The sequence below is a fragment of the Mytilus galloprovincialis genome, chromosome 7 (assembly GCF_965363235.1).
Source record: "Mytilus galloprovincialis chromosome 7, xbMytGall1.hap1.1, whole genome shotgun sequence".
NCBI classification, from domain to species: domain Eukaryota; kingdom Metazoa; phylum Mollusca; class Bivalvia; order Mytilida; family Mytilidae; genus Mytilus; species Mytilus galloprovincialis.
Window position 1 is genome coordinate 26,100,669 of NC_134844.1, and position 72,089 is coordinate 26,172,757.

At 32.7% G+C, this 72,089-nt stretch overlaps 1 protein-coding gene and 1 long non-coding RNA gene across 2 annotated transcripts; one reads left to right on the forward strand and one right to left on the reverse strand.

Annotated features, from left to right (window-relative positions):
* The first annotated feature begins 5,430 nt into the window (after positions 1–5,430).
* Positions 5,431–41,328, forward strand: LOC143082645 (uncharacterized). Its single transcript, XM_076258439.1, has 6 exons — positions 5,431–5,481; positions 15,082–15,354; positions 22,276–22,382; positions 28,657–28,876; positions 33,231–33,368; positions 41,038–41,328. Exons 2-6 carry the CDS (start codon positions 15,123–15,125, stop codon positions 41,208–41,210), a joined length of 870 nt encoding a protein of 289 aa, XP_076114554.1. The 5' UTR covers positions 5,431–5,481; positions 15,082–15,122; the 3' UTR covers positions 41,211–41,328.
* Positions 41,329–62,553: 21,225 nt separating this feature from the next.
* LOC143081595 (uncharacterized) lies at positions 62,554–66,112 on the reverse strand. The gene is made up of 3 exons (XR_012979979.1): positions 66,065–66,112; positions 64,627–64,689; positions 62,554–62,859 (listed from the first exon to the last, which is right to left on the reverse strand). It is a non-coding gene; the product is annotated as an uncharacterized LOC143081595 (long non-coding RNA).
* Between the last annotated feature and the right edge of the window lie 5,977 nt (positions 66,113–72,089).

The window sequence follows — 72,089 nt, forward strand, 5'->3', positions numbered from 1 at the left end:
CCAAGAAATAATTAAATCTGGTCTATGTATGTGTGACTGACAATGAGATAATTCTCCATCCAAGTCATAATCAGTTTGGGGACAACCCCTTAATGTTATAAATATCCCTTTTACATGTTTTATGAGGGATCAATATAAGTTATAATAGATTTGTTTGTACAAAAGGGCTCATATTTTCTCAAAGAACTATATATCTATCTGGTATTAAATGGTCAAAACATGTTCAAGAATTTTGTAATATTCCTGGACTTTAACCATGTTAACACATTTACTTTAACAGTTTAATATTATTCAAAATAAGTGGACCCCTCTTTTAGAAAAAGTTGTTTAAAATATGATGTACATGTAACTCTTCTCTTTTTGAGTAAAAAATTCTAAGTTTTCTAAGGTTTTGTATAGAAGAACTATACAAATTCTTGGTATTTCTATTTTCTTTTCTACATCAGTAAAATGACCCTTTGTCTGAGGGAGGGTTGTTCTCAACCTGATAATAATAAACACAGGTCAAAGTACGGCCTTTTTACACAGGGCTTTGATACAGACCAAACAGCAGGCTATAAAGGATCCCAAAATTATTAGCGTACACAATTCGAACAGGAAAGCCAACGATCTAATTTATATATCATGTATATCCAAACGGGAAAATACCAATGAACAACATCAACAAACGATAACTGCTGAACGACAGGCCCCTCAATCAATCAGGACAGGTGCATAAACATGCAGTGGCTATGGATAGTTTTGTTTCGCCAGCATACAATATAACTGCAGTTGAAGGCAAATCCTTCAGAAGTTCTTTGTACTTTATTCTAACAACGAACATTTTTTGATAGGGAATATAATTAAGGGGGAAAGTAACCAATATTTTGTTCTTTACAGGTTTTCGCTGTTATAAATTTATATCGGAGCACTCCCGCTTTGGATAAATAGGTTTTATGCTAAAACAAATATTCTCACAGATATTTACAAAGTGTGGTGGGGTGCTCTTTTGTTTAAAATCGTTATATACAGGTTAGACTGTGATTTTAAAAACAAATGTTGATATCTTTTTATATTATTTACAAAAAAACGGTGCGGGAAATGGACATGATTACATTTCCGGATGCGGGAAGTGGGAATATAAAAAAAATTAAAAAATTCTGTTTTGAAAAAAATGATGCAGGCGGGTCCGTCGAACAAGGAATCAAATTGGTATGGCCTAATGTTGAAATGTTTGTTTTGAATGTCATTTCCTGGTTTAATTTAAAAAAAATGATAGACTAACAGATAGGGAGGGTGGATAGACTGTCTTCTATTTAACAGAGACCACCTCCTTTTCTAGAAAAAATTATTTTGAAATAGATAACATCGAAAGTATTTGGTTTGGTTTAAAGTTAAACCTAGCTATTAGAAATCCTTTTTATTGTGCTTTGTTTATAGGCCACCCAATTGCATGTAAAAAAAGTGCTTATCCTTTTGAAGACCTAGGTTATGCAATTGTCAGCAATAGTGCTTTATTATTGATCTTTTTTGGCTATATATCTATAATACTAAAATTACGAGGTCCAATTTATCAGCCGGCATCAGGTAAAAACGACATATCAAAGAATTCAACTTTATATATAGCTAATATAGGACAATTGTGTAGATTAAAAATTACACCACTCCAGGCCCTTTTGTTTTCCACATAATTAATATTGCCAATAATTAACAAGTTCCGGGTCGAATCCGGTACCGATACCAATAGTATATTCACCTGTTTTCTATTACCTTATCTGTACGTTCCGCATCTAACAGGCGCACCACCAAATGGTGTATTTGATTTTACTATATACACGGGTCATAATCACAAAGTCGACACAACTAAATTCAATCATTGTCAAATTGTTCCCTATTGTAGTTTTTTAATTAGTAAGACTTTCTAAGTTAACAATACGAATACTAAAAATTTGGACTAAGGCGTATAGGTACAGTTTTCAATTTGTTAGCGGGCATGACGTAAAACATCGAATCAAAGATTTGAACTTTATTGGACAATGCTGTTGATTAAAAAATATTCAATTCCAGGACCTGAATATTACCAATAATTGAAGAGTTCCAGGTCGACGGGTTCAAACAGAAAGATTTGAAAGCAGAGAAAACTGTGTATCTTATAATTGGCACGACTTTATCAGATGACAATACCAATACTAAAAAAAGGCTTACGCATAGTTATATACTTTAATTCAGTCACGGACCCGCGATATCACGGGTGTGTTCTAGTATCATATCTAAATATAATTTGTAATCTTCTAATCTTTTTCCATCAGTGATATCAAAGGCTCTTTATAAACTCTCCCTGCCCTTAGGGGCCTAGTTAAGCTTTAAACATGGCATTGTGTCTGTTGTTGTCCATTAACTTTTACAATTAGTTTCTCCACTGAAACTACTGCGCTAAATTTAACCAAACTTGGCTACAGTTGGATAAAAGTAATGTAGGATTCAATTCTTTTCAGAAGACTTCTTTATGATAAAGGAAAAGACTGTGGAACATTTTTTATTTTTAAACCAGGAGGTAAGTTTTATTAATTATTAATATATATATGTATTAATTGATTTAAATGAACTTAGATACTTGTGTAACGTTGTGTTTTAATTGGCATAAGCATTATAATAGTCCTTTTCACATGTTACATGCTCAGATTTGGAAAAAATATTTCCTTGAGTTGGAAAAAAATCTGAGCATGTAACATGTGAAAAGGATCAGTAATATTGTTTCAAAAATGTGGTAAATGCTTTATAGTTTGTACTTATTGTGGAATTTTTTTTTCTTTCTGTCTTCCCTTTCTGGATAGTAGATGTTGAATAGTATTTGCCAAAGTAGGATTTTTTGTCCTTCCCTGACTTTTCCTGATAGTAGATAGGGTCAATTTTAAAGCTCATAATTTTCAAAACCCAAATAAACAAAATATATAGAAATGGGGCATGTAATTTAGGACTAATATTTTGCTGGGACCTGATACAACATTAACATATATTTATATTGACGATATTGTTATATTCCTTCAAAAGACTAAAGGATACCAGATAGCAATCATATATACTTAAGTTAATTTCCATTTTAAATTTTGTTTAACCATTTAAGTATTATATTGATATTAGGATACTTCCATGGTTTATTTTAACTGTAAAAAATAATGGATATATATTGGAGACAGGAGTATTATATTTTTTTATTTTTATTTTTTTATTTTTTATTTATTTTTTCAATAGTCAGGATTTAACATCACCCTTACAGCACCACCTGACTAAGGTGTTACAGGGTTTCAAATATATAACAACAAAAGACTATTGTTTTATCAAGATTTACACAAACTAAAAAATAAATATTTTGAAAATATTTTTTTTTCTCTCTCTCTCTCTTTCACTCTCTCTCTCTCCTTCTTTCTCACTCTCTCTTTCTCTCTTTTTTCACAATCTCTTCATATAGAAATATCTATAGATTATTTTAAAATAGAAGAAAAAAAAAGAAGGTTTACATGTGCTATGCATATATTACATGTTGTTTGCTCTGTTCCATAAATAGGTCAAAAAGATATATATATATTGATATAAATTTGGTTGTTAGATTACCATTCAGAATAAAATAATTAGCATAGGGGCCCAAAGTTTTTCAAGTTCAAAAACTTTGTTGTATTTTCTTGCTGTATATAACTCTAAGTTATAAAAGTTTCTCAGTCTATTTTTTAATTCAATTGCATTTGGAAGCTTTTCTTCTAGCTTGCATTTATATATGTATTTTTTTATATTAATATTAGGATACTTCCATGGTTTATTTTAACTGTAAAAAATAATGGATATATATTGGAGACAGGAGTATTATATGGCTCTGTAGATGAATTACAAGTTTGAAGACTCTTTAGTGGTTGTGGGCTTCATTCTGCTTTTTGGTTGGTTTGACAAAGTCTCAGTTTCCATTCTTAATTCTGTCTGAACTATATACATGATATACATGATATAGTCAAGTTTCTGTAGTTATATAACCATGTCATAACATATTGATCAGAATAAATAAGTAACTTAATGAAACAAAGGTTGCTTTTGTCTTGATGTTATGATGCTAATTACCTATTGAAAGACAACATTGCATAAAATAGTATCTACCCAAGGGTTGAGCTTCACTGTTTCCCAGCATAAGTTGTTAGTTCAATTTGATGAAATGTTGATTTTGGAAATATTTCAGGAAACTAGAAGGTAAGAAAAAGGCATACTCGGATGAAATTTCAAACTGGCATGATTGTTCTTTATAAACATGACATATTATGCCTGGTTACAATAATATATCCTTATATTTGGTTCCCCTTTAATTTTCTAAACTTACTAAGAGAATAAAGTTTAAACTCAGATTATTCACTATTATATATAGATGCTTGGTGAGCGTAATAAACCCCTTTGATTCTCTAAATTGGTTTTCCATAGCATGTCATTTATTATACCTTCAATACAAAGTTGGATCAGCATTTGTTAATTTTGCTTAATTTCTTATTCTTGTTAATTGGTAGCTAGACATGAGGCAACTGATTTCCAATCTTGATAATTTATTTAAAGTTGCATTTTTCTTAACACTTTAATGTGAAATCATATGTAGTTGGCTAATTACATTTATAGTGTTTTTACTGTAAAAAATAAATTGGGAACAGGTTTTTTGTTTGAATGTTTGTCAAAATAACTTTTCAGGCTTATGCCATGTATGCCAGACACTATTTCTTTTTTTACAAAAGACTCATCAGTGACCCTTTAAAAAAAGTTGTATGTTGAAAAACATTGAGGACCTAAAATCTGAAAAGTTTGCCAAATACAGCAATTAGGTTATTAAGTTAAAAATTGTTTACACAAGGGAAGGTTTTATCAATCTGATTTTAGTGCAAAATACAAAAAACAAACCAAACCCAAACCAATAGACAACTTTCGAGTTCGATGCATTTCCTTCAAAAACTCTGGTTTTAGTGAACGTCCTTTGTGCGTTGAGGGGCGTCGTCACTTCCGTTTCAATGTTGAGCGAGTGGTTGGAAAACTATAATTCTATATTGTACGAATTATTCAGCAAATTAAATTCTCAAAATTGACAATCAGCACTGTTTGTCATTAGGGAATTGTCATTTAGTACCTACAGAACAACCATTATTTCTAGTTTATCCTGCACAACGACGATCACTAAGACGCTTGATGAACGTAAACAGTGCAGGGATACAGGCGATCCCCTCTATCTGGTAAATGACGTCATAAAGGCCGCATAATTGACGAGTTTTTGCCGGTGACGGATGAACTCGAAAGTGGTCTATTGTAACATATTTGCAAAGTTTTGATGTTGATTCAGTTTTTAAGAGTGTACTTTTTCAAGAAATAGAGAAATATGTGTGTCATATTGTTTAACTAATCAGCTTTTACTTTATTTTTTCTTTACAGTGTTTATTCTGATAATCCTTTGTTCTGTATCGACAACATCTGCAGCAAAGTGTCAGTGTAAGTGTATATTTAAATTTAATGAGGTTCATTTAGCATCAGTAGATATGGTAAAAAAAATGCACTTGTATTGGACATCCTTGGTTATTGTCCATGGAATATTGTTTAGACTATTTAATGTTTATATTTAAACACGTTGATAACTGTGTTCTAAGGATTAAAAAAAAGGACATATAACTTGTTTGATGTTGTCTTTGACATCATTATTATACACAAACTTGCAAAAATAATGAAAATGAAATGTCAACCAAGCAACACAAACCCTACTTAAAAAGGGATAAATTCAGGTGATCTTGAAGGATGAGCAAGTTCTGCTCCACTAGTGGCACCTGTTGATTTGTTCATGGGAAGTAAAGATTTGATGTTGTAAATTTAAAATGCCATGGATTGCAATTTACTTTCAAAGTTTATGGAGGTATAATGTCATTGTAAGAAAAATGTTGAAGGGACACCGAAAGTTAATACAATTCTGAATTCATGATGAAGTATGAATACTTTTTTGAATTATTTAATGTGTTTTTAGCTTAAATCAAGAAAAAAATTGAATAACAATAGGTTATCAGTGGTTTTCAAATGTTAAATAGAGTGTGTTTCTTAGTTACAGTCATATCCAATGGCGACAACTAAGGTTTAGATGTAGTCTAGAAACATCCTCAAGCTTCAGAGATCATTGACAATCTGTTAATTAATGTTATCCTAGGCAACATAAATGACATAGATTCAAAACTTCTTACACTTTTTGGTTACTGCCTACCAAAAATAATGTTGTTGCTTACAGGCCTTATAGATACAAGTGAGTAGCAAGGTATGAAATATTATCACAAAAAAAATCAATGGAATAATACACCAATAGGGATGATTTGCTTAGCTTGTCAAATTACTGTCTCCAACTTGAAAATTTTCTAAAATCAGTCAAAGGATTAAAAGTTAGTTTTTTTTCTTCATAACATCAAAAAAAGGTAGAATATTGAAATGACAAGTCTCTTTTAGCAGCCAGTTTTGTGTTATTTGTCATATTTTATAAGTCTATAAACATCGCTGACATATAGTTTTCTTGTAAGACAATAATTTGACCTCATTTGGGCCAGATTGTATGAAAACCACTCATTTAAAATTTACTCTTAGTTGGAGCTAGATGGTTTTGCACACGTGCCCACCAGCATGTTCACTTATTAAAAAGGATTCAATGTAAAAAAGGGAATCCTTGAGAAATAATCTTAAAGATTGAATTGACCTGTAAAAATATTTTAAATAAGGTCATGTTAAATAAGATATCAATGATTCACATATTTAAAAATCTATGACTGGAAATCAATAAGACATAGACAAATTGTCATTATACAAATGCTTGTTTGACAAATTATACTTTGAATTATTATAATATTAATATCAGGAAACATGATCATTGGCAGTTTTCTGAGGCCATCACCACACTGTGTTTTTTCTGAGGCCATCACCACAATGTGTTTTTTCTGAGGCCATCACCACACTGTTTTTTCTGAGGCCGTCACCACAGTTTGTTTTTTCTGAGGCAATCACCACACTTTGTTTTTTCTGAGGCCATCACCACACTGTGTTTTTTCTGAGGCCATCACCACACTTTGTTTTTTCTGAGGCCATCACAACACTGTGTTTTTCTGAGGCCATCACCACTCTTTGATTTTTCTGAGGCCATCTGACCACACTTTGTTTTTTCAGAGGCCATCACCACACTGTTTTTTCTGAGGCCATCCCCACACTTTGTTTTTTCTGAGGCAATCACCACACTTTGTTTTTTCTGAGGCCATCACCACAGTGTGTTTTTTCTGAGGCCATCACCACACTTTGTTTTTTCTGAGGCCATCACCACACTGTGTTTTTCTGAGGCCATCACCACTCTTTGATTTTTCTGAGGCCATCTGACCACACTTTGTTTTTTCAGAGGCCATCACCACACTGTTTTTTCTGAGGCCATCCCCACACTTTGTTTTTTCTGAGGCAATCACCACACTTTGTTTTTTCTGAGGCCATCACCACACTGTGTTTTTTCTGAGGCCATCACCACACTTTGTTTTTTCTGAGGCCATCACCACACTGTGTTTTTCTGAGGCCATCACCACTCTTTGATTTTTCTGAGGCCATCTGACCACACTTTGTTTTTTCAGAGGCCATCACCACACTGTGTTTTTATACGACTGCAAAAATTTTAATTTTTCGTCGTATATTGCTATCACGTTGGCGGCGTCGTCGTCGTCTTGCGTCGTCGTCGTCCGAATACTTTTAGTTTTCGCACTCTAACTTTAGTAAAAGTGAATATAAATCGATGAAATTTTGACACAAGGTTTATGACCACAAAAGGAAGGTTGGGATTGATTTTGGGAGTTTTGGTCCCAACATTTTAGGAATTAGGGACCAAAAAGGGCCCAAATAAGCATTTTCTTGGTTTTCACACTATAACTTTAGTTTAAGTGAATAGAAATCTATGAAAGGAGTAGGTTCAGTAAGACCCCATTTTGGCCCCAAAATATAGCAGTTTTGCAAAATTGTGAAAATATTATCCTTTAGCTATTTATTGGAAAGTAGAATGCTTCGGCTACACAAATATGGTCTGTTTTTGACAATACAATGCACATATATCGGGTACTAACATCATTAAGTCATGCTAAATTACTGAAATCTTCACAATTTTAGCATTTTGGTTAAATTTTAGACGGTTTCCGTCTCAAATGAAAGTGGCCGCATTCGTGTTCATTCATAATATTGGAATGTAAGTTGTATTTAATGATAATACATGACATATATAAAGGTTGAGGATGAACACGGATGCGGCCACTTTCATTTTTGACAAAAACCATCTGAAAAGTGACGATTTTTTTGCATATTTGATAGGTTTTTCATATTTTTGCTTGAATCGGAGGGTTTTTAATGACTTAATCAGCTAAAACCTTTCACATATACTAATTGAATCAATTGAAATAGACATTTAAGGGCATACGATATAGTAGAGATCCCTTGTTGATTTTTTCCTAAAATTTTGATAGTAGGTCAATTTCAATGTGTACTTTCCAAATATGAAAAGAAAAAAGTACCTTCATGTCTTACCTTTTGAGATAATTTGGTTCGAAATTTGCATATTTGGAAGAAAATTCCAGAAAATTCACAAATAATGACTTTTAAAGAAAGTAACAATACTTTTGAACAAAAAGTCATAACTTAACCGGGTTTTTTGTAAAACGTTCCCTTGATCCATGGCATCTACATGCTGAAACAAGTTTAGGGTTAAACCAAATTATCATTTTCCGGATTTAGATTGATATATGCGAAATAAAGAAATTGACCATATTTTTGCGTCTTTTCGGAAGTGCAGAAAAAAGTTGATCGTTGATTTTTTCTTGAAATATTGGCGGAGTGTTCTTGAAACAGTACTTGATTGATTGCAAAAGAAAAAAATATGGGTCCATGTGCTTGTTTTTTCAATAAAAGCCATATATCTTATTTTTTTACGACGTCTGTCAGTATGGCGCTAAATTACGTTATATAAAGTTTTAATCGCACCAATGTCGTGTAATCCTTCCCGCCGTACACAACTATGCTGTGATATGAAGGTGTTTTACAAAGCGTTGATACTTTATCATAAACAATCATAAGATGGTTATTCATAAAATCACTAAACATTTGTGCTAAACATTTATGAAACGGAATTTGGACAGGAACCTTTTCATAATAAAAAAGGATTTAAAAAAGGATCCCAGCAGATTAGATGTACGGCAAAACAGAAAAATCTTATAGAAGTATAAAGGTGCAGCTTTTTTTTTTTATATACCAAAGCAAGTCCAGAACAGGATGAGAGACATTTTTATTTATAATTATCTTTCAATTCAATATAGTATTATTGACTTCATTATCAATGAATGAAAATAAATGTTCTCGTCATGAAAAATATTTTACAGCTGTACCCCACGCCATAGTAATGACTTTTGTGTATATGGATTTCAAATCTTTCAACACTAGACCCGATTCGGCCACCCTATGCGCCATATATTTTGTTAAAATTTTCTTGTTAATATAATCACGGGTTCATACATTTTCTCATTTCTTTTAGTTTCAACAAAATAACATGTTGATATCATAAATGTTCACTTAAATATTTGCCGCTGGACGTCAAGCAGCTATTAATAGATATAGGAAGATGTGGTATGAGTGGCAATGAGACAACTCTCAATCCAGGTAACAATTTATAAAAGTAAACCATTATAGGTCAAGGTACAGCCTTCAACACGTATCCTTGGCTCACACCAAACAGCAAGCTATACAGGGCCCTAAAATTACTAGTGTAAAACCATTCAAATGGGAAAACCAACGGTCCATTCTATATAAAATCTATACTCATAATTAGCTATTGCAGCTTTTGTTATGTTTGTGCTGATGTACAAAATAGCAGGTCCTTTTGTTCCGTAATGTGTCTTATATGTTAAAATGTTATTCAGCATGTTACAGTTTAAGCAACGAATAGTAGGATAGCTCCGAAATCCTTGCAATTTTTCTTTCTCTTAGTACGTTTAGCAGATTCCGTTTGGCCGTAGTTTTGACACTTATTCAGTGCTTTTGCCAGACTAAAAAGCTCCACAATTCTTCTTCCGTCTTTCCATGTTATACTGTCAGAACTCTCTTCTGTGTCTATTACTATTTCTTCAATTCGTCATGCAAAGTTGTATTTTATTTATTTTTGTTCATCTACAGTATTTCCTTTGATCTCACTGCTCTTCGGCGGATTTCGCCGTCTTTTAAAAACGACATAGCCGCTTTTTTAGCAGGTACTTTTTAGCTCACCTGGCCCATCACTTTGCCTCCGGCGTCCGTCGTCGTTAACTTTTACAAAAATCTTCTCCTCTGAAACTGCTGGGCCAAATTAAACCAAACTTGGCCACAATCATCATTGGGGTATCTAGTTTAAAAAATGTGTGGCGTGACCCCGCCAACCAACCAAGATGGCCGCCATGGCTAAAAATAGAACATAGGGGTAGTTTTTGGCTTATAACTCATAAACCAAAGCATTAAGAGCAAATCTGACGGGGTCAAATTGTTTATCAGGTGAAGATCTATCTGCCCTGAAAATTTCAGATGAATCAGACAACCCGTTGTTGGGTTACTGCCCCTGAATATGTAATTTTAAGGAAATTTTGCTGTTTTTGGTTATTATCTTGAATACTATTATAGATAGAGATAAACTGTAAACAGCAATAATGTTCAGCAAAGTAAGATCTACAAAAAAGTCAACAAGACCAAAATGGTCAGTTGACCACTTTAGGAGTTATTGCCCTTTATAGTCAATTTTTAACAAATTTCGTAAATCTTAGTAATCTTTTAGAAAAATCTTCTCCTCTGAAACTACTGGGCCAAATTTAACCAAACTTAGCCATAATCATCATTGGGGTATCTAGTTAAAAAAATGTGTCCGGTAAATCGGCAAACAAACCAAGATGGCTGCCATGGCTAAAAATAAAACATGGGGGATAAAATGCAGTTTTTGGCTTATAACTCAAAAACCAAAGCATAAAGAGCAAATCTGACAGGAAGTAAAATTGTTGATCAGGTCACGATCTATCTGCCCTGGAATTTTCAGATGAATCAGATAATCGGTTGTTAGGTTGCTGCCCCTGAATTGGAAATTTTGAGGAAATTTTGCTGTTTTTTTGTTATTATCTTGAATATTATTATAGATAGAGATAAACTGTAAACAGCAATAATGTACAGCAAAGTAAGAACTAAAAATAAGTCACTATGACCAAAATAGTCAATTGACCCCCTAAGGAGTTATTGCCCTTCATAGTCAATTTTTAACAATTTTCTTAGAATTTGAAGATTTTCAATAACATTTTCCACAGAAAGTACTGTTATAGATATAGATAATTGTAAGCAGCAAGAATGTTTAGTAAAGTAAGATCTACAAACACATCACCATCACCAAAACACAATTTTGTCATGAATCCATCTGTGTCCATTGTTTAATATTCACATAGACCAAGGTGAGCGACAGAGGCTCTTTAGAGCCTCTAGTTTTGAAATCCGCGCAACCTGATTATGACGGTAGCGAATATTCCGCGAAAAATATGACTTTATTTAAAGCGACATCGCGAAATAGTAACGTTCTTATTAGAAACACCGCGAAATTACAACGTTCTGGTTACCAACGTCGCGAAAACAACACGAAAAGTTTTGAAAACATTATTATCTGCCCCTGCTACTGTATCGTATTCCCTTAATTGTTTAAAAAGTGTCCAAAATCTTTCGTTGGATGAACCTGAAATTTGAGGCCAAAATCACCCTTACCGGACCTACTCCTTTTGACACAAGGTTTATGACCACAAAAGGAAGGTTGGGATTGATTTTGGGAATTTTGGTTCCAACAGTTTAGGAATTAGGGGCCAAAAAAGGGCCCAAATAAGCATTATTCTTGGTTTTCGCACAATGACTATAGTATAAGTAAATAGAAATCAGTGAAATTTAAACACAGGGTTTATGACTAGAAAAGGATAGTTGGGATTGATTTTGGGAGTTGAGGTCCCAACAGTTTAGGAATTAGGGGCCAAAAAGGGGCCCAAATAAGCATTATTCTTGGTTTTCGCACCATTACTTTAGTATAAGTAAATAGAAATCTATGAAATTTGAACACAAGGTTTATGACCATAAAAGGAAGGTTGGGTTTGATTTTTGGGAGTTTTGGTCCCAACAGTTTAGGAATAAGGGGCCCAAAGGGTCCAACATTGAACTTTGTTTAATTTCATCAAAAATTGAATAATTGGGGTTCTTTGATATGCTAAATCTAAAGTTCTGTGTATGTAGATTCTTAATTTTTGGTCCCGTTTTCAAATTGGTCTAAAGGGTCCAAAATTAAACTTAGTTTGATTTTAACAAAAATTGAATACTTGGGGTTCTTTAATATGTTGAATCTAAAAATGTACTTAGATTTTTGATTATTGGCCCAGTTTTCAAGGTGGTCTAAATCGGGGTCCAAAATTAAACTTTGTTTGATTTCATAAAAAAATTGAATAATTGGGGTTCTTTGATATGCCAAATCTAACTGTGTATGTAGATCCTTAATTTTTGGTCCTGTTTTCAAATTGGTCTACATAAAAGTCCAAAGGGTCCTAAATTTTTCTCATTTCAGATTTCATAAATAAAAAGAAAATTTCTTCAAACATTTTTTGAGAGGATTTATATTCAACAGCATAGTGAAAAAAATTTAAGTTCATTAGACCACATTCATTCTGTGTCAGAAACCTATGCTGTGTCAACTATTTAATCACAATCCAAGTTTAGAGCTGTATCCAGCTTGAATGTTGTGTCCATACTTGCCCCAACCGTTCAGGGTTCAACCTCTGCAGTCGTATAAAGCTGCACCCTGCGGAGCATCTGGTTCCTGAGACCATCACCACACTTTGATTTTTCTGAGGCCATCACCACACTTTGATTTTTCTGAGGCCATCACCACATTTTGTTTTTTCTGAGGCCATCACCACACTGTTTTTTCTGAGGCCATCCCGACCCTTTGATTTTTCTGAGGCCATCACCACACTTTGATTTTTCTGAGGCCATCACCACATTTTGTTTTTTCTGAGGCCATCACCACACTGTTTTTTCTGAGGCCATCCCGACCCTTTGATTTTTCTGAGGCCATCACCACACTTTGATTTTTCTGAGGCCATCACCACCCTTTGTTTTTTTGAGGCCATCCCCACCCTTTGATTTTTCTGAGGCCATCCCCACCCTTTGATTTTTCTGAGGCCATCCCCACCCTTTGATTTTTCTGAGGCCATCCCCACCCTTTGATTTTTCTGAGGCCTTCACCACACTTTGATTTTTCTGAGGCCTTCACCACACTTTGATTTTTCTGAGGCCATCACCACACTGTGTTTTTTCTGAGGCCATCACCACACTGTGTTTTTTCTGAGGCCATCACCACACTGTGTTTTTTCTGAGGCCATCACCACACTGTGTTTTTTCTGAGGCCATCACCACACTGTGTTTTTTCTGAGGCCATCACCACACTTTGATTTGTTAATTGTCTTGTTGTACATTCCATATATCGTTGCTGAGCTTCTAAAATGTTGTTTAATGACTTTTTTGGCTAAAAATACTTTTTGACACCAATGGTCTGGGCAGGAGGAAATCTTTGGTATTACAAAATAGCATACAGTTAGACCAACCAAAATGTGTGAAATAAGACATATGTTACAAAATTGCCAATGTCAGTTGTTTGTAAAGTTTGCTTCCAAAATGTTGTATGAAAACTTGAAAATCGTTGTAGAATGGATTTGGGAAAAAAATGATTGCTATTTACAAAAATGTTCAAGTTCAAATACAGCATTTTGGAAGCATGCATTTTGCCAAAATTTTCAAAGCCTGTTTGTGAGATATTATTTTCTTGAAAAATTTGTAATTTACAACATTTTAAAGCCCAGCGACAATATGTTTCATGTGTGTTTATTGTTTCCTATCATATCTTTGTAATTATAGGTTCTTGAATATGATCACATGAATAGAATTAAAGAGATTGAGTCAATTTGATGGAATAGAAACTACAAGTTGATGCTCTTTGAAGTGCTCATTTTATCACTATTATTTTCATTAGTTCATTGTATATCAGCTGGACTTTTGAAAAGAAATTATATTATCAAAATGAAATTCAAATTAAGGAAAAATACTATAATGAAATAAAATCTTACATATCATTATCCCCATTTTTATACGGGTGAAATACAGGTAAAGATAAGGAAAGGAGGTATTTATTTATTTCGGAAAAGAAATCATGAAAATGCAGAAACGTGAAATCAGATTTTTGCAAAAAATGCGGAATCATAATACACCCCATTAATATATCTACCATCTTCAAGATGGGATATTGTACTTCGATGAAAATTATATAAAGATGTTTAAAGTCGTTATATATTCAAAGGGTATTCATTTTTAACTATCAACTTCTGTTAAATTTTATATGATTCTGAAATGTGAATGATTGTCTGGGTAAATGGTCCAAATTTTATTTTCAATTTCAATCAATAAGCAAAATTGACCCTATTAATACAAGAAACAGTATCACTCTCCTGAATGCCCTTCCTGAATTCTCCAATAACTATGTTTCTAGAGTTACTAGTATGAGAAAGCAATAATAATTTGGCAGTCAGAAATGTGGAATAAAAAATCTGCCCTGCAATTATCATAAAATTGCACTGATGTAATAGATTAAAATTGGGTCCCCTTTAAAAGTATGTAGTTACATTTTCATTAAATATTGTATCACGTATATGCAGATATTAAGTTAAATAAATTATCAAAAAAATTATCAAAACCAAAATCATTGTTAGTACTAATAAAACAATATCCAAACCTTACTTATTTTAATAGGTGTTAAATTAATAATCTTTAATAATAAGTTTATTTAAAGACCAATGAGTTTATAATTATTGAATATGTAACAGGTTCTATATATAACACATCTTCAGAAAAAATATGAATCTTTGTATCAATGAAGGATCTAAGAAAAACATTTTTAAATGTATTTTTTGAAACAAATCTGTGTTTTACATACGAATAAATATTGTTCTGATCTTTTTTTTTCAGTTGCTGGGAAGGAAGTTTTACAGAAAGACAATAACTTAATTATGGTTATTTGTTACACATGCAGTGGAAATGAACGCTGGGATAATGGTACAACATATCTGCATTTGAATGGACCTAATGGAACTAACATAATGCAAGGATCATATGACATTGAAAGCAATGGAAGCTGTTCAATGCTCACAATTAAGGATGCAAAACCAAAAGATTATGTTCAGCAGTATCAGTTTACAAAAGGAACAACCCCTATTACTATTTCACCACTAAGTTCACCAAGTATGTTCTTTTTTTTCATAACCTAGCTGGTTTCAAGGATGGGGATGTATAATACGACAAAAAAAAAACAACCCAAAAAACAGCAGGATAACTACCCGAAATTCAATTCTTGTAATTTATATATTTTAACCGGTAATAAACAAAAACACTTTAAAGAGCTATAGTGATCATTGTGACGAGATCTGCATTTAAGTCTCATGGCCAGAATTTTTTAATTCACATGTTACAATGTGTTATAAGCACTTTTTATGATGATTTTTTTTTACATTTTTTTTTAATGTGGTTACCTATTTTAATTCTGTTCTCTAACTATAGTTTGCCTCAATGAAAAGTTATAAAACTTACACACAATGCTATAACCACAAAACACAGATCAAGTTTAAAATGTTGGTGGCATCACTTTTACCATTATAAAGTTATGCCCCTTTACAAATATAAAATTGCTTAATTTTTGTTTCCGTTCTTCAACTTTAGTTTGCATCAACCATGTTATGAAACTTATACAAATTTGCTAGTTATCACAAAATACAGATTAAGTTTACTTTTTGGAGGTATCACTTTTACTGTTGTAGAGTAATGCTCCTTTACAAAAGAAAAAAATGCTGAATTTTTAGTTTCTGTTCTTTAACGTAAGATTGCCTCAACCAAATGTTATGAAACTTAGGCCAATTAAAATTAATTGATAGATTTTCATCCCCGCCCGCCCCGATTTTTTTTATTTTTGGAAAAATTACGATTTCCGGATTTCGTTCATTTCCGTTACCGGTAACCGTCGATAATTTCGTTTCATGTGAAACTTCCTGTTTATAATTTTGGTTTTTGTATTTTTTAGAGAATTCTTACTGAATGATTAAGTCGATATATTCTGCTGATATATGATGACAAAATCATTTACCGAGAATAGAGATCGATTACAAGAAGGGCGTTAAATATTCGGGTTAGGAGTAATACGCTGTGTCCAAGAATGCAAATCCCAGTGTCACAAATGACACAAATGTTTGTGAGAAAAACACCTTGGATATCTTTTATTTATACAATGACTTTGTGTCAAGAAATTTGGACTGTGAATGAAACCCAAAAGCGTAAGAATCGTGGAACACGTTTGACTGGAATACAGAAATTGACACAAGCATGAACTTTATAGATTGGTGACCGTATTTTGAGTTCAGAAAATCGAAAAACATACGCATTTTTAATTATGCAGTTAAGCTGCATTATGCGAGCACCCTAGATTTGTGTTCTACCCAATAAATCCTGAAATACTTGCCATTGTTATTATCTAGCTTGTTACTATGTTATATATAACTAATTGAACACTTTTTTAATACTTTTTATTCTGGATTACATAAAAAATGACCAGAAAAACCTTAAATGATCGTCGATTTATCCAAAAGTTTTAAAGTTACACATAGGAAGTAGTGCTTATTAAAAATCCTTGTGTAGTTCATTATGACTTGTGCTTTTAGCTAAGATGTCAAAGAACAATTGTATGAAATATCTAATCGCCGAAAATCTCTTAAGAAAAGCAGTTTAGATTTCCCAAATGACAAAAGTCGTAGGAATATTGTTTGTCATCAATACGTAGTACAACTACGTCAGTAGTCTATTATATAATTCAACTGTTCATGCTGTTGGCGGCAATTTCAAATTAGAAAAAGAAATTTTCGTAGCTTTTCAATTTGAAGGCAGGTGTGCAAATTAGCGGTGGTCCGATACCTTCCACTTTTGCAATCGGAATTTCGACTAGGATAGTTGGTTTCTAGCTACGCCTGACGTAGTCGCCTTACTTAGAAATTACTTTGCAAACCTTTTCACCATGTTCACCAAAGTCTCCAATTAAACGAGCTAAAAACTTATTTTTATCATTATTATTCATGACGGCGATGTATATTTTGTTCAACCGCTAGCTTTATACAGAAAATCGCCGACAAATATTGTATAAATTTGAGTAAAATCGTATCTGATTGACAAAAACAACATTGTAAACACATAACAATGGCGGCCGTGAAGACAAAATTTTACAAAATCGGATCTGATTCCGGAAGCGGATAAGGGTAATTCCGGGTTTGACGATCATTTACAAAATAAATCCAAGCAGATGAAAAAATACATCTATGCATGGTAAATGAATATAAACACTAGTATTGTAAACCAAAAGATATATGTAAAATAAAGAAAAAGCAGAAAAATATTTTATTCAGAAACTAAAAATTGTTTTTTGATAAATTTTAATTTAAAAATCCAATACAACGTGACAGCTGTGAACAGTATATCTAACAATATACATGTTCATGGTCACACTCTAAATTTTTTTTATAAATGATAAATGATGATAATGCATGTGAGATGCTTTTAAAGTGTAAACATATTACTGCAATTTCGAGGGGTTATTTGTTTTTTTCTCAATTTTGAAGGGTCAATTAAAGTAGCTGAAAGTTTTATTCTTTATTTTCACAAATAATGCAACTATATTATATATACCTTAATGTAAGTAAATCATATGATATATAGGTGGCTTTCTTTGGGCCACTCTACCACCTCCTGTTTGATAACTTGGAAACGGTCGAGCTCCCCACCCCTAAACCATATGAGGGGCAGATCCAGGATTTTAGGCTAGGAGGGGCGCAAACTTAAATTTTCGCCAAGCAGAGCGAGGCTAAAAAAAATTGAGGTAAAATTATCGGAATTTTCTTTATTAAGCTGAGAACAACCCATGCTTTGCAAATTTAAGGGGGGTGCAAGCCCGCAACCCTCCCCCGTCTGAATCCGCCCCTGCATATATTCAAGTATAGGACAATATATTAAATAAAAAATGAAATATAGGGGGAGTCCCTGGAGTTACCCCACCCCCTCCTGTTTGAGAACTTGGAAACGGTCGAGATCCACACCCCTTAACCATATATATTCATGCTTGTGACAATATGAAAAATCAAATGAAATATAGGAAGAGTCGCTAGGGGTCACCCCACCCCTCCTGTATTAGAATTTAAAAATGGTCGAGATCCCCATCCCTAAACCATATATATTCATGTATGGGACAATATAACAAATCAGATGAAAGATAGGGTGAGTCCCTGAGGTCACTGTTCACCCTCCTGTTTGAGAACTTGGAAATGGTCAAGATCCTTACCCCTAAACCATATATACTCATGTATGGGACAATATAACAAATCAAATGAAATATAAGGGAAGTCCCTGTGGTCATCCCAACCCTTCTGCTTGAGAACTTGGAAACGGTCTAGATCCCAAAACCGAAACAATATATATTCATGTATGGATCAATATAACTAAATAAATGAAATATAGGGGGAGTCCCTTGGGTCACCCTACCCTTCCTGTTTGAGAACTTGGAAACCAATGAGATCTCCACCCCTAAACCATATATATTCATGTATGGGACAATATAACAAATAAAATGAAATGTGGGGGAAGTCCCTAGGGTCACCCTACCCCCAGTAGCGGATCCAGAAATTTTCATAAGTGGGGCCCACTGACTGACCTAAGAGGGGCCCGCTCCAGTCACGCTTCAGTGATTCCTTATATAAGTAACCAAAATTTTTTTCCCAAAAAGAGGGGGCTGGGCATCCTGCCCCCTAATTCCTCTTCCTAGCCCTACCTGTTTGAGAACTTGAAAAACGTTGAGATCCCCACCCTTAAATTATATATATTCATATGTATGGGACAAAATAACAAATCATTTACATTTACTATGGGCAAGTCAGTCATACCTCATCTTTGATCCCTGTTGTAGTGAACATTTGTCTGATTCGTGTCTCGTAACTTTTGTACTATAGAACACAAACTCAGTTTTCTTTCTAGGGAAACCAGTCCATTCATACTATTACATGTTCATACTACGTCAAATTGAACTTCTAACCAAGGTTAACTGCCAAGTAGAACAACTGCAATCATTGGGAACTTGTACCACTGCAGACTCACCATAAAACATATACATTGATATATGCATTGCTTTTGAAACCTTGATAACATATAAATTATTTGCCTTAATAAATAAATCATTAGAAAACATGAATGTACTATACATGAATGTTAAATGTTGAGGCAACATTGCCACAGTTTTCATAATTACGGTTGCCTTGGTTTTTGGTTAACTGCCTTCAGCGCTTACAGCGCTTTGATTTATTAATTTATAGCAAGCTCTTAGATTTTAATAAATTTATCCATGCCTTTCGTTTTTTGTAGAAAAACAGCAAACATCCTCTGTCCCAATACCCACGATAGAGTCATTTATAAACAACTTTATGTTCAACATTGTAATTATATTTGCATCTTGCATATTAAGGACCAACCCTATTATTTCAACACTGTTTGAGTTTTCATTTTATTCCGTACTTATCGTACTCGTGTTGCATACCAATGCCTTTGTTTCATTTTATTAGTTCAAAAAAAAACATTGCTTAGAAAGCAAAATACATTTGATATAGATAGTCCAACTTAAGAGAGCATTTCTCCACATTTCTGTTGTTTACTATAAAATAGGTTTCTAAAGTGGCAATTACATGTAGAACAGTGGTTGCCAATCAGATATATATAATTACGAATTTGAAAAAGCGGCATCAGCATATGGAGTATATGTGTCTCAATTGATACGTTACTCTAGAGCTAGCTAAAAGTACCTTAATTTTGTTGAACAAGGAATACTGCTTTCTCAAAAGTTGCTAAGACAGGGCTATGAATCAATCAAATTAAGGTCATTACTCAAGCAATTTTATGGTCGCCATCATGAGCTGATTGGCCATTATGACAAAAGAGTTTCAGAAATCATATCTCAGTGATATTCTTCCTCAATCATAACAACCTTCCATCATTACCGAACTGAACAAAGAAATAACATGATGGGTGCCATATACGGTGCAGGAAATGCTTACCCTTCCGGAGCACCTGATTTCACTCCTGGTTTTTAGTGGAGTTCGTGTTGTTTCCTACTTATTATTTGTAACTGTTGATGTAAATGTCTTTTGGTTTTATGAGTCTTTGGTTACTCCTTGGTTTTGATTGTTATTGTCTTATACAAGATACCTTATGGATGTATTTACATGATATAAGCTTATTATTACACTTGCATATATGAATAAAACATGACAAGGTTTCATATGAAATAAAATTTAAAAAATAAAATCCTCCCACCCGCCCCATTTTTTTCAAAAATTTGGATGAAAATCTACTAATTAATTTTAGTTGGCCTTATACATAATACTCAGGACTAACAAAATTCAGATCAATAACAAATTTGCATCACTTTTACTGTTCTTCAATTGTGTCCCTTTAGAACATTATATTTTATGCAAGAGGAGACATCATCTGTATGACCATGGACACATTCCCCATTTATTTTGAAACCATAAAAGTGAGAAACTTTAAATAAAAAAATCATCATATAAAAAGATACACAACATGATCAATTACAATTTTGCTGAAACTTTTGTATACTTTTTATAGGAGTGAATGGACAATTTTGTAAAACTTTTTTTGTGTTTACTGCATAAAGCAATGAAGAAAGTGAAACAGAAAACAGAAAAATAGTTTAACAGTTCACTGGTGTAAAGCTGGTGATCGTAACTGCAATTACGATCATCCCAATATGAGGGACACAAATTTAGGGAAATTTTATAAGGCTGATTTCTCCACTTTAACATCTTATTTTCAGATTTACATTATGTCAAGAAATATCTTTATAAGCATTGCAATTGGATGTTTTTTCCTGCATGATAGAAAAGCAACAAGAAAAACAAATATTGTCACCCAAAAAAACACAATGATGATCGTAATTTCGTCTTTGGATGATCATAACTCAGAATTGTTTTTATACAATTTATGAAGTGTTTCTTCTTCACTTAATATTCTATTTAACAATCCAATATATTTGTTTAACTGGAAATAGTAAATTTAAAACTGAACAAAAAAAATTAGCGTATATGAACACTGCAATTTGTCAAAAAAGAAATGACATAAGGGGGGATCGACGGGCTTATACACTGTATGCAAATGTCATCAATATTTTTTTCTTATGAGTAATTTAGTTAACAGTCAAAATGGAATATGTTTTAACTTTACATGAGGTAATATAAAAATCATCCCCATGCTACAGTTTAAGATTGCAGGCCAGAAATAAGTAATGGTATGCATGAAGTAGTCATAAAATTACTCTGACGTCCAACAGCTGTTTCATAGAGAGCTTCAAAACTTTAAATCTTAAAATTAGCTATTAAAGTGGAGAAATCGGCCTTAAATTTCCCTAATATTGAATCAGCCATATTGGGATGATTGTAATTGCAGTTAAGATCGATCATCACTTTTACCAAGTGACTATTGGAGATCATAAAAAAAGAGATGTTTGTCCTGATATGATTTCTAGTCTTGTGTTGGCGTTTCCTGTCTAGAATTCAAGTTTGCAATCCGAAAAAAGCTTATGTCTCCACGATGAAAAATTCTCAGCAGTAATATTTTTTTTTAACCCAAAACACAATTTTATGAAATTTGTTGTTTCCATTAACTGTGGATTCATTTATTTTTGTTGATACCAATTTTCATAGATTGATGAATATGGAAATAACTTTGTTGAACATATAAATTTGTGGTTTGGCTTTACCCACCAAATCCTTGAAATTTGATATCCAACAAAAATAAAGAATCCACAGTTTTGCATGACTTTTAAAAGATTTGCAACTGAGGTTTCAAAGTTAACCTCTGTGGCCCAATTGATGTTTTAAAGCATGACATTTCTTCAAAAGAAATTCTAACATGCTAAAACAGTTCCATCTGACAGTTAACTGTTCTATTGAGCAAGATTGTAAGAACATATTTATTATATAATATATATATATTCTGATCAGTTAAGAAGATTATACAAACACTTCTTCTTTAAGTATCATATTTTTACAAGGTATTGTCTATTTTCAGTTTTATCGAATCAACATATCGAATCATGTGTAGATGGATTAGAATCCTATGAATTGAATCTGACTGTTAAACACAATTCAGAAGAGGCAGTTTTCCGTGTCACAGAGGTAAAAACTTGAAAAAAATTATAAAAAACTTGCCTTCTTATTGTTTTCATTAGTTCATTACGGTACTTTATTATAGTGTTAAGGTAGATTCATGGTATACTGCCATCTTTGATTGTACTATCTCAGTTCACCATCACGACAATCAGTCTAGTTATTTGCCCAAATCTGCAAATTTGTAGACAGATGAGCAATTTTATTGGTTAGAATGTTTATTTAGATATGAAGAAAACTTGCTGATATATTGCATTAATCAAAATATTTAAACAAATACCGTGTGATGACTATGGAATGTAGGATCCCTATGTCTCCTTTTGAGACTTTTGTCGCAGGCTCAACAAAAAATAGGGATTTTTTTTTTTAATAAAAATTTTCCTTTAGATACTATCTTTTGATTGTAAGAATCTTCTGTCCAAGTTTGGTAAAAATCAAGGATGGTTTATGAATAAATGTTTAAAAAACTTTTAACTGCAGAATGAATGTGATGTCAACCAGAAGAAAAAAATAAGTCCATTTATAAGCAATATTTGGAAAAACAGGAAAATATTATTTTTACAAAATTTCCTTCTAGATCATTACTAACTTTTGATCATAAACAAGCTTCTGACCAAGTTTGATAGAAATCAAGGATAGTTTAAGAAAGTTATGAAAATTTTTCAAACTTATCTTTTATATAGATTAAATGTAACAGGCAGAAAAACTAATTCCATTTATGAGTAAAATACAGATAAAAACAATATTTTTTTTACACTATTTACTAAGTATTTCTGTATTGGCCTTGTTATTGGTCCGAGGCTTGCTGTATTGGCCTGAGGTGAAGCTGAAGGCCAATACAACTGGCCAAGGACCAATAACAAGGCCAATACATAAATACACTGAATAGTATCTTTATTAATTAACTACAGTGTTACAATATTTTTTTTAATTTCATTTCTCTAGAGATAAATATTTTTACCTTCAAGTGGAACTTTCCAAACCTCAGTTTCTTTTTACTAGATGCAATATAATGATCTGGTGCTGTTTCCAGGTGTCTTCAACATTTTCTCATCTGATTAATTTTTTTACCCTTTTCAATTTCTATAAAGTGTTACAATTTTAATTTAGACGCAACACATTAATAGTAATTGGAAAGGTACTGCCATTGCATGTGTTATGCAGAAACAAATTGAATATAAATTTAAAAAAAATAATGTAGGAGTTGAAAATGATAACTATCCATAGCCAAAAAACGAAGATTTGCATAATTACAGAATGCATATGCCTTGTTGGGGTTTAAAATATATGACAGTTTACAACAAAAAAAAAGCGAAAGTAAACAGTTAATTAATTTGTAGTATTTGTACCATCGTAAAATTATGAGGTCGTCACGACGGTCAAGAAATGAACTTTGTGATAATCTTCTCTTTCTCAAACCTGAAATAATTCCATCGTCTGCTTTCAAAATGCTTTTTAAATTAATGTGACTGTCTTTAGCCTGAAATATATGCCATACTATCTTATTGAGTTTATGTTTATGATGACTTAATCATTGTAAATGAAAATTGCGTCTTCCAAACAACTGTTTACTTTCAGTTTATGTTTATCGTGACTTTCGATATAAAAACTAGAGATGTTCCAAAATCCTGTATTTTTGTAAACTCGGCCAATATAGAATAACTCGGCCAATACAGAAAAAAATCTATATTAGCCGAGTTTACACCTTAAATTGCATAGGCAGTTTTCATCATATTAAGTTCAATAACAGTGTACTTAATTAATAATTCTATATACTATCTTATGATCATACATAAGCTTCTGTTTAAGTGTGGTAGAAATCCAGGATATTTTAAGAAAGTTGATTAAATTTTGAAAACTTTAACCACGACGACGACAATGGAATATGTCTCGCTTTTGCAACAAAGTCACAGGCTGAACAAAAATAAGGAGAAATGTGCTGTATGGCAAAAATTTGATTTATTTGTGACTGTTCCTAGCCTATTTTCTTATCTCACTGTGTTTTTTTTTGTCGAGCCTGCAACTTTTGTGTCATCTGACCTTGACCTCATTTTCATGGTTCATGGTCAGAGTTAAGTTTTCTTGGTAAATGTTAAGTTTATGTGACAGTTGTTATAATGCTTTATATTTAGGACTATCAACATAATATTAATGATTAGTAATGAAGGCGAGACATTTCAGCGTGTGCACTCTTGTTTAAATTAGTTTTCATTATTTTCTTCAAATATAAAGCTTTGTCTAAATTCATACATATATACATATTAAGGAACTATAACAGATGCAGTTCTACCAGAGGAATTATGTTAGTTAGGTGAATGACATGTTGAAAAAAATTAAAATATGTGCATGTATAAACAAAAAATGCCCCGGAAGGATATTAAATATGTTTTGATATAGTTGTTTTCATTATATGGTAACTATTGTTTATTGGCTGCTTGACATCCAGGGGAACTATTTATCCATATTTAGGATCAACATAATGAGTAAGGTGAAAATTTCTGGCTTTGTACTAAAACAACATCTTGAGTATGATAGTAATATTGCTATGCATGTAGATCCCACTGCATTAAAATATTCCCTTAAAATACCTGCCACCACATTCACATGCATTATTCTGACTGAGCAAAATACTCTTTCTTTTTGCTTCTGAAAGCTTCAAATCATATAAAACTTGTTAGCTTGACTAGGAGTGGTTGAATTAATTACACATCTATTTATTATGAGCATGCCAATCACAGTACCACTACATTGGTCTCAAATGTTGGATCTGCTAAATTTTCCCTCACAAAATAGTTAGGCTTGCATTTTGGGTTTCATCAAAATAAGATAATTCTTTAATGGTTTCATCGATAGATAGGGTTTGTCTGTTGAAACAAGAATCGGGGAGGATGCTGGTTCTAACAAATATTTATATGATTGTTGTGATCTAAGGAAAGATTTTCAATGTTTACCTAGATCCTATAGCAGGTTATCAAAGGTAAAAATGAGATGTGTTTCCAATAACTGTGAATTCAATAACTACTTGTGAGCTGACATAACTGCATGTTTGCATCACTATTTTTATACTACCGCAAAAATTTAAATTTTTCGTCGTATATTGCTATCACATTGGCGTTGTCGTCGTCCTGCGTCGTCTTGCGTCGTCGTCGTTTGAATACTTTTAGTTTTCGCACTCTAACTTTAGTAAAAGTGAATAGAAATCTATGAAATTTTAATACAAGATTTAAAACCACAAAAGGAAGGTTAGGATTGATTTTGGGAGTTTTGGTCCCAAAATTTTAGGAATTAGGGGCCAAAAAGGGCCCAAATTAACATTTTCTTGGTTTTCGCACTATAACTTTAGTTTAAGTAAATAGAAATCTATGAAATTTTGACACAAGGTTTATGACCACAAAAGGAAGGTTGGGATTGATTTTGGGAGTTCTAGTTCAAACAGTTTAGGAATTAGGGGCCAAAAAAGGGCCCAAATAAGCATTATTCTTGATTTTCGCACAATTACTTTAGTATAAGTAAATAGAAATCAATAAAATTTAAACACAAGGTTTATGACCACAAAAGGAAGGTTGGGATTGATTTTGGGAGTTGAGGTCTGAACAGTTTAGGAATTAGGGGCCAAAAAGGGGCCCAAGTAAGCATTATTCTTGGTTTTCGCACCATAACTTTAGCATAAGTAAATAGAAATCTTTGAAATTTAAACACAAGGTTTATGACCATAAAAGAAAGGTTGGGTTTGATTTTGGGAGTTTTGGTCCCAACAGGTTTTTAGGAATAAGGGGCCCAAAGGGTCCAAAATTGAACTTTGTTTGATTTCATCAAAAATTGAATAATTGGGGTTCTTTGATATGCCGGATCTAACTGTGTATGTAGATTCTTAATTTTTGGTCCCGTTTTCGAATTGGTCTACATTAAGGTCCAAAGGGTCCAAAATTAAACTAAGTTTGATTTTAACAAAAATTGAATCCTTGGGGTTCTTTGATATGCTGAATCTAAAAATGTACTTAGATTTTTGATTATTGGCCCAGTTTTCAAGTTGGTCCAAATCGGGCTCCAAAATTAAACTTTGTTTGATTTCATCAAAAATTGAATAATTGGGGTTCTTTGATATGCCAAATCTAACTGTGTATGTAGATTCTTAATTTTTAGTCCCGTTTTCAAATTGGTCTACATTAAATACCAAAGGGTCCAAAATTAAACTAAATTTGATTTTAATAAAAATTGAATTCTTTGGCTTTTTTATATGCTGAATTTAATCATGTACTTAGATTTTTGATTATGGGCCCAGTTTTCAAGTTGGTTCAAATCAGGATCCAAAATTATTATATTAAGTATTGTGCAATAGCAAGAAATTTTCAATTGCACAGTATTCAGCAATAGCAAGAAATCTTCAATTGCACAGTATTGTGCAATAGCAAAAAATGTTCAATTGCACAGTATTGTGCAATAGCAAGAAATCTTCAATTGCACAGTATTGTGCAATAGCAAATATTTTCAATTGCATAGTATTGTGCAAGAGCAAGAAATATCTAATTGTACAATATTGTGCAATAGCAAGAAATTTTCAATTGATTGGAGTTATCTTTCTTTGTCCAGAATAGTAGTTGAATCAACTTAAATCATTGTTTTATACAATGCACAATGTATATTCACTTTTACTACCAACTGATAAATTAAAACACTCTTTACCATTCAGTGATAACTAGCACTTTTTGTTACATTTTAATATTTTATGATGTATTTAAATGAGTAGTTATTGTTACAAACTCTATTAGAAATTTGAATTGAGATCAGTTTTGAAAAAAGGGAAAGGGGGATGTGAAAAAATAATGGTGGGGGGGGGGGGGGGGGGTTAATTTTTCTCATTTCAGATTTCATAAATAAAAAGAAAATTTCTTCAAACATTTTTTTGAAAGGATTAATATTCAACAGCATAGTGATTGCTCAAAGACAAAAAAATTATTTTAAGTTCATTAGACCACATTCATTCTGTGTCCAAAACTTATGCTGTGTCAACTATTTAATCACAATCCAAATTTAGAGCTGAATCCAGCTTGAATGTTGTGTCCATACTTGCCCCAACCGTTCAGGGTTCAACCTATGGGGTCGTATAAAGCTGCGCCCTGCGGAGCATCTGGTTGACCTTTTATTTATGTATTGATTGAACACATGTGCCTTTAAACTGAGGAAGATACACATATGTGAATAAAATATTTGAGGAAGAGGCTATTTTTAGAGTATACTTAGCATGCAGACCAAAAATGTTGAAGCCATAATTTACGTTTTTAATTGAAAAGTTGATTTCTCCAAAACAGGAAAGGGAAAATTGGAAGAAATATTAAAATCAAATTGGTGTAGTCTTACAGACTTTCTACATGAATTTTTTCTATTTAAATGTTTAGAAAAACAAGCGAAACATTTATTTGTTTGCATTTGACACTTTTGATGATAATATACTTATTTTGTTGTAATGTTGAACAAATTGTTGTAAACAACAAAAACATTCTCAAGGTCTACAGTATTTTTTTTTATTAGAAAAGTAGAAAATTAAAGCAATACTGTTTTAGCTGTCGGAGTATAAATGATTTTTATAAATTACTATAAAATAAAAAAGATGTTTACCATTAACTATAGTTCAATTAAGAATTGAATGCTTCTTTTTGTAACTTCATTGGGGTGTAAAAGCGTTGACCGAAGTACATTTTGTATGAAGTGTGGAAGTTCTTCATTCTATTGTGCTCATGGTCAACGCTTTTACAACCCTATAAAGTTACAAAAAGAAGCATTCAATTCTTATAATTACATTTTTTAGCTAGGATCATGAAAACATGAATTTTATCAATTTTTTATTCTATTCACCTGTGCACTTTATTGTGGGACCTCGTATTATCATGAATGATAAGTTTTATTGAGTAATGCAATTGCTTAAGGAATAACACGTGATGTGCAGTTAGCCAATCAGAATAACATATTATTATGAAACATACATCTAATGTAATTATTCAATTGACATGATTGAGAAACAAAAATTCCGATATAAACTCTTGTACCATATATTTTCATTGATTTACTGATTTTTCTTTTCATGATTTTAAAATAATTTTACACCTGGTTAACAGTTGAAAATATAGAAACAGCATTGGAGGAAAAAATCGGATATCAATTGTTACCTTGTTGAAATAAACTTGTTTAATAAGCACTATTACAATGGCTTTTATGATGCTAACTTTTTAATTTACTTGATATGTTAGGATAATAACAAAATTAATGATTCAATATTTTATTTCAGCCAAAAGTTGAGTTAACTATGACCAAAATGGAAATTGTTCCTGGATTCTATGAGAGCAAAATTCACATGCTGTATCGCCAAAATGGTAATACTAGTACTACAAATGAAAGTAGTAATGGACAAAATGTAACTATTCAGTTAATGTACACTACAAGAAAGGACTCAGATATCATTCTCACAAAACAGATTGCTGATTTGAAATGTCCTCTCATTTTACCTGGTAAGCATTTTTTTTTATCTGTTGTGAAATTTTTCTCTCACTACGTGAGTGCTTTTGTGGTCCTAAACTTTCCCTAATTTGTTCTACTCTGAAATTCTTAGGCAGAGTTATTCTTAAATGAACAGCAATTAAGTATCGAGAGTCAAAGTGTTAAGCAGTGATATCACATTACAATCTACATAACTGACATAAATGAAACAAGAAGGGTGAAATCAGGCACATCATTTATTATTACTCTTGTGATAAAAAATCCCTGATAAATACTGCACAGTCCCTTATTTAAACATGTGGGAAAATTAGTTTATGTGTAACTATCTATAAAATTGAGAATGAAAATGGGGTATTTGTCAAGACAACAACCCAACCTAAATATACATGTTCCATATATTATTTAGACTGGAAATGGAACATTTCTTACCAGTGGCTAACCAGTGCTCATGTCAAACACCTGTTGGTGTCTCTTTTCATTTTGTACTGTGTTTGTGAGCAAGTGTATTGTGTTAGGCTCTACTTTCATTTCATTTACAAAAATCACATGTGCTGTATTATGCAATCAGAAGTAAGGGTTTTATAGATGAAATATTTTTCAGTTAACATTAATGCAAAATAAGATCAGTTTCTTTGAAGATATAGATAGCTATTTCATGAAAAGGGCCGACATAAAATCTGGAAATATGCACATTTTATATTTATTATGGACTGGTGATGGAAATCAGTTAGCCAGAGTTAGTCAGCCTATCAATAGTGTCTTTCGAAAGCAACATCAAGATTTGGCCATTTCTTTATCAATCAGGGATATATAGAAATGAAAATGAATTGTATTTTTCCGCCTGGTTTAAGACTTTTGAACGTAGAAAGAACATGTTATAATTAGAGATGTTATTGCCAGTTTCCGATTCCTGAGAGAACGCCAATGACAAAAATGTTAATGAATGTAGCTTGGTGATGACTGATGTGAATTAATAATGTCAATCTACCCAGTAAATTTGATTGTTTGTTATGCCTTATTTTTGGTCTAGGTAGTTAAGTCTCCCAAACAAAGTTTGGAGACTTATTGTTTTTGGTCAGTTCTTATTATGGCACCCTCAACGGAGTTGGGGTGACGTATTGTTATTCTACGTTTCTTTTTTTTCTTATTATTATTTTTCTTCCACACATTTTTGTCCAGGCGATTTCTCGAAATCCAAAGGACCAAAGTTGATGGAACTTTACTATATTAAGGATCCCCATGTGCAGAGTTGCAGGAAACATGGAATGGTTCAAGATGGCTACCGTTACCATGGAAACAGAACAAATGTGAAAAATTCCAGTTTTTTGTTTTAGTGAACTGTTTGAATATGCTTTAACTTAGAATCATTATATTTTAATACAATGTAGGTGCCCACTATATACAGGTGTTGGATGATTTTGGTACTCATTGGAACTACTATGTTGCCATGGAAACTGCACCAAAAATTTCAAAAATATCAAAATGCTCAAAACTTAATGAAACTTCACAGTAACGATGAGCAACATTGGAAGATGTGGAATTTGGCGTTGGAATTTCCAAAACATGTGTTGTTACCATGGAAACAATGCAAAAAGGTCAAAACTTTGAATTTTCACAGAACATTCCAGAACATCAATGTTAAATTTATTCTAGAGACATTAAATGGTATATGATGGTATATATGATTATGGAGGGAAAAAATTGCAGCGAGGGTTTGACTTTGGAATATTCAAAATGGCCGCCGTTACCATGGAATCAGCAAAATTATGAAAAACTTCAAAATGCTATAAATTTAATAAAACTTAAAACAAATTTTGCCTAGCTTATGTAGACTTAACTTTTGAGTTCGAATTTTCAAAATGGCCGCCGTTGCCATGGAAACAGCCAAAATTTTCTGAATGGCTGCCGCTGGCCTGGCAATGGGGAAAGGGTGCCATCCGCTATTGCTTGCAATGGCAAATCTAGTTATTTTTATTATTCTTCTTCCTCTTCCTCTTCCTCTTCCGCCACTTTAAAAAATGAACTTGTCCGCAGCGTTTCTCCAAAACCGCTTGTCAGATTGACTTAGGATTTCGTAAAATGGTAGACTAATATGTCTAGGTGAGCCATCAATCTTTCGTTTGTGCATTGGGGTCTATTAAGGGCTATTTTGGGGGGTAGAAAGAAGGGAGGGTTTTACTATAGAACCCTATGGGATTTTATTTTCTAAAAATTTCAAATGAATATAACTTGAAAACTGTAAGTGGTAGATACATACAGTCTTCAGAAATGATTATAGGACAATAAAACAAATCACATGAAATATAGGGGGAGTCCCTGGGAGTTCATCCCCACCCCCTTCAATTTGAGAATATGCTTATATCTTGTAACCGATCCAGATCCCCACCCCTAAACCATATATATTCCTGATTGGGACAATAAAACAAATCAAATGCAATTAAAGGGAGGTCCCCGGGGGTCATCCCCACCCCGTTCAATTTCATAATGTGCTATTATCTTGTAAATGGTCCAGATCCCCACCCCTAAACAATATATATTCTTGTAGGGGACAATAAAACAAATGAAATGAAGTTAAAGGGAAGTCCCTGGGGGGTCACCCCACCCCCTCTTGTTTGAAAACTTGTAAACGGTCAACATCCCCACCCCTAAACCATATATATTCTTGTAGGGGACAATAAAACAAATGAAATGAAATAAGAGGGAAGTCCCTAGGGTGTCACCCCACCCCCTCTTGTTTGAAAACTTGTAAACGGTCAACATCCCCACCCCTAAACCATACATATTCTTGTATGGGACAATAAAACAAATCACATGAAATTAAATGGAAGTTCCTGGGGGTCACCCCCACCCCGTTCAATTTGAGAATGTACTATTATCTTTTAAGCGGTCCAGATCCCCACCCCTAAACCATATATATTCTTGTAGGGGACAGTAAAACAAATGAAATGAAATAAAAGGGAAGTCTGGAGGGGGTCACCCCACCCCCTCTTGTTTTAAAACTTGTGAACAGTCAACATCCCCACCCCTAAACCATATATATTCTTGTAGGGGACAATAAAACAAATGAAATTAAATTAAAGGGAAGTTCCTGGGGGTCGCCCCACCCTGTTCAATTTGAGAATGTGCTATTATCTTGTAAACGTTCCAGATTCCCACCCTAAAACCATATATATTCTTGTAGGGGACAATAAAACAAATCAAATGAAATGTAGGTAACTTCCCTGGGGGATCACCACCACCCCCTCCTGTTTGAATACTTGTAAATGGTGGAGATCCCTACTCGTAAGCCATATATATTCTTGGGACAAAAAATCAAATCAAATGAACATATGAATGGCGAGTTATGGGAGCTTTGTTTGGGAGACTTCGTAACAGCATCCTGTTACAATTACTTCTTGTTTTTGATGAAGTTGAAGTCCAATCAACTTGAAAATTAGTACACAAGTTCCCTATATATAGCTATGATATGATCTTTTTAATTTTAATGCCAAATTAGAGATTAAACCCCATTTTCAAAGTTCATTGAACATAGAAAATGATAGTTAGGATAGGGCATCTGTGTACTATGGACAAATTCTTGTTTATTTAGTTTTTTTTCTGCTTTATTTCACCTTTTCTGTATACCAAAAAAGATAAAAGACTGTTTTTGGTGCTGACTTTTTCATTTCACTGTTTAAAATAAGAGATAGATGCAGTGTGATATGAGAAAACTATCAACTAGAGATCAAATAAGTGGATATAAGCATTTAGAGGTCACTGTATGACCTTAAACTATGTGTAAAATCCATACCCTATTGTTTTATTTGAAAGCAGTGACATAAAAACACAGCTTGATTTAATAACTTGCAGACCAACTAAGTCCATTTATTGGTAAAATATGGATAAACAGTTGTTTTTTTTTAACAAAATTTACTTCTGAATACTACATATCTTATGATCGTAAACAAGATTCTGTCCAGTTAGAAATCCAAGATATTTTGAAAAGTTTATTTCAAAAACTTAAACCACAGAGGGAATATTTTGGGACGACGCCACCGATGACCAAGTTGAAATATAGGATAGCTTTGTCTCGCTTTTGCGACAAAAGTCGCAGGTTAAACAAAAATGGGTACCAGTACTTTCAAATGGCTGTAACAATAAAGAATATATATTTTCCTTCACTAGTTACTTTCTTACAGTCATATAAACCTAAAAATCATGTTAAGAAAAAAGATTAATTCTAGAAATTTTTGTTTTTTCACAGGTGTACATCCTTTAGTTCATGTAAACTAAAAAACTAAAAGATGAATAATGCTAAAAAACTATTTAAAAGATTTGGGGAAATCTAACTGTTGAGTAAATTGTTCTTTATCTTTCATCTTTCAGGTATAACAGAGGATGCTAGCAGCACATTGATTTACATACTGTTACCCCTTGTTTGCATAGTCATGATAGTTGTAGTTGTAATTATTTACTGTAAATGGGAATGGATAAAAATCAAATTTAGAAAATTTAGAAAAAAAGGTAAGTTTTTGAGATGTGGAGTCTCTACTACTGAGAATCAAATGAATAAAAGGAAATGTGCAAACAAGTAGTAGTATACATAAGAAATTTGTGCAAAATAGGCAATATGAAACAAATTGACTTGGCATTTTAGCAAATATTTAGAAATATCATGTCACACTAGATTCATAAAACATGTAAAATGTCTGAATAATAGCCAACGATCAGACTTACAGGATAATATAATCTTGATACAGTACACTACAAATTATAATGTATAACAATTTGAAAAGGATACAACATCCCCATTCAATAAGGTGGTTTGACCTTAGAAATGCAGTTGAACCTGTTGTTGAGTCTTACATCTCCATTGTACCCACATGATCCAAATTTGCAGCTGAAAAATCGTGTTGCAAAGGGATTGCATAAATACTTCAGTTCCTAAAAAGTTGTACTAGTAACAGCTTTTATGCTAGATGTTCACACAAAGCGAAGTATACTGAGCTGTAGCTTTCAAAAGCAGAAATTGTCATTCAGTGAAATATGTCCCTGATTGAATGAACAATTGCAAAAATTGAAACCATGAAAGTGTCTGATGGTGAGGCTCTACTAGAAATGCAAAAAATGATTGAAACTTCAGGAGATGAGAAAATGCTTAAGGGAGAGAAACTTTCATTTTCATCAACCATGGACAAAAAATTTCAAACTTTATGTGAAAAGTTTGTCAAAAAATATTAAAAGATTAAAAAAAAACACTATATGATAAGGATGGCTCCAGAGCTGTTGACCGATTTTAGTTTGGTTTTGGAACCTCTGAATATAATAGCCACAGATCGATGTTACAGACACTGGAAATGCTGTTGAAAGACTTTCTGTATTTGATAGTCAGGAGAAGAAAACCAAAATTATTGAAGGAAATCTTATGGAAGGAACAGTAGTTTAAAGAAAAGATTGTAGAATTATTTTAATAAATGGAGTTGAACTGAAAAAGGAATGGATTAGACTGAAAGGAAAGATAAATGGTGTATACTCCGAATGTGACACTAATCAACTGTTTAGTTGACTTATACTATAAAATTACACAAAGACATCATGCCATGATAGCTCTATGCTCAAGTCTGACAAGTGTAGAATGTGTAAATAAAGGCAACAGTAGTATACCGCTGTTCAAAATTCATAAATCTATGGAGAAAAAACAAATCAAGGTTACAAACCAAAACCGAGGGAAACATATCAAATATAAGAGAACTATGACACAACAGAAACACAACACAGAAACGAAGTTTAATGTAACAATGGCCATTTTCCTGACTTGGTACAGGGCATTTTATGAAAAAATGGTGGGTTGAACCTGGTTTTGTGGCATGCCAAACCTACCGCTTTTATGGCAGTGTTAATTATAACATTAAAATGACAACATTACACGACAGGGTTACAATAAATAAAAAGCTTTAAAACACAAAACCTTCTTTAATGTAAATAGACTAAGGGCCATGGAAATTTTTTTGTTGTTGATTAATTTGATTAATGTTAAGGTTAGAGCTATGTGATTATGTCCATTTCAAAGATACTATAAGCAATAGGTCTACTATATTTGGTGTAGGGAGTGATTGTAAGGTGTACATGTCTGCCTGACTGGTATCAGCTGTTTTGACTTCATTTTTAGGGTTCATAGGTCAATGTTAAATTTTTGTAGTTTGGTCCTATTATTGGATACTATAATCAATAAATCATCTACAATTAATTTTAAGTATTGAATGATTGTGTGATGCACAGGTTGTTCTTAGGAGCTTGATGTCATTTTCATGGTTCATAGGTCAATGTTAAGTTTTCATGGTTTGGTGCTATTATCAGATACTATAAGCATTAAGTCAACAATAATTGGTGTATAGCAGCTGGTGTATAGAGGGATTGTAAGGTGTTCATGTCTGGTAGGATTTATCATAGGTTTATTGATAATGTGACTTTATGTGATATATGTTTTGAAAATTTACCTTTTAATAGACTTCCAACATAAAATAAATCATAGTCAGAAAAGCAGCTGAGACATTTCTGTGTGCGCATTCTTATTAGCTCACTCAGTCCAGGGGGCCCAGTGAGCTTTTTTCATCAGTTGGCATACTTCTGTCATTGCAGTCACCATTAATTGTTACAAAATCTTCTCTCCTGAAACTATTTTGCCAAATTTAACCGAACTTAGCCACACACACTATCATCATTTCTTGTTAGACTTATTAGAGTAATTGCCCTTTGGTGACGATTTTAACCAGTTTTTTTTACCTTATGCCTTATATCTTACAGTTTATTTTCGATTTATGACTTTGACTGTCCCTTTGGTATCTTTTGCCCCTCTTTTACAAATAACAATTGATAGACATAAACTTAATCACAGAAAATGATTAGCAAGGAATGAATTTGTTACAAGTCAAATGTTGCTGAAATAGTTAGTTCACTGTCATTCTTGATAGGAGTGATTGCCCTTAAATGATTTTTTTTTTACATCTTTTTGTGTTTTGAGCAAAAACTAAAGAAAGATAGACATGATAGAGAGAAACAAAGCAGACTAAATGATCAGCAGAACAAAATCAACAAAACAGATATTTGACATGAATTCTATTTTTGTCTACAAAATTGCAGATTGTCCTTTGTTGAATATGCACATAGACCAAGGGGAGACACAGGCTTTTTAGAGCCTCTAATTATTTGTGCCATTTGTAGACAGGTGTAGTGATAAGGTTTATTGGAGTCTACAATTAAGTTTATTAAGCTAAGAACAGCAGTATAATTTAAGGTAGCACAATACAAAGATTTTATACCTCCCATGCCCCAGTTTTTAAATGCTGTTACTTTCTTAATAAAGCTTGAAAATTTTTGAAAGTAGCATTTATGGATAGCTAATAGATTACTCTTTCAAATTAATGCAATGTTAGTTTTATAAAACAGTTATATAATCAATTATAATGTAAACTAGTACTGTGTCACAAAACTTAACAAGAAATTTCAACTTTCAATTAAAATTAGCTTCTTCATGGTTATTCCCATAGGGTTGATTTTACTATATGATGTTCCTAGAGCCATTATCTACAAAAGAGTGTCTCAGATTCCGGATAGAATGTATAGATCAAATTTTACACCTAATCAAACATTATCTTCTTTAATGTAGTAAGAATGTTTACACTAATTACTGATTTATGAGAGAATTGAATAGGACAGTGATAATTTGAGACATCCTTTTGTAGCTCCTGTTGTGTTGATTAAGATTTCATAAAAAATTTCCTGTATAGTTATAGGGATGACAGAGCTAAATTCATTCAAGTGAACTGACCAATATTTTGTCATTAATTGCATAATAATTGATTACATAATGGTTGCATAACAAAAATATTGCATTCATTTAAGAGATTAATCTTTTATCTATCTATCTATATGTACCTCTTTTATCCATTTATATGCATTCTTAAGAAAGTAACAGCATTTTAAAGGTTGGAGATAGGAAGTAAAACAAATCTTTGTATTGTGCTACCTTTATTGAATGTTGTGTGGTCCCGAGTATATCGATATATACCTTGGATGGTCGTTCCTGCAGTCAGGAACGGCCGATTGCTCTTCTAGTGATAATAGATGTTTGCATTAGCCATTGTATTCAACCGGAAAAGGATGGTTTCTGGGTAGTTTTATCTGTTTTGAAAAGTAGCCCCAATCCCAAATCATAGCTTTCTGGATTAATGTATACAGATTCCTGGTTGACAGGAGATTTGAAAGTTATAACTTTTTCATTGTTGATCGGACTGTTGCTTTCTGTTGCGGCTTTTCTGTCAGTTTCTCTCGTTGAGGAAGGGTCCTCAAAAGTGAGGGATGTATGACTGTTTTCAGTATTGTCAGTCATTCCTCCCTCAACAACAGGAGTAGGAAACACTATCTTCTCATCACTGGCCCTTTCTACCAAAGTGGTATGTGCCTCACCGTCTGAGGTGGAGTCCCAACTTTCTTGGGCCTCCTCATCACTTGCTAAAATTGTCTCTGTTGTGGCAGCAACCTTTTGAATGCTACTGTTATTCTCAACTGCCAAAATAGCTCCTATTGGTTTCCTCATAATATTGGCTACTGAACCCTCCTGGTCGCCTGTGAGCAATGCTGCAGTAACTAAGTTGCCTTGGGGCACCTCACATTTCTCTACTAATGGTATGGCTGGGGTATCCACCATCAAGGAATACCCCTGGTTGGCCCTTATTTTCCAACAACCACTGTCTGAGTCCTTTATTAAAATGAACCTCTTTTCCACATCAACCTTGATCAGTTTATGAATATCAGGTAAGGAGTACCCGGCAAAGCCTGGGTTCCTTTTAAGGATTTCCTCAACCAACAAATACCCACCTGGGAGAAGGCTCCAACTCTGGTGCACCATGCCCCAATATGTTCCAGAGACATTTTAATAGGTAGCAGTCTAATCTGCCTGAAGGAGTTGCCTCTTTGTCAGTATTGGAGCATTGCTCCAACTCAATCTCTGCTCTAACCTTAACCAACACTCTGGGTTCTCTGTTCCCCTCTCTGTCCCTGGCCCCTACCTTTGGGCCCACTATAGCTACCTCCGCTTCTCTGACTTGGGGTACAGACCCAACTACTGAGAGGCCTAACTTCATTTGCGGGGACTCACTCCGACCTCCTGAGTAGTCCCGTTTAAGTTTAATGGTCCTGTTGCCGTTCTGCTTGACTGAATTGTGGAGATAACAGTTCTATCCCCTGTAAATCCAGACAGTCCTTCTTAACATGTCCAAGCTTAAGACAATGGTAGCACACTCCCTCCCATGGAGACCCTCTATCAGTGGAGGGACTCCCTGAGACAGACTTACCTCCATAGTTTGGGCATTACATTTTGGAATGGCCCCTCTCCCCACAGTGGTGGCAACTTTCTGTCCCTGTCTGTCTGCCAGGTGAGCAGCTTCCTGCAATGGGGCTTGTGATGTGAGGAGTTGCTTGAATAAGTCCATCATGCCATCTTATTTTTCATGGACTTGACCAAGTTTATTTTCAAACTTCTTATCAGACTTTTCTAACTCCACTTTCCATGTACTGGCTGGGGCCCTCTCAAAGGCCATGGTATCCCTTATATGGCGCCCCTGATACTCACCGAAGGCCTCATGGTGGTCTTCATACTGCCCATCAATTACCTGCCTAACCTAACGCCTATTTGGCTTGCCATATATTGCCTGTGTGTTATGTTGGAATAGCCGTATTTTATCTATGGCCTCCTCAATACTTTGGGGCTGAAGGTTAGAGATTTGCACTCCCAACTGTTTGTTTTCAATACCCTGGCACAGCCGTGTTATGGCTTGCTCGTACATGTAATCGTCAGGAAGGTTTCGAAATGCCCTGGTCGATAAGGACAACACATGATCAGCCCAGTCCTCAACAGACTCCTCAGGGGCTTGCCGGGCATTGTTAAACTGGACCCGGACAGTCTCAGGGAGCGCCTTAAAACCAAAACGCTTGTGTAGCTTCTCCACAAGCTCCCTATAACTGACCTCCTGGTCTCTTTCTGTTATGAGGGCATAATACTCACTGGCTTTTCCCTCAAGACACCAGCAAAGTTGGTCCTTGCATTCTTGTGGACCCAATTCACAAACCCCTCATATCTTGCAAATTTTGTGAAAAAGGCCTGCCAGTTGCCCTTCCCGTCATACTTAATAATTTTTGGAACATTGATAACTTTAGAGACACTACCTAAAGTTCCTTGTGCCCCACCTCTGCTGTCAGGTCCCTTTGTGTTTTCCCTAGGCCTATCCTCATTATATGGTACTGGGTAGGCCTGTTGCCCATAGCTCCCCCCTGTGGTGACCCCTTGTTGGGGCACCGGCGTATACCCTTGATTATACTGGTTCTGGGGTTGCTTATCCACATAGGCACAGGATTGGGTCTGCCTAATGTATCCTCATCCCTATTGTCTTGCCTATCTCCATAGATTTGTGATGGGGCCTGCCTTGTGTCTTCTCCCCTATTGTCTTGCCACTTGCCATACTTACTATGGGGTGTCTCATATTGTACCCCACCAGTGTGAGCTGATTGGGTACAGGGTGCTGAACCCTGACCTGCATAGTTGCTTATGTGACCCATGGGGTACAAAGTTGTTTCCCCATAGGTTGGGATATTCTTGTCCCATGCACTGTCTTTACCAGGCAAATACGGCTCGTTCCCAATAATACCTCTGTGGTGAGGGGGATAACTCTTTTTTGGCTCACCAATATGGTGACGCCACATTTTTTTCTGTAACTGTTCCCTGTTGCCCCTGTCCCAATTCCCTATGGGTTCAGGTCTAGCCTTAGCATCCCTGGGATATGGACTATATTCTAGGAAGGCAGAGTCCATCTGGCTGGGCCCTTCCGAGGGTCCGGGAAATTGCCCCTGGTGCCATGTTTCTTGCCTAAATGCAGATTGGCCTTGTACTTGGAATGGTGTGCCCGGTGGGCCAATTTGTCTCCAGTCTATGAGAGTGTTTTCCCTGTCTAACATCTCACTATGCCTGCCTTGGGGCTGAGGCGGTGGCCCAATATTTTGGCCACCTCCATTTGGGCTAACCTGGATAAGAGGCCCCTTATTACTCGTAGGTGGGAGATTGTGGCCAAGTCTGACTCGGTCACAAAGCCCTTGCTCTCCCTAATGTCCATTATTTGCTCCCCAGTTTTTATGCCTATACCTGGAGTAACTCTTGATAGGTACAAGTGTTTAGGTTTACAACCGACATTTGTAACTGTAAATCACTGAACAACAATTTATAACAAAGTTTATTTATTTAAATAATAAACAACAACAAGCAACACATTTATGCCACAAGTTTTCTTTTATTTAATAACAAATACTTCTGCTTCAGGTAACCCGTCCTTCTGGTCTGCGGTTAACGAAGTGAACAAAACAATAACAATACGACTGGTAACCCGTCCTTCTGGTCTGCGGTTAACAGAAGTAAACAAAACAATAACACAACGACTAATAACCCGTCCTTCTGGTCTGTGGATAACAGAAGTAAACAAAACAATAACAAGTCGACTGGTAACCCGTCCTTCTGGTCTGCGGTAACCTGAAGAACAAAATAATAACATGACGACTGGTACCCAGCTGTCCCTTCAGGGTCAGCATAGTAATCTGATGTCTACTTGGACAATCTTTTCTCCTAAACAACCGTGAAGTATTCCTCCAAAATACTCCACGAGTGCCTGAAATGACTATTCCCTCGCTGGAATAAATGTTTTGATGTTGTGTAATAAAACAAATCTTAATATCTATATGATAAAATTGATTTGGTACCCAAGTGGCTAAGTGGTCTTAGTAGTTTGCCTACTGTATCAAACAGGAGGACTGGACTACAATTTTCATTTTCTAGGATGCTGAGTTATCATAAAAAAGGTTGTTGATTCTGACTCTGGGTTCTCCAGCTTCCTCTACCAATAAAATCTGACTGCCATGAAATAATGTTGAAAGTGGTGTTATACACCAATAAATCAATCAACCAATAGAATTAATTTGTACAGGGCTTTTTCAGTCCCGCCTTTACTTACTATGACGATTTTTGTTTGTAACCAATAAATCAATCAACCAAAAAAATTAATTTGTACAGGGCTTTTTCAGTCCCCCCTTAATTTACTATGATGATTTTTGTTTGTAACAAGTGTTTTATTGTCATTTTATTTCACTACAGAGCCTCCAGTAAGTGATGATGAACTAGAAAACCTAAACTCGCCAACAAACGAAGCTAACTCATCCAATGCCTCAGCAAACAATCAGAATGGGATCATAACAGTCCATCAGAATGGAATCAACTCATCCAATGCTAGAAAAAAACATCAGAAGGGGAATAAATTATCCACATAACTTACTTTATTTTCATGATTTATATTTCCGTCAAAAGTTTGTAATATAGAAAAAAAAAGTGTTTTCAGAGTTTGTAATGTATGCTTAGATGTTTCATACATGTGTGTTTTATGGAATTGGATTGATTGCTGTCTAAAGGGCCCAAACTTCATATGCACTGTTATTTACAGATGAAAATGGAATGCATCAGTCAATTACTTTTATATTAGATGATAAGTCACATGTATATATTTATGAATATTTTTTTGCTTTGAATTGTGACCTTTTAAAATTTGTAACTTATAGATGCACTAAGGGTAAAACTATAAAAAGTAAAAAGAAATTTTTAAAAGCTTTTTTTCACAATTTTTGTCTCCCATATGTAGAAATCCAGAAATCCTGAAAATCAAAACAATCATATTGGACTGTAATAGCAGTCTGAAACTTTGTTGGTAAAACTTTTATACTATTCATAATCTTAAAAAGATTCTTAGTTTGGTGTAGATAAAGATTGATTGATTGATTGCTGTTCTTTAACCCCACTTTCATCACTCTAATTAGGACTAAATTGTAGCGCTAAATTTTGTGGTTTTTCAAGTCATGGCAGACTCAGAACGATATTTGTTTTCAGCAATTTCTTGAAGCATGTCTTTCACCAGAAAAGATCCTCAATTTCAAACACATTTATGACATCATTCACCTGATAGAAGGTGCACCTGAATCCCTGCTCTAAATAAGTTTCAAGCACTTTTAGAATAGTCATTTTGCAGGATAGTCTAGAAATAATTTATGTTCCATAGGTATGTAATCATAATTGATGTTTGACTGTAGAGAAGGTGACCAACTTATTGGATTTTTATTTCCAAATATTTTGTGCAATATATGATCAAACTTTTTACACCCTTATGCTCTTCATGTGTTGGAAGTGACAATGCCTAAATTTTGGTCATGTGGTGATGGAAGTCACATGACAGATTCTTCTAACAAATGTATCCTGGAACTGCCACATTTTTTGCTCAACTTCTGGTAATATAAGTAAATACCATGATCTTTATTATGCAATTTAAATTTTATCAATATGTTGAGTAAAACAAAAGTTACAGATAAAAACGTATCGAAAATAACTGTCCTGGTTTTATCTGTCCTGTTTTTAGAACTTCCCTTTGTTCTCTACCTGAATATACATTTGGTTTGCCACAGTGACTTAAATTTTGAAAAATATTATTAGAATATTTTAGAGTTTTATTTATATTTTTTGTCTCCTTTTGAAGTAAGACAGTGAATATTTAACTGTCATCCATCCATCAAGTGCACACAGTTGTGTCTATAACATATGTATGAAAAGTCATTACAGATATAATGCTTGATATTATTGTAACCAATTAATTGTGTTTGCAAGGTCAAATGTCAAGACTTTGTATACTAAAATGGGCTGTACAATGGAGGTATCATTTTGTTAGCTCTACTCCCAGTTCATCTACTTATGTGTAAACATATCTATCAATCTAATAAGATTCTTCATTCTGGTTGATCAATTTTCTTGATTTGGTTAGAAAATACTAGGCCAAAACTTTCAAAATAAAAAATAGTTTTGAAAAGTGATTTATATTGAAAAACATTTACAAAGAATCCTCCTATGACACTGACCATTTCAATCTAATTTTTTTTAACAAGATAATTGATTTGATATCCTGTTGAAACTTTTTGCTTACTGAACATATGGATAATCTCTAAAATTCTATGAAATATAAAGAAAATGGTTGATAGATTTTTCCCCCATTATTTAATGACATAGAAATTTGTTGTAATAGTTTGTTATACGACCGCAAAAATTTTAATTTTTTGGTCGTATATTGCTATCACGTTGGCGTCGTCGTCGTCGTCTTCGTCGTCCGAATACTTTTAGTTTTCGCACTCTAACTTTAGTAAAAGTGAATAGAAATCAATGAAATTTAACACAAGGTTTACGACCACAAAAGGAAGGTTGGGATTGATTTTGGGAGTTTTGGTCCCAACATTTTAGGAATTAGGGGCCAAAAAGGGCCCAAATAAGCATTTTCTTGGTTTTCGCACTATAACTATAGTTTAAGTGAATAGAAATCTATGAAATTTTGACACAAGGTTTATGACCACAAAAAGAAGGTTGGGATTGATTTTGGAAGTTTTGGTTCCAACAGTTTAGGAATTAAGGGCCAAAAAAGGGCCCAAATAAGCATTATTCTTGGTTTTCGCACAATAACTTTAGTATAAGTAAATAGAAATCAATGAAATTTTAACACAAGGTTTATGACCACAAAAGGAAGGTTGGGTTTGATTTTGGGAGTTTTGGTCCTAACAGTTTAGGAATAAGGGGCCCAAAGGGTCCAAAATTGAACTTTGTGTGATTTCATCAAAAATTGAATAATTGGGGTTCTTTGATATGCCGAATCTAACTATGTATGTAGATTCTTAATTTTTGGTCCCGTTTTCAAATTGGTCTACATTAAGGTCCAAAGGGTCCAAAATTAAACTTAGTTTGATTTTAACAAAAATTGAATCATTGGGGTTCTTTGATATGCTGAATTTAAAAATGTACTTAGATTTTTCATTATTGGCCTAGTTTTCAAGTTGGTCCAAATGGGGGTCCAAAATTAAACTTTGTTTGATTTCATCAAAAATTGAATAAATGGGTTCTTTGATATGCCAAATCTAACTGTGTATGTAGATTCTTAATTTTTGGTCCAGTTTTCAAATTGGTCTACATTAAGGTCCAAAGGGTCCAAAATTAAACTAAGTTTGATTTTAACAAAAATTAAATTCTTGGGCTTATTTGATATGCTTTATCTAAATATGTACTTTGATTTTTGATTATGGGCCCAGTTTTCAAGTTGGTCCAAATCAGGATTCTATATCAAGTCTTGTGCAATAGCAAGAAATTTTCAATTGCACAGTATTGCACAATAGCAAGAAATATCTAATTGCACAATATTGTGCAATAGCAATTAATTTTCAATTGGAGTTATCTTTCTTTGTATAGAATAGTAGTTGATAATATATGTTGGAAATTTGCCAGACATGACTATGATGTCATTCTCTATTTTTATTTGCCAATAACTTTATGTAAATAACTTCATTGGAAATTTGCCAATATAAAATGTTGCTGATGAAGATTTTTTCCTTATCTTATCTAAAATGTTTTTAGATAATGTATGTTGGACATTTGCCAGACATGACTATGATGTCATTTTCTATTTTTATTTGCCAATAACTTTATGTAAATAACTTCATTGGAAATTTGCCAATATAAAATGTTGCTGATGAAGTTTTTTTTATTGTTTTATACAATAAACAATGTATATTCACTTTTACTACCAACCAATCTTTACCATTCAGTGATAACAAGCACTTTATTTTACATTTTAATATTTTATGATGTATTTAAAAGAGTATTTATTGTTGCAAACTCCATTAGAAATTTGAATTGATATCAGTTTTGGAAAAAGGGAAACGGGGATGTGAAAAAAAAGGGGTGGGGTTTAAATTTTTCTCATTTCAGATTTCATAAATAAAAAGAAAATTTCTTCAAACATTTTTTTGAGAGGATTAATATTCAACAGCAAAGTGAATTGCTCAAAGGCAAAAAAACACTTTTAAGTTCATTAGACCACATTCATTCTGTGTCAGAAACCTATGCTGTGTCAACTATTTAATTTTAGATTTAAAAAGTTTGAAGAAGAAATCTTTAATTGATTTGTAAAATCTTGACATTTGTTTTGTGTAAAAAAAAACCCATGTAATGTCAAAAATTTGATCACAATCCAAATTCAGAGCTGTATCACGCTTGAATGTTTTGTCCATACTTGCCCCAACTGTTCAGGGTTCGACCTCTGCGGTCGTATAAAGCTGCGCCCTGCGGAGCACCTGGTTTTAATTATAAAAAAGTGAAGATTGGCTCTATTAAAAGAAATGGGCAGAAAATGCTTTAGTATTAGTAAAAGAGTAATGTAATGATGCATTTCTTGAATGCAGCTATATCTCAAAATATGTTCATTAGGATGTTATATTGTGTTAGGATACTTTTTAATTAAATTGACAATGGAAATAGGGAATGATTCAAATAGACAACCACCCAACCAAACAGCAGATACATGTTACAGCCGAATGGGTCTTCAATGCAGAGAGAAAATCCTGCACTACATTCTTTGTACAAGGCATGATGAAGGATTTGTATTGTCAGATTGATCTGTGATTTGATATTTGCTTATCTGTGTTTCTCTTGTATTAAATCCTTATATTCTGAGAATATTGTATATTTTGTAATAATGTAACTAAGTAATTATGTTTCAATTTTTATATGTTTTTTATACATTTGTTTGCAGATTTTTAAAGTATAACAATTAGGGTAACTCATCTTATTGCTAATTGTTCCATTACTAACAGGTTTTCCTGTTAAAGGAAAAGGTATGATAATGCAATTTATTTATCCCTTGAATTTAAAATTATAAAAGTATCATAAATTTACAAAATATACCCCTTTAGAAGTTCGTAGGACATGAGTCTGTTTGCTGTCAGTATTTTTATTTTTTGATTTTGCCTCACACGTCCGCACATTGAATCAGAACTTTTAATATTTAATTAAAAAACTGCTGAATAGCCTCATTTTGAGAAGATGTTGACATTAATCTAGATACACTTGGTACAAAATGTATTCATAAACGATTTGATAGTGTGTAAGATATCTCTTTTTTGCCAAATTTGTCTCTTGTATACATTTCTACAAAACATTGTGGGAAATGACCATTTAGACCAATTATGTATATTTTGTCATGTTTATGACATCATAAATGACCATCCTGATAAAAAAATGTTAATAATATATTATCCTGTTTATTATGCCCCACCTACGATAGTAGAGGGGCATTATGTTTTCTGGTCTGTGTGTCCGTTTGTTCGTTCGTCCGTTCGTTCATTCGTCCGTTCGTTCGTTCGTCCGTCTGTCCCGCTTCAGGTTAAAGATTTTGGTCAAGGTAGTTTTTGATGAAGTTGAAGTCCAATCGACTTCAAACTTGGTACACATGTTCCCTATGATATGATCTTTCTAATTTTAATGCCAAATTAGAGATTTTACCCCAATTTCACGGTCCACTGAACATAGAAAACGATAGTGCGAGTGGGGCATTCGTGTACTGAGGACACATTCTTGTTTATGAATGATTTAACATATTTCAAAAGGTATGAGTATATTTATGGATAAATAATGCCTCTTATCGTACCTCCTCCTTATGATGTCAATTAAATAGAAAATGTTTGATCAAACAATACAAAAGTGATTGTTGTATGATGTCAATTGTTCAAGTGTTGTATTTAAAATCTGGGATAAAGTATTGCAGATTCCGAAATGACAATATGGTCTATCGTACAATCGAAAGTCACATTGTAAAAGTTTAATGCAAAGCCTTGGGCAGTCCATTAATTTAGAATTTAATTGGAATTGTGTTTTCTTGTTCAAGCAATAATGAAGCAGGGCTGTCCGATACAGGTTTTCTATTTTAGAGCAATGCATTAGAAGACATATTAGTACATGTAATACCATGGAACCTTCAGATTTTCTTCGCATTTTAAATTATTAGATAAAAATCTAGGTTTTTTTTTCTTCATGATTTATTTCTATTCCATATTGTATTTACTTTTAGTAAAATATAAAAATTATGTATAACATGTACATAACCTTATTAATTATGAATTTAAACTTAAAACATTTTTTATAATTGTATGATTAAAATTGCATTTTGGTAAATTAAAGAGATCTATTTGTATATATTCTATGCAGTGAATCTAAACCTATGAGGGTCTTGATGGGGATTCTTCTTTTATTATTCTGTCTTTTTTACAATTTTTATGCCATTATTCTCTATTGTATATAATCTAACACCCCATCATTCTGTTTCTTTTTCCTATTTTTCTCTATTCTTTATTTGATCAAATTTTATTCTGTACCTTGTGCCCATTTTTCTTTAATATGTTAACCCATCCAGACCCGTATCTGATGCTATCATGGCACATTTGTCAGATGATTGAAGGAAAGACCAATGACAACTCCTTTACTACAGCAAGCAATAACAGTATTTTCTATTACATGTACTAGAATTGTAACATATTTAATTTACAGCTTGCTGTTAGGTGTGATCAGTGTGAGCCAAGGCTCTGTATTTAATACTGTACTTTGACCTGTAATGGTTTACTTTTACAAATTGTGACTTGGATGGAGAGTTGTCTCATTGGCACTCCTACCACATCTTCTTAAATTAACTAATAAAAAAAATGCTTGATAGATTTGAATTGTTTTTGTAGTTTTTCAGCCTCTGCTGTTCACAGGTAAAACAACAACATAAGAGTAAAATAAATAAAATGAAAATTATGAAAGGTATTATTGAATATTTTTTCAATTTTTGATTTTAATGGGGGAAAAACATGAGTTGCAGATGATATTGAGTATATTTGTAGTTGATGGTCTTCTGTTTAAAGTATCAGTGTTCTGCTGTATAATAAACAGTTAAGGATATGGTTATATAACACAAGAATCAACTATACCTGGTATATCAATAATTCAACATATATAACAAACATCATTTCCTTAAAGGAAAATTGAATGTGTTCAGTTAATTTTACAAAAAAAGTATGGATTGGTCATTGCAGTCCGTTGGTTATTAAAACAACCCAACAACACAAATAGTTGTTAATTTTATTCCAACAACTATTCTGTGTACAACGTATGTTAAATCAAAAGTCAATTTCTGTATAATGATCAACATCTGCCAGCTGTAAAAGAAATTTAGAATTTAAAAATGAAGGATTATAACTCTTACTAAACTGTTCAATCAATAAAATTATTGATCTTAGGTTAAGTAAACAATCCTACACGCTATTACTCAATAGCTTCAATATACACTTTACATGTCCAACTTATACCGCATTTAGCAAACAGAAGTATAAATGACGGTAAACTTGGAACTAGAAATTGGGTCTTTTTCTCAAAAAGTAATTAGATAACCTCCAATTACCACATGTGGAACAGGATCTGCTTATCCTTCCGGAGCACCTGATATCACCCCTATTTTTTGGTGGGGTTTGTGTTGCTTATTCTTTAGTTTTTTATGTTGTGGCATGTGTACTATTGTTTGTCTGTTTGTCTGTTTCATTTTTAGCCATGACGTTGTCAGTTTATTTTCAATTTATGAGTTTGACTGTCTCTCTGATATCTTTCGTCTCTTTTACATACTAGTAGTTTTGACTACAACATCTGGCCTATACAGCAGTTTAGACCTCAATTAATGTGTCCATTCATGGCAACAAAGTATAAATAACGCACCCAGTTATATTTATTCAATGTATTTAATTTAGGCAGAGAAATAAAATATATTATGTCTCTGATTAATTTGTAGGCTAGAAAATAATCAGTGTTAGTGTTATTCTTCCGTTATTTAAATATCGCTGATTACTTGATGATAGCAGACATGAATATTCAGACAAGTTTATAAAAGTATAGAAAGTGGAACTTGCTTTAGCACTGTGTTTCATGTCGATTCAAATTTTTATCTTGCTGAAAAGGTAGAAAAATGTAAACGTCACAAGAACCTGATGCAAAAAAATTGTTAGTTATAACCCATTCATTATATCTTAAATCAATTATAATCGTAAATGTATCTTCGAAACGCCGGCAAGTCCTGTTCGAAGCTTAGTTAGATAGTTTAAAATCTAGTTCCACCACATGCATGACATGCCTTCTAGTTAAGATGTGTCTAATTCTTGACTCTTTTTTCACTAATGTTGCACTGATCTATAGGGTTAAATTTATGCAGAAGGATTTGTTTTTTTTATTTTTTATTCGAACAAGAAACGATATCATAGTTGAGGTTAGATCTTCGAATGAAATTTTGAAATAGTAAAATATATTTATATGAGAAAAAAAATAGAAATAAAATAACATTGTTTTGAAAATATTCAACTACTGTAGATATATCAGCATACTAAATATATAATTATAATACTGATTTAAGCACAATTTCAATTGTCGGACATCTGTTACTCATTACTCACATGCATCTCTATCTCCTGATTCGGTTGTCTCGGAGGAGTCCAAACTGTCAAAACTTTACATTTGCCTAGTTTTCCTGAAATAAATAGGCCGATACTTCAGAGAGCAGAACATATTGTTAAAATAAAGTGAAGAGAAGCGAACGATTGCAATGTTTAAAGGGGCACTAGCTGTCAAATTCATTGTAACCGATTTGAATCAAATTCTCATATTTGGTTTATAACAATTTAAAACATTTATCCAAACTATCAAAAGTCTAAAATAAACAGTTTACAGAGCATGGGGTAGATAATATATAGGTTCGTTTCGTGTGTATTTTAGTCCAGACGCCATCTAATTAACTATCGATTTGACCTTAGATGACCATATAAGCGATGTAAACAAAAATAAAGATACGAATAGATTAAACCAACACGTGCAATTGCATTTTTATAGGTCTGTTTGATTTGATTTTATAGATTAAAAATAGATGTTTCTCATTGTTTTTAACCATATAAGAATGATTTTATGTGCATCGAATTAGTAATCAAATGATTTACCGTAGTTTCACTTTCATTGTTGACATTCTTTTTCTTTAAATAACCAGTACACGTACAATGCATGCGTTGTCAATCTCTAGCTAGGGGTTAACTTGAAGTTCACATGAATACCGGTTAGAATGATGATGACGTTTTCACTTGCAAGTGAATCAGTCAAAAATTATGTTTAATCGCTTATTTCAACAAAATTAAAGGAAATTGATTGCTAAAAGCCAATTATTATTTCATTATTCCAATTTGATTAATGATTGATCTAAAAAAAATCATACTTTATTTTTTTATATATATCGTAGCTAGTGCCCCTTTAACAACTGTTGCTCAAATAATAAACCCGTTCGGGAAAAAAATGTTTCCCCTTAAATATATTTATTCAAGAGCATAACTAACCCTTGAGTAGATTTATGTTTACTGAATTCACCATTTCACATGAAAACTGACATAGATTCTAAAATGGTGGGACCAATTTCATTTCATTTTTGTTTCACCACTAGTCCTTTTCAAATATTGTTTTAATCTTTACTTGAATTAACAAAAGCGTCATATTTATTTTTACATTTTAAAATTTGTTTAATCGTTCAAAATAAACTTTTAAAGAATATATTAAAGCTCCTCCAGTACTAATTTTTCACAAGAAATAAAGTTACTTTCCGAGTATGACAACTTTAAGTATTTTTTTACAGACAATTAGCAATTTAATTTATCATTATCGAGATTGATGTATACTAGTATATGTTATTCAAAATAAACGAATTGGACATTTGGAAAATGCTATGCTCAAACTTAAGCAGGTATTAGTAAACTAAACCATTCTAAGTACTCCCAGATCTGTACTAAGTGTTTTATTTTGTTAGGATGTACAAGTACCCGGCCACATCCACTTGAATTTGTATTTTTATCAATCTTATGAGTTAAGCCTTTTCAACTGATTTTAATAGTTCGTTCTTATGTTGTACTGTTACACCACTGTCCCAGGTTAGGGGAGGGTTGGATCCCGCTAAGATGTTTAAACCCGCCACATTCTGTATGTATGTGCCTGGCCCAAGTATGGAGCCTGTATTTCAGTGGTTATCGTTTGTAAATGTGTTACATATTTGTATTTCGTTCATTTTTTTGTACATAAATAAGGCCGTTACTTTTCTCGTTTGAATTATTTTACATTTTCATTTCGGGACTATTTATGATTATGCGGTATGAGATTTACTAATTGTTGAAGGCCGTACGATGACTTATAGTTGTTAATTTGTGTGTCATTTGGTCTCGTGCGGAGGGTTGTCGCATTGAAAATCATACCACACCCAGCAGGCACTTTATTAATAGTCGTGTCCATTACCAATCCCAGCAAAACGTATTAATACCTTTGTCAATAAATGATTTATATATTGCTTCCTGTACAGACTTTTTTTAAAACAAATATATTGCGTAACTTATACATTTATTTTGTAGTTATTTTCATCGTCACCTGATTTGACCTTTCTTATGTAAAATAATTACTGTTAGAAAGGTGTATGTCTGTTATAAGTTGAGGTTATAAAATTATAATGATGTGTGGTAATCAAGTAGAAGTATTCGATGTCCAGTGAGGTAAAAATGATTAAGCTGCACCTGGTGTTTCGGATATCATTTAGGTCATTTTTGACCAAGGCCGTAAATCCTCATCAGGTACCCTAGCCTTGTATCATAAGTTACGCAATATATTTGTTTAAAAAAAAGTCTGTACAGGAAGCAATACATAAATCATTTATTGACAAAGGTATTAATACGTTTTGCTGGGATTGGTAATGGACACGACTATTAATAAAGTGCCCTTAAAATAACACTACATTTGATATGTTACCAGAGCAAGAACTAATCAAATTGTAATTAAATAGTATTTATTATGATACAAGGCTAGGGTACCTGATGAGGATTTACGGCCTTGGTAAAAAATGACCTAAATGATATCCGAAACACCAGGTGCAGCTTAATCATTTTTACATCACTGGACATCGAATACTTCTACTTGATTACCACACATCATTATAATCTTATAACCTCAACTTATAACAGACATACACCTTTCTAACAGTAATTATTTTACATAAGAAAGGTCAAATCAGGTGACGATGAAAATAACTACAAAATAAATGTATAAGTTACGCAATATATTTGTTTTAAAAAAAGTCTGTACAGGAAGCAATATATAAATCATTTATTGACAAAGGTATTAATACGTTTTGCTGGGATTGGTAATGGACACGACTATTAATAAATTGCATCTTCTTTTTTTATAAATATTATTGTTATACAAATATGCACATTCACAGTTCCTTAATCTACCGATTCATATATCTTTGCATTGCACAAGGTCATATGGTTTCCCTAAATGTAAATGAATACTTGATCCTAAATTCATTGGATAGCGGATGAGTCCTGATTGGTACTTTATTTTTAACGATACATGTTTTTATCAGTTGTTATTGGGTTCGAATTAGCTGACTGTACCTGCGTGTACTCTCATATATGTACTTTGTGTCTTTTTTGTTATGGAGATAAATCATAAATTTCCTGCCATACCCAATCCGTGTTGTTGTTTGACGTTTTTCTGCTTTGTATCGATCTGATGCCATTTTCAACCGATAATTATTTTTTATTCTTATGTTGTACAGTTACACCACTTTCTACATTTGGAAATGCCTGTACCAACTTAGGAATATGACCGTTGTTGTCCATTCGTTTGATGTGTTTTATCATTTGATTTTGCCGTTTGATTAGGGACTTCCGTTTTGAATTTTCCTCGGAGTTCAGTATTTTTGTGATATTTACAGGTAAAGGATGGGGTTGGCGACAGCAAACTTGTTTTACCCCGCCGCATTCTTTATGTGCCTATCTCAAGTCATGACCAGGAGACTGAAGTTTAGTGATTGTCGTTAGTTAATGTCTGGGATATTTGTTTTTCGTAAATTTGCTATATGTCAGTTTTCCCTAATTTGAATCGAATTATATTCTTCATGTCAGGGTCGTTTATAGCCGACTATTAGGTATTTTCTCCCCCATTATTGATGTCCGTACGGTTGCCTATAAGTATTGTTCACATCTACTTCATTTGCATTTTGGTGCATAAAAACAAAATTCAATGCTTTGAAAATTAATTTCTCACAACAAAAAAACCCGCTAAAATTTGAAGTCATAAATAATTATACAAGGTCATATAATTCAAAATATTGACCCAGTTATACACAATTTGAAGACTAGGGGGACAATCTGATTGCTATGGTATCTATTAATTGGCTTTGGAAAACACTAACCATTGTTGTTTAAATCATGAGAATATTTAAGTCATTTAATAAACTGGTAAATTCATTTAATCTAAAATTTAGAAAAATAAAAAGACTCGATATGCTGTATTTTTATAAATCTATTTAAAGTATACTTATACCCAAGCCTGTCCAATGTTTAATTGAACGAAAGATTTGAAAAATATCATTTTCAAAATAATTTTCGTTTGTATTAATGCGTAAAGGGAATAATACTGACTAAATAATCTTGTGATGATAAATGATTGTAAAGTCCAAAAATACCCACCAGATTTCCAACAAGAATATAACTCCGCAGTAGTTGCCACTAAGACAGCTAAACAACAGCACACCACTAAATATATTACAATTGGTGACTCATTTTCTTCAACTACTACAGCTATTTCTGTATGATCTAATGGAATATCTGAAAATATTAATCGAAAAGAAATCGCGCAAACAGACGGGAGGTATTTGTAGTAGTTATTTATGAACAGGCCGAGACTCATGTCTAATATCTGTTTCTATTAAAGCCAAATCGTGCAATTTCAACTTAAAATCATTCAATTGGTCTATGCATGAGATTTATGTCTAAAACATAAAAAAAAAATCAGAGCAGTCAAGTTTAATTAAAATTGCACATGTCCATCATTTTCTGCAAAGTTAATGTAAATTGATCACTCAATCGTTGAATTCTAGGCTTAAAAACTTAAACTTAATAATTTAATACTTCTGCAGATATATCCCTTACCGAGAACCGTTCACGTAAGTTTGACATCAGAATTCGCCACTGGTTAATGCATTTTCATTTTGGTCTTAATCAACATCATATGAAAGGTTTAAACAATAAAATTATTAAGTTTTGTTAAGTCAATTTCAGACTCATCCACTGCTGTAAATTTCGTACTCTTCGGCCAATTCTTAAAGTCCTGTTCAGTAGTTTTTCAGAAATTTAGTTTTAGACTGATATGTATAGATGATAAACAACTACAAAAAAAAATCGGAACAAAGACCGGACACATCTTAACTGACTGCAAGCTAATGTCAGTTCTGAATTTTCCGCAGTGGAAAATATGAAAAATAGACACAAAGACTGAAAATTACTCTGTATTTCATGGTTCAGTCTTTTAAGAATCGTTTAGATAAAATGACCGTTTCAGATCAAAATTGGTTTATTACTGTACAAATTCCGGTCAATTCATTGTCAGTGTGATTTTGAAATTTACAGTACTTAAGCGCTGATTGTATGATTTCGAAGATGGTCATAAAAATGTGTAAAAATCAATTTTTCAACGTTCGAACGACTTATGGAACTTAGGTCAGTATAACAACATTAGGGCACCCTGTAAGAATAATTTAAAAGAGCTTGACCCAACAGATATACAAGACGCACAAATTAATTACATTTAAAAATTTTTCACTTTAAAAATTATGGTATTGAATGACTTTATCATTTCGGGTTTGAAACTCTCGGAGCTATTTTATATTTCTTGCTTGACAATATTTGGCTCCCAATTTTTACTCATGGATGTAAGTTTATAAATATGAGTCATGCATTCGAAAATCGGTAGTAAACGTATTCATGTAGAACAAGCATACAATTTCTCAAAATATAAAAAAAATATTTGTATCAGAAAGAATGGAGTCCTGTTTCGAGACTAGTATAAACAAACTATGGTTACACTAAAAAAAAAGCACTTCGGAAGCATGAAAATTTGAGGGTTGTTTGAATAATTTCCTTGTTTCTCAATGTATGATTGTTCCCTGTATATTCAACCCCTTAAAACTGTTAAAAATCAACAATTTTGAAGTTCAAGTGATCGACGCTGATATTTCACGAATCTACTTTAACTAAGCAAAGTCAAACATTCTATTTGAAGTCGATTTGCTAATAATAACAAAACACTGAACTCTGGGGAAAATTAAAACGGAAAGTCCCGTATCAAAAGGTCAAAATCAAATGCACAATCACGTCAAATTAATGGAAAACAACTGTTTTATTCCTGACTTGGCACCGACATGTCCTTATGTAGAAAAGAACTTAGACGCACACAATTATAAGTGTTAGTTTCATGTATTGCTGGTGGACTACTACAGCATTTCTGTAAATATTGACAATGCAATTTCCCATAGAAACTCCTTTTACAGCTAAAACTATACAACTTTTACTATGAAGTTTTGAAATAAATCTTATCCTAGAATTGAACGTTCATATGCACCACAATTTTTTTCAAAAGTCAAAATAAAGGGCTGTGCGGCATATTTTCAACGTTTATATGCCCTGAACTTCTCAGAGTTTAAACTAACATTCAGTTTCTTAACTACCCCTACCTCGAATGAAAGGTTACCACAGATTTCAATGTAAACAATATGCACGTGTTTATTTACTGGTAACATTCCCAAGTCAAGGCCGTAGCTAGGCATCTTATTTTAGTGAGGCAAAATAATTGAGCCGAGCGAAGTGATGCGAAATTTTTTTTTGGAGGGTATGAAATGAATGGTGCAAAATCCTGCATTCTAGGCATTTTTAGAGAGTTTGATAATGTTTTGAATTTGGACACTTTTTATATATTTTTTTTTATATTTTAAGACTTTTACCAACACCAAATTTTTAACAACTTTATTTAAATTTATATGTAAGATAATCATCCAAATATCACTGATTTGAGTCTGCTGCCAGAACAAAACAAACATCGATTCAGTAGAGTTTGCCAAATTTTTCTATGGCCGGTTCAGTCAACTCGTTTCAGAATCATAATTTGGTCTGCTGATATCCTTATCGCGATTAACATGGCAAGCCCGCACAATCTCTCGCCACTCATGCATGCTCTTTTCCAAGTTTTCAGTCGTTTCAGGGCAGTCTGTGTTTCTAAAGGAAGCACATTATCATCAACACAACGATCAATGTCTTCTTCCAATTCCTTCTCCATTAGCAATTTGGTAGCAGCATCGGTAGTAACAGTTTTGTTTAAAAGGGAATTAAGCTTTCATGTAAGCACCATCATACAGTTGCAGTTACAAAAAATTAAACTCGCTTTTATGCTGACAAAGAGTAGACAAACTAAGGATAGAATGAGATGAGATAAATGTATATGATTCTATCTATAGAGTATATATGGTATGGGTACAGGGGTATTGGAATGGAGTTTTTGACGTTTACATGTAGGTCCATAATTTCAAATTATTTCTGGAAATAGTTGGTGGTATTTTAGTTCCAGAATCTATAAATTTAGGGGTTAGGGGTATGGGGTGTCCGATTCAGAAACCCCGAATATAAAGAAACGAAATTCCGTAGTCCCGAATAAGTAGAGACAAAATCCTGTGTCAAAGGTTTTACCATTCCTCAATAATATCAAATTGGAATATGGGATATTCTTTCAATTTTTAAGGTTAAAGAAACATGGATAGAAACTAATCCATGCATGTTTCATATTATTTATATTTTATTTATCTGTAAAGAGAAAGATTAAAGTTTCGTGAAATGACAGGACTGCCCCTTGCGATGACTTGATTTGTCAAAAGTTGGTTAAACGGAGAAATGAATACGCAGACAGAACTGCCCCTTCCGAATACCAGTACTTGATTTGTCAGTCTACTTATCGTTTTTGGATTGTTCTAATGAAGTTATATACAATACTCAGACTCTGTTCACAAAAAAACTAGTTTACTAGAACTATTCCTTCTTTACCTTCAGTGTCGCTTTTCCTTTTCTGCAAGAGCCTGTTTTTAACTAGAGATCCATGATGATTATCATTACTAGGTTAATGTAATCAAGAAGCATCACCCGTTAAGATACTGAGTTATATCCAGGAAGAATAGTTTAAAAGGAATGATGACAAGTTATATAGAAATTAAGGTTGAGACAGAACAACAAATGACTATTATATTGATATATATGTATAAAAAAAATAATGTGTCGAAATTTTAGTGAGGCAATTGCCTCACTTGCCTCAAGGGTAGCTACGGCCTTGCAAGTTATGTCTCTGTGAGATGGAACACAGAGAGCATAACTGGGAACCAGTATGTAAACAAAATTAATTTCTATGAATATTCAAGATCTCCTCAAAAGAGGCGTGTTTTTACAAGTTATATTTACAAAGTGCAACCTACATATTGTACCTGAGTGTTTCATCAAATCAGTAATAAGTGCGTCAAATTTCACGTTTTAAATTAATAAATTCTTGGCTTCAAATATTTTGAGTTTGAGCGTTCCTGGACTGAATGTTAAACCAGAAAACTCTTCAGATGTATCAAATTACTTTCATTTCCTGACTGCAAAATCAGTACAGTTGCAGTCTAAATTGTGAAACATACCTTATATGAAGTCAGGTTTGTATTTTACAATGATGTCATTTTTTCAAGCTTATCGTTTTAAATAATTTAAAACAAATATTTTCTAAATTGAAGTGAGATCACTCATACCAATGCCACAGGTAATAAATCATTTATTGTATCGCCAATGAGGTATAGGAGAGAGAACAAGAACACCTAAAGCTAAGGCGTACTCACAAATCGACTAATCTTTGATTTTAATCTAGCACTTGCTAAGATGACGGTATGAAGATAAGAGACAACAATCTCTTGCTTAAGGATGAAACATGAGTACGGCAGCATTTCAAGAAAACTGTCACATCTGCTTACAACGATATGATATTTACCCAATATTGTAAAATTTACGAATTACGAAAGGAGATCTCATGTGTTGTGTATTAGTAATTACTTTACCTTTAATTTCTATTGAAATTTGATTTGTTCCTATTCCTATGCTATTATTAACCTGGCATACATATAAGCCGGTATCATTTCTTGTCACTTCATTAAGTGTATAAGTTGAATTCCATATGAGAGTGTTGTTGTCTTTTGACCATTGTATATTTGTCTTTGCCGGATTGCTAATACTTGAGCAATTAAATATAACACTGTGACCTTCAAGAATGTCCCTGTTTGGCCACATAGATACTTCAACAACTGGACTGTCTGAAAGTATTTTTCACATGTAAATGATTTTTTTTATCTTTCTAATTTCTTAATTATTAGAGTGTCCTATTATTATCTAATTTTATAGATGTATCTTCCTTTTGTTTTTTTTATATTGTCTCTTTTATTTATAAAACAATAAAAATAATATTTGAACTATAACAATAAAAAATATAATGTTAGCATACGCAATTTTTTTTCTATGGTCGGGTTGTTGTCTCTTTGGCACATTTCCCATTTCCATTCTCAATTTTATGTAAATATAATGATTATTGAACCCATAATTTAACTGAGTTTGAGGGGAAATGTGGAAAATTACCAGAAGAGTTGCATGTGATATGAATATGTTGGTACAAATCCTCTGTACTTAAAATTCAAGTTACCCCACAATGCACACTCAAAAACATATCTTTTTCTTGCTCTGCTATAAAAACTATTTAACCTAATGTTGTGTTACTTAAAACCAGAGAGACAAACTAGAATGTAATGATATGATCTGGAAAATACATTTTTGTGATCGTCTTACATAAATAAAAAAAACAACACTTGTAAATCATGTTTTTACAAATATTATAATAATCAAATCAAAGAAATATGATTCCTTTATCATATTTTTCATGAAAGCGATAGTTTCGGAGTTATCTTATCTTGTTGTATTTTTTTTTCAATACTATCATTTTTCATTATGACAATGAGAGGCAGTTTATTCATGTACAATTGTATGGTGTAACGCAATCAATTATAAGTTTTTGATAAAAGTAAAACAGCAGAAAATTCCGACCTCCAATGAAAATATAAAACGAAAAGTCTTTTATCAAATGCCAAAATCAAAAGCTCAAACACATCAAACGAATTGAAAACAACTGTAATATTCCTAACTTGGTACAGGCATTTATTATGTATAGAATAAGACAGTTTATAGCGTTTATTCAGTTAGGAATCTTAATTACACAATGATATGGGAGCATATGAACACAAGCAGAAAAAGAATGTTTTGTTCTGTTTTATTTGATTTCTTGTATAAAAGAGCCTTCCGCAAAATATTGTAAACGGTATAGTTGATGTTTGTCGCTTTTATATGGTTTCCCCTTTTAATTATTATATGTTAATTTTGCAAAATTTGTCTTTTGCCAACAAAGTCGATGACATACACAACAAATCCGGGTTACAAACTAAAACTGATTAACTATTCCTTTTTCCCATGTAAATACGACTGTTTACAGCATTTTCAGTAGTGAGGAATCTTTATCACACATATGGATACTAACAGAGAACAATTTTTTTCCTGTTTCATTTATTTTCTGTATTTCAAATTTAAGTTGTGAAGTATAGAATAAAAGAAGTCCATGTAGTAATTACTTTTTTCAAAGCTGTAAAGAAATGTGAGGAACACTTCGTTTCTCAATGGATAAAGTAGTATATCATTCTAAATTGTGCTTGTTACCGCTTTGTCAACACTGTCATCATCGTTTACCGAAACGGCGTGACACAGACATCTGATTTATCTACAGGACATGTAGAACACCTACTCTCGATTCAGATATTGACGGGCCGCCAATTGATGTTAGTGTTTGCTATTTAGCACCTTGATGAACAGAAGTAAAATGATACCAATTTGTCAATAATGTTAATTGACTGTTAGATTGATATTTTAAATTTGTTTTTCCATGTGATTATTTACTTAGTTATTTGATTTTATGTATACAAAAAATAATTACAAAGTATTCAACATATATACAAAATTTGATTCCCTTTTTGTTTTCCAGAAATATTTTTATACTTACAGAAAACATTAAGTATCACCGTTTTTGTTAATTTATAGGTTAACATTTCATGTACAACTGTACATGTAAAATTGTTTTTATCATTTTTTCGACTAGCATGGAATGAAATGTTACTCCATTCCGTTTCGTAACTGTTTAAAATTATGTCTTCAGTATTGTTACTCCAATACACTGTTGCCTTTGGTATACCATCACCTGAGTAACATGATAATGTAAGCTCGGCATTTTCCGTTATATTGATTGTGCTGGTATTCTGGGAGACTGAATTCACCAAAATAATATCTTCTGGAGCCTCTAAATGTAATACATAAGTGAAAAATGTTACGTGAATATAATGAAACAGTTTAAGATACTGCTTTTCTGAAATAACTCGAATGTAGAATTGGAATCATCATAAATCATTTGCTTAAAACGTAACGAAAAGATATTACTGCAATATTATTACAGAATTTGCTTAAGTACATTACACATGACTATACATATATATATATATATATATATATTTAGTCTCAAAAATAAGTTAGCCTAACTATGTAAGACCTACAAATTGGCGTTCAAAATTTAGACCATTGCTTCTGTGACATCGCGGCAACTCCGCTTTCACTGTGTTTAGCACGCTAGACCATTTAACTAACTAGGTTTGATATGACAGAATGGTTATAAACTGATCATCCTCTAAGACGGAAAAACATAAGTGATCTGAAAGATATACCATCCAACTTGTCATCACATTAATCTACTAACGAAACTTTATTTTTTTTATTTTGCCCAGTTGGTCGAGTGGCCTATAGCGCTGGACACAGTGTAGGCATAGATGCTAAGATATGTCAGAACACGGGTTCAAATCCCGCTGAGGTTCGACCAAACCAGATTAACGATTTATCATCTTTGAACTAAGTTTGAGACGAATTATATACATATTATAGTGTTAGCCCTGTATAACTACAGTTTGTCTGACGGAGAATGTTTAGACTATATATATATACATATATATATATATATGTGCTTAGATGTTAGAGTAAATCTGAGACTTTTCTTGCATAATAAAGACTACAACACAAGTTTCCATATGTTTCGGCCGTTACAAACGTTTTTGATTGGAACTAAATTGTTATTTTAAAACAACATTTACATCGATTAAAAACATTACATACATTTACTTCTTTAGATTATCTGTCAAATTATGTGCCAAATACTCTTTCTATTGCAGTGACTTTAACCGAATGGTTATTTTGTACATTATATATACATAACAATATTTAATCTGTCAAAGTGATGTAGTTTTTTTTTCGCTTCATCTGTCAGACTAAAAGAAGATGATGCATTTTGATTTTTTGGTATTCATCAAAAGAGCGGATTTGGAGAGGAAAACAGGTGTGTTTGTGTGTGATTTTTCGGTGTTCTTACTACGTTAAGTAAATAGTCGTAATTCCTTGATGTATTTGGACCATACGCTAGATGTATATATACTCGTTTCGTTATTGACTGGTAGAACCATTTTGGTATTTAGACCATATAGGTAATTTTTGAAATGAAGCTGTCCATGAAAACACCGTATAAAATGCGTAACAAACGTTTCGTTATGTCAATGCAATATCGTCCGTAGATAAAATCATGTTTGCTTGACAAAAATATCCAAAATGATATAGTTAACCTAAAATATCGAAAGAGTTATTGGTCCGAATGGGTATATGTTAGTTATAATGAACAGCTGATTGACGCGTTTATCAAACATCCTTATGTCGTCACATAAGCTGTACAGCATAACTCACATATACAAACATGATAGTTCAAAAGTTAGCGCTATTAATGTAACCATGATATAAAAAGCCAGAAAATAAGGGGAAAATAAGATAAGGCATAGATTCCCCTATTATATATCATATAGGAACTTCTAGGAGCCTGAGATTGAGATTGAATATCTGCAAATATCCAAAATTGTCTGTTAATTGTATACTATGCATCATATTATAACAGTTATATATAAGTCATTTTACCTACACATTAGGGGTAACCATTTATTTCGAACTATATAAACTCCTACGGCATGTTGGTCAAGTAGGGTCACTAGAACCGTCAAGTTTAAATGATTATAATGATATAATTTTAACCGATATATAAACCGTATATGTTTTTTCCAGTTAGATTATGAATCATTTTTTATCATTTCTTTATTTGAAAAATGAAAGGGATGTTGTTTGTACTGTCTCGGTATTTTTCGGTATTTGTATGTAAGCATGTGTGACCTGTCTACATAGTTATTTCCTGAAGTATAATGTCAACGCTATACACTACAACTCTCTACGTAGGAAATCATAATAGAAAATAGAAGCCCTGAAATATCAAATCAACTGGGAGATATATATATTCTATAGGCAGGTGCAGCTGGAATGATGAAACATACAAATTGGTGAGTTCCCAGTTGCGAAGATGAAAGCATATTTGTGTTGTGAAGTTTTGTTTTCAACTGACCTTCATTGTCAATTTCTAGATGTAAGTCTAGATATGACAATGTATCAAGCAGACTTGACATTATCTGTTGTTTCCTGTGTCGGATTTGAACTAGATTAGATAGAGGGAATTACGAGGAACAATCACACACACGTGATTGTAAATGTCACCAAGTGGAATTACCTTTTGACACAATGCAAGTAAAATATGCATCTAATTAAAGAAAAATAGCAATTACAGAAGTATAATTATACTACATACTTTTTAGATAAACGAAAAACATTTCTGTAAGGATCTTTCCTTGATCTCTGGTAGTACACTTGTATGTTCCCTCGTGTTGATATGTAATATTAGTGATTTTAAGATTACATGTTCCATTAAACGTATTCTGTACTATTGTAAAAGAACGATTCTGTAGTGTAGGGTTGATTTGACATTCGTCTGTTACAGTCACAAATGTATTATCAATTTTAATCAACCATTGTAGAGTTTCGTTCACAGTCATCCTGTATGGACACACGAGGTCAATCATTTCACCAGGACGTACATATTGAGTTTTATTTACAGATGAATCTAGAATAAAATAGACGGCTCATCCTAATTATAACACCAAAAACACCCGAACATAATATTTTTTATGGTTGTATTACATTAAGCCTTTTAACACATTGAAGTGGTGCTTTACTTTGGTTTCATCATAACAAACGGACAAAAGTGGCCCTACTTACACCTTAAAAACTACTTTGAGTACAGTCACCTTTCAATTTATAAAAGATTTAAGTCCTGGCATCTACGAGATACATAAAAGGTAAATGCAATTTGTGTTTCAGAAAGAAATAATCTTTTATTTTTTGGATTTTGATGGGCATTTTTTTTCTCTTTCTGCAGCAGGTGTTTTTTCTTCAGGGATCTGACAAAATAAATATTTTTATACGGTTTATCTATTTGATTTGCAACTTCAACTACTATAAAATATTACAAGCCGTTTTTTAAATATTCACATTCACATTGTCCAGTGCTATCACAACAGCCATTATTGACATTGTTGGTACAAGCAGTTTCTCAGTTACATGTTTATATGATTATTGTCTTTGATGATACATTTGATTTCATAAACTCCACATTTGTTTTGTGATTTGAGGTCAATATTTCTTGAAAAACAGACATATCAAAGTGGACAAATAAAAAAGACACTATCAATACGACTCTTTTTTTTATTGAATGATATGAACTATATGATCAGTATCCACATATAACCAGCATTTTACTCAAGATAGTTGTATTAGTGGCAAGTAAAATGAAAAACTACAATTTGAATAAATGAATGATTATAACTTTGCCAAATGTTTGTTATCGTTGTTAACGTTTTTTCATGAACGCCACACACAAAGTTATTAGCACATTTTAATATGTGTTGCAATGTTTTGATGTAGCTCTTTGGTCTGATATTTTTAGAGAGTCTTTCCCATAAAACGTACACTATGTATTTTTGTTGTCTTTAATAATTAAATTAGAGACTGAGACTACGAAAAAGAACCAGACGACTCCGACGGAATATGATTTTATCACAACTTAAGCACCAGACAGAGAAAGTGGACATATTTTTGAAAAAAAACCGCCCATACATGTTTCCACCGGCCACGTACATTTCATAGTTGTCTGAAATTGATTATCAAATTGATATTTATGACATATGAATAAAATTAATATGATCTACGATTATAATAATAATTTTTGAAAACTAGTTCGGAAACCGTTTTCCAAATCAGTAAGTATTTAACGAGGTTTCAATCTCATACATCCAGTAAAATAAACTTATCATGTTTAGAACAAAGATGTTAATCGTCTCGAGCTAAGTATGCACCATATTCTAGTTAAGTCGTAACTCATGGACTTAATACATGTTGACTATTTCGTATTATATTTTTTTTTTAAATTTTCATGATTTTGATGGGTTTTTTAAATATAGAATTATGTTCTAGGACCCAAGGAAGCGACATTTAATAGATCCCTCTTAGTAGATAATGTGTTGTTACTGATTCAAAAAGAGTTACTTATGAACAAGTTTTCTTTGATAGCCCGATAGGAAATTAAAAAAAAGTCAAGAAAAGCTTACCATTTGAATAATATTCATGGAAGAGTCCTTTTCAAGGCAATGTTCCTTCAAATATGGGTTTTGACTTAATCCATTGAGAATATATATTTCGCTTGTAATGGCAATTTTGATGTACATATGGTAAAATTGTAATCGACAACTAACATACATCAATTGTTAAGACGATAAGGCAAAGTAACAACATCATATTAACTTTAAAATATTGAATAAAAGAAATATATTACCTCCATGGCTTACATTAAACAAGATAATCAAAATGATCACTAATCTTGTATTAACCAAACATTCTAAAAAAAGTAATTGTAAATCAGTCAAATATTTTACACAGAACGTATTCGAACCAAAGCGGACAAAGAAGAAATGAATATGTCACTAGTGAACGTACAGTTTTGAACAAACAACGTCTCTATTGACAACAGAATGCTTTGCACAGTTTTCCAAGATTTGCTACAGAAAAATGACTTATTGTATGAATATTATTAAGGTTATTTATGCCCGGGATAAGAAAATCCTTTGTTTTTCGAATAATTCATCCTTTTGAAAACAGTAAATTTATCAAAATGACCATATATTTGATATTCATGTCAACACCGAAGTACTGAATACTTTGCTAGTGATAGATACCCTCGGGGACGAAACGTCCATCAGCAGTGGCATCGACCCAGTGGTGTTATAGTTATCAAAGGTACCAGACTTATAATTTAATACGCCAAGTGAAAACGTTCAAAGTAAAATTATTACAAGTAAGTATATACGTTTCATTATCTGATACCCCGTTTTTGTACCCTTTCACTTTTACATTTTGCAATATAATGTAACAAGATGATAATGTGATGCAGATATTCCTGTTCCATTATATGGCTTGTGCTCAGAACTGTATGAATTAGCAGCAGATGCAAGTAATAATTCGTCATGTCAGTCGTATTTGTTTTGTAAATTGTTTTGTTATTGATAAGGCCGTTAGATTTTTCAATTTTATTGTTACATATTTTTTTTTATGTTGGTACCTTTTATACGGTATGATTTTTTTCTCATTGTTGAACACTATATGGTTGCCTATAATTGCTTTTATCCACTTAATTTGACATTGGGTGATATTTGTCTCATAGGTATTTATACAACATTCTATATAGTTCTAAATAATAGGTAGTACCCTTATCTTTTCTTAAAGACTGGGATTACATTGAATTTTCTAGTAATGTTATACGTCGTCTTAAATCTAATAGAAATTTTTCCACTGCTAGCTCTGTAAACAATATTGGTTGTATATTGTCTGGTCCTGCTGCCTCATTTGGACGAACTTTAACTTCATCTCTTGGTTTTGCTATTTAATTTTCCGTTCTTTCTTAATAGTATTTCATTGAAAATGTAAATAGAAATCACTAGTTAATTGCATAAAATTAGGTAAGTACTAGCAATTTATGAATAATATGACAACAATTATACAGATTGCCCATGTAATGAAACAATTCGTTGATTTATGATTTCAACTGTTTCAAGCGAACGCTTTACAACTAACTTTATTTTGCCTTTAACTTTTTTTTAACATTAGTTATGAGTCTTTCATAAACAACATGCGCGTCTGACTTTCAAAGTGTTTATTCGGGTATCTATGTAATATAGTATGCCATAAGACAATAACTAGTCTATAATTCTAAATACCTAATGACTGGAAATTCCTTGTTTTTGCTATGCTTTCCATATGCTCAGAAATCACAATTTGGTTTTCTTTTCTGGAAAGAAATATACAGAATGTTACATGCATGTATAATAAGTCACAGGATATTTTATCCTATCAATGAATATTTTAAGGCGTGTGATTTTAAAACTATTTACAACGAGAACATTTTTCATATTTCAAATTGATACAGATTATTGGGAATTATGTAATTTGAATGGTGGAACAAATTATTCTTGTTCGTACACGTTTAAGGATTTCTCATCGTCTAAATATTCCTAGTACTGGATTGTGCAATAGTTTAAATTTAACAAATATGATTAAAATTTTATTTATGTCCCAAAGAATTATAATGTCTTTATTTTCTATTCTTCGAGTAAATTCAATTAGGTAATGGTCCTATTCATTCAATAAATTGACAACTGAGTTGAAAAACCATCACAGAAGCAAAATCAGAACAACAACAAGAGATATGTATGGATTTTCTTTGCCATAGGGATTTAACCGTAACATATGGTTCATGTATATACAGATGAACTGACTACAGGCTGGATAGAACTCTCGAGTGAAGCACAGATACCTACAACACGTTTTACTGACTATGAGATTTCAAGAGTATAATATTATGATTTCTGCAATCATTTTCATCAATCAAAATCAAAGCCTCAACAGAACTACATAATTTGATACGATGGAAAACAGTCTTGATTGATCCATGCCAATGCGTATACACAAAATTTGTTTTTTATTAAGAACCTTAAATATTCAAAAATTGTAAGATTTGAAACGCTCAGAAATAAAATAAAAAATGATAAATAGAAAATTTTAATTATCTAAGTAATGACTGTAATATTTTTTCTGTCTATGAAGAAATAACATCAAACTTGTGGTGCACACTGAATAACCCGCTAAGTGTGCACCATATTTGTTTATGTTATTTCGAATAGACAGAAAAATATTACAGTCATTTCTTACAATTTAATTCTAAATTCCATTCTAAACCGGAGTAAACCATGAAAAAAACGTTGCTGACGTGACGGTCACATGACAAAATTATGTCTATGACCTGATAAACAAAACAACGTCAGCCAATCAGAAGACGCGTTACATCCAAAATTAAATTGTATAATAAAGAATAAACTTTGTTAATGTACAACAAAAATGTTTGAAATAATCTGAAACGTGTCCTCCCCCCAAACATGCCAACATGACGTCACCAGACACCCAGGAATTTCTAGCTTGTGGAGAACGCGTAAATTCCTTTTAGTAAATGCCAAAGCATGTCAATATTAAAAAAACAGCCAATCGTGTGTATTCTTATACATTCTGTGATTTTTTAAACCATCTCAGCAATTTTGAGAGGTCATTTCTTTGGATTTAATTTTTTAACTCAGTAAATCTGCAAAGATGTCCTTGAAAAGATATTTACGACTACCGTAGACAATAGTGACCGCATACATAATCGCTAAAAGTTTTGAGACGTCCTGGCTACAATTAATTAAAACTTGATAACGCCATGGCAGAAAAACAATGATCAAAAGACAAAAGAGTACACAAAACACAACATGAAAAACTAAAGACTGAACATAACGAATCCCATCAAAAACCGGGGGAAACCAAGGTGACCCGGAAGGGTGTTTACATCCTGCTCCACATGTTTATTGACATGTTCCGCAAGAAATATATTAGTTCGGGTGAGGTAAGAACCAGCCATTTTTGAGTGTAACAAATAATCGGAAACATTTGGGTGATTTGTGTTTTACGAGGACACATTTGACATAGATATATATGTTATATGTATTTATACTAATGCAAATATTTTTAGAATTTGTTTTGGCAAATTTTCATTCGGTTAAGGACCAAAGTTGTAATGACTGGCTATCATGTAACACTGGTTTGTTTTGAAAAATATTAAAAGCATTCAGGTGAAATACAAAAAAAGATCAGAGATACGTTTTGTTAACTTTGACAAATTGTTCAAGAAACTAGCGTACAATTAACTATGGTACCCCAAGATCTTTCGAAAGCTCGAGTTTTAACCATACATAATTGCATTGGTCTTATATTGCACTGGGCTATTAAATGTTTCTGTATGTTGTACTCTCTTATGTGAAGTTATTAAACATATTTACCATACTACAATGAGTTATATGATATGGTGCAAGTTGCCGTCCACAAAAATAATGATAATAGGACAAAGAAGATTTCAGTCAAATGAACTTCTCAATGTGAAATGACAGACGGTATAAACGGTAGACTACCATGTTTGAACTGGGACAGTGAGGATCGCCCAATGACATTGAAAGCATTTAAAACGAAATTAAAGTTCCAAGGGTCGTTAAAAAAAGCAGGGAGATGAAAAATATGCATATCTAATGATATGGGTAGGCCAGAAGAGCAGAAATGTTTATAGTACATAGGATATGACCGCTTATGACATGAACACACTGGAAAAATACTACGAAAACTTTGATGCCTATGTAAACCCCCAATTTAACCAATTTTCTCAAGCTATAATTTCCAATATAAACTACAAAAAACATAAGATCTAAAAGTTCGGGTCAAAGACTGCAAGTACGCTACGGATATAATGGTCAGAGACAGGAGATTTGTTTTAGACAAAATCATTAAAAGTTAAAAATTATAAATGAAGGGTATGAACTTACCTTAGAAAAAGCCTTAGATATAGCAAGAACTTGTCTCAAAGAAAATTGCAAATTTTAAATAGTTGGGAAGACCAGCTTGTCAATAATATCAACAGAAAGAAAATATACTCAAAGCAAACTAAAAAAAAAAAAGTTATCCACACAAATATGAACATAGTACTAGGCCTAAATATAAACAGGACAAAGCAAAATAACATATACGTCAGAGGTGTGGATATGATCAAAATGCAGAACGTTATGTCCTAATGTTATTACTGCTATGACTCAAGTGACTCAGACACTTTATTTGTTGGTGCACTCTAAAATGAAAAAAAGAATTAAGGTGACACATGGTTTGAAGATATCATAGTAAAAAATATCAACATTAACTTTAAATTTGACATTGGTGCAAGTTGTAATGTTCTAAATCGTTCAGTTTATAGACGTACGAAGACAAACATTTTATTAAGCAAACCAGATTCAAGACTGAAATCATTCTATAGGTACAATATAAAATGTGATGGCAGAATAACTTGACCAGTTACACTAAAATACCAGAAACATGAAGAGGAATTATATGTTGCTAATACACAATCGCATCTCAAACTAGATGAAGACAGCAGCAAACCGACATCCTTTAGTAAATTGATCGGAAGTTATCGCTTCCTGAAAGTTACGTTTGGAATAAAGTCAAACTCTTTTCAAAGAATGATATATAACTACATCAAAACAAATATTGAAGGAGCAGAAGTAATTGTAGTTGGTTAACTTATTTGGGAATCTACAATCCAAGAACATAATGGGAGACAGAAACAAGTTTTAGTTAGAGCGATACAATGCAATTTAAAACTCAGTAAATAAAAAGCCTATTGCCTATGCATCGAGAGCACTAACATCAAGTCAGCATGTATCCATGAAACACATATCGGACTCTTTTAATTCTAGAGCTACAGAGTTTATGTTTTGGCTTGGAATGTTGTCCAATACACAAGACATTGTAGAAAAATGTGAACGGCGCAGTACACAACAAGAAAACTAAAAACAAGGAACCTATAATAATTTTTAAGCTTTCAGATCGGCCTTCATCTAAACTAGCAGCTGACTTGTTTCGATTCAAAGGAGAACATTATTTGCTAACTGTTTATTATTAAAAATGGCCAAAAATCGATTAACTGGATGAATGAAGTTCATCAAAAACAATTTGCTACTTTCTATAAAAGCAAATTTCTATGTTTGGATACATTGATCAGTTGATTATAGACAACGGTCTGCAGTTTGCAAAATAATATGGATTTGTCCATACCACAACTAGTCCATATTATTCACAAGCAAATGGACGAGCATAAAGATTTGTACAAACAGTGAAATAAAGAAAAGCAAATATCCATACAAAGCCATGTTGGATTACAGAAAAACACAGTTAGATGAAATCGAACTATCACCAGCACCATTGCATATTGGACGACATTTAAAATCGAGTTTTCCAACATCAGCGCCACTGTTGAAACCAACTTTTGGAAAAGAACAGAAAGTTAAAAAACTATATAACAAAAGACATCAAACTCAGGAATTATAATCCAACAAACACAGTGGAAAACCGCTGAGAAAGAAACAGTTATGATTCAACACAACATTACGTTAACAACAGGAAAAGGTTGTCCGAAAAATATGAAACACCTATAATCGTATATAGTTGAAACTCTTGGGGGTAACCGCCTAAGAAGAAACTGTAAACATCGTAAAACAACAAGAGCAACATTTCAACCTATCTTGTAAAATAAACATGGTTTAAAACAATAACACACAGTTTATTCAAATGATTGATGATCAGTATTAACATTGTATAAACGGAGACAATTTATGATACAAAAACATTAAGATTTGAGACATTGTAAGAAGTTAAAACTGAAAAAAATAAACGCACTTTCAAATTATCTTTAAAAGATACCAACAAAATAGGTGCAGCAGATAAAAAAAAACCATCATAAATACCAGGATTGAAATTGTGAACGCCGGATGTTTCGTTAACGACAGACTCATTAGTAACGTAAATTTGACAACAACGTCAGCAACAAGACAAGTTTGCATCAGCAAATATTTTAATATAAGAATATGTGGTTTATTTGCAAATGAGACAAACCTCCACCAGAGTGCAATTGAAATAGAATTTAGCAACTGTATGTCACCGTACGGCCTTCATCAATAAGCAAATACATACTGCATACAGTCATATATAACAGGCCCCAAAATAACAAATATAAAACAATTCAAACGAGAAAACTAACGGCCTGAATGCATGTATTTATCTACATTGATTTACTTTATAACAGTCTTGGTATATAAACACATAATGTGATTAATATGAATTAGGAGTTATAAGTTCAAGCCAACAATCGAAAAAACAACAAATAACTAGAGCTTGACACAAAAACAAGATTGATGTCTGTATGTCAATTATACGTTATTTTTTAAGTCTAATTTAAAATTCAAAAAATGCAGATGATACTTAAAGGGAACTCTAAACTCATCATTCAAAGACAATCAGACAACGCTATGGTAAAAATCCATGAAAGTAAAGAAAAGACGAAAGTCCACAATAACACAGCATAGAAAACAAAAGACACGATCCCAACCAGAAATGGAGTGATTTCAGATGCTCCGGATTGGGTGGTCAAGTAAAGCTGAAAAGCGGACTTTGTTTTAGCCAAGTTTTAGATACGTTTTATTGATATACAAGAAATGTCTTGGTATGCCTAAACGAAAGGTTATACTGACAGAAAAAGAAGTATACTTAACAATAAAATTATTTTCATTTACCTGTGTATAATATGACTTTATTTTGTTCAAAGTAGATATTTTCAGAAATTTTTAAACATTTCACTACGATATAATACTTTAATTATTCATTACTTATTTTCATTAACTTTGTATTTGCATTGTATCATATATCAAATTTATTCGTTCATTGTGTGTTATATTGTGTAACTACGTTTTTTGATTGAGTTAAGCCATTCCAATTGATATCTATAGTGTGTCTGTCTATGTTGTGATTTTACGCAATTGTTTAAGATAAGGGATACGGTTTGTTATCATTAAAACGCTTAATCCCGCTGCAATTGTTTGCACTTCTCCTACGTCATGAATCTGATGTTTATTAGTTATCGTTTGTTTTTGTGGTTCATAAGTGTTTCTCGTTTCCAGTTTTTTTTTATATAAGTTAGACCGTTGATTTTCCTGTTTGAATAGTTTTACACTAGTATTTATTTTGGGCCCTTTATAGCTTCCTGTTCGGTGTGAGCTCCACGTTGAAGACCGTACCTTGACCTATAATGGTTTACTTTTATAAAGGTGTGACTTGGATGGA

Coding starts and splice junctions, on each gene's coding strand:
- LOC143082645 (XM_076258439.1), top strand. CDS start 15,123: ATGGTTATTTGTTACACATGCAGTGGAAATGAACGCTGGGATAATGGT. Junction 15,355..22,275: donor TTCACCACTAAGTTCACCAA/GTATGTTCTTTT, acceptor GTCTATTTTCAG/TTTTATCGAATCAACATATC. Junction 22,383..28,656: donor CAGTTTTCCGTGTCACAGAG/GTAAAAACTTGA, acceptor ATTTTATTTCAG/CCAAAAGTTGAGTTAACTAT.